Source organism: Gossypium arboreum, chromosome 12, assembly GCF_025698485.1.
Source record: "Gossypium arboreum isolate Shixiya-1 chromosome 12, ASM2569848v2, whole genome shotgun sequence".
NCBI classification, from domain to species: Eukaryota; Viridiplantae; Streptophyta; class Magnoliopsida; order Malvales; family Malvaceae; genus Gossypium; species Gossypium arboreum.
This window is the reverse complement of record NC_069081.1, coordinates 108,140,642-108,212,730: the sequence shown is the minus strand read 5'-3', so window position 1 is coordinate 108,212,730 and position 72,089 is coordinate 108,140,642. Positions and strand designations below refer to the sequence as shown.

Here is a 72,089-nt window from a genome sequence, read left to right as displayed (position 1 = left end):
GGATCATGGAAGAGCTAGGTACTTAAGCAGTGTAATTGACTCACCTCCTCTTTTCTTGAATCCTACCTGGTGCGTAGTGTCCATTTACTTTAAGGCATAACAAAGAAGGTTTGATTTTTCGATACTTAACTGTTTTTAAAATAACATGTTTCTGCCACTACAAAGGTTTACAAGTTTTCAAAGTTTCCCATAAGATTTTACAAGGTTGTTAACAATGTTTTGATTATTACAATGAATCACGTTTTGGAAAAAAAAATAAGGCTAAGGTTTTATACAAGTTTAAACGGTAAAAGTTTCTAAACATCAAGAAGGGTTTTCAATGAAAACATGGTTTTCAAAAAACACTTCAATGTGACACGCCGGATTCGGTCATAACGTCTGGGCTGGGTTTGGGTGTTACAAAAATGGCCTTTTTTTTGTCTACATGGGCAGAGACACGACCGTGTGTCTCAGCCGTGTGTGACACATGGCCAAGTGACACGGCTGTGTGTCCTCTTGTAACTTTAATTTGCGCAAAACAGAATGCTCACATGGCCTACCACAGGGGCGTGTGGCTTGGCCGTATGACCCAAGTTAGAGAGTTACACGAGTATGGACACAGGTTGGGACATAGTTGTGTGCCCCTATCTCAAATACCCACACGGCTTGAGATACGACCGTGTCTCTTGACCATGTGAGCCACACGGCCTGGACACACGAGCATGTGTCCCCTGCACCTTTGAGAAATTTTAATGTTTTCCAAAAAATTCTTAGAGTATCCGATTTAGTCCCGACTTATTTCTAAAGTGTATTTTGGGCCTTGAGGGCTCGCATAAGTGACTATATTTGTTTTTGATTGGTTTTCGATATGAATGTTATTTTATATGAAATATTTGTTTATTTGATTTGTAAACTTCGATAATGCTCCGTAACCCTGTTCCAGCAATGGATTCGAGTTAGGGGTGTTACATCATTCACAACAGTGGAATTCTTAACCCAAAACATAGGTAAATGATATCCTATCATTGACATTACATGGTTGATTAAAAATAAGCGTGGCCACAAGTCATCTATCTTTGTGATGGATGACTTGATCACTATTTGATAGTGATTGACTTTTCATGAAGGAAGATGTAATGGTTACCATGATATGAAATAGGATCATATTGGGATAACGAATATTATCTCAAAGATATCCTCTGAGGGTAACACACTTATGACAAGGTCATTAGACGAGTACTGAGTAGTTAGTTTCGTAATGGTATGTCGTTGGGGAGAGCTTAGTCACGATACTATAGTGGAATACCTTTGTAACTAAATGAGTTTATAATTAATATGCGAAAAGCCAAAACTTAATTATTATTTGAGCCTCAACTACATATGTTTAATCAGTCCCTCCGCTAATTCGTTGAAACAAGAAATGAATTGCCTGTTTTGAATAAAAATGAATGAAATGAATAGAAAAAAATGGAATGAATAGAAAAAAAGAAATGAGAAACATTTAGGAATAATTATCGTTTTCCCCGAAACAGAGAAATAGAATCATTTGAAAATGAATGTAGGTTTCCAAAAAAATGGAAATTGAAATTGAAATGATCTATTTGCAATATATGGATTACTTAAAAAACGATCAAACGAATTATTTTATGTTTTTGGACTATCTTGAAACCCGAAAATGAAAAAAAATCATTCGGTCATAGTGAACTTGTTGAGCTGTGAAATATTGAACATATTTTCTCAAAATTTTGCCAAGGGTAAAATTGTCAAAATTTTATTGGGAGTAAAATAGAGATGAGAAAATTATTTTATATATAAATATTAAAGTATATTTTGGGAAATATAAAAACTGAAATGGGGTTGGATCATTACAAAGTACTAAATCAAAATGGCCCAAGAAGTACTCGTAATTGAACTTGATGTGAAAGAGGTCCAAAACCCCTCGTGTAATGTGAAGGGTGGCAATCCTATTAGGAATACTAAGGTTTGCCTTCTACCCCTCTCCAACTCTATGTAGGAAGTTGTTTTTCTATGTGAAATAAATCACTACAACTCAATAAGGGTTTATGTAATGACCCAAAATTTGTGGGCACCGAAAAAGTGAGTTATAGGGCCTCGGTCTTAGGAAACCGAGTCATAAATAATTATTAAAAGTAATTATGAGTTTAGTTGAGTGCTTAATTAGGATTTAATTAGGTGAATTTAGTCTAATTAAGAATAATTAGAAAAAAAAAGGACTAAATAGAATAAGGTGTAAAAGTTGAATTATAGTTTAAAAGAAATCATAAAGGTTCAAATGGGCAATTAAGCCACATTTGGTATATGAGGCTGCAAACATTAAAAAAATCTAACTTTGTTAAGTTATAAATTATAAATATATTATTTTAATTATAAATTGTATTAAATTAATTTAAAATAATTATATTATAAGATTTTATATGATCAATAAGTTATGATTTTGGCAAATGGATGGTGATAAAATAATAGATGTGTAAGCAAAATATGTATACAATTATAGTTTATAGTTTTAATTTGGTTATTAATTAAGCATAAGATATTTATTATTTATTATCTATTATTATTAAATTAAAAGATATTTAATAATTAAATAATTAGTATAAGATTTTTGGTTGATAATGAATTATGATTTTGCCAAGTGTATGGTAAAGATAAAATACAAGTCTTGTATTAATTTGAGTATGTACATTTGTAATATTTTTATTTAACTAGTAAATAGATATTTATTTTTATTATTATTAAGTTAAAATATATTTATTAATTAAATAATTATATTATAAGATTTTTATTATTAACAAATTAAATGTTGACAATGGTAATCTAAATATTTGTTATTAAATAGATATTTATTATAATTATTAATTAAATTAATTATAATATAAAGTAAATGAAATAAAAGAAACAAAAGCATAAAACAAAAGAAACAAAGCCAAAAAGAAACAAAAAGCATTTGAACAGGGGAAGGAAAGAAAGAAGAAAAGAAAAGGAAAAGGAAAAATTAGGGTTTGGAAGCTTTAAGCTTTAATTGGTAAGTCAATTAAGTCCTTTTCTCTTAATTTTGATGTTTTAGAAGCTTTAGAACAAAGTTTTGTTGAAATTAAGTTGAGGTTTTAGAAGTTTTTAGGTTTTTGAACATAGTTCATGTTGAACAAAATACTGAATTAGGGATTTAATTGAATGAATTTTAAGTTAGAATTGATTAAAGGATTAAATTGTAAACTAAGCTATAAGTTTTGTGTTGTAGGGATTAAATTGAAAGAAGTTTTAAATTAGGGTTTTATTATGAACATTAGATAGTTAAGTAGAATATGGAAGGAAATTGAATAGAAATAAAGTATGAATTGAGTTAGAAAAGAAAATGAGTTAATTATGATTAAATTGGAATTAGGGTATAAATTGGATAGAAATTTAATTATTATTAATTAGTGCTGTAATTAATAGTGTAAATTATTATTATTTTCAGTAGCTAGCAAAGAACCCGAGGCATTGACACAAAAAGGAAAGGAGAAAGATATCGAGAAGTAATCGCGAAATCTGGCTTTGTATTACTATAATTCAAGTTATTCATTATTTATTGTTTATTTTGATATTTATATTTAATAAGTAAATATAAGTTAAGTGTTAATATTGAGATGAATGAAAGTTGATATTGAATTAATAGTATATTTGAATTGAATTTGAATGATTTGCGATCAAAATTGAAAGTGAAAGTGAAATTGAAATTGAAAGTGATATGAATTGTGAATTGAAAATCCCTATTAATTAGTCGGGCTAAGTCGGATATAGTTGGCATGCCATAGGATTGGAAGAGTTCAGGGATTCTTCGACCTTGAGTCGATGAGACACTGGGTGTCACTATTTTACTTCAGATAGATTCGATGAGGTACCGGGTACCACTTTACTTCGGCTAAGCCGATGAGACGTTGGGTGTCAAATATTGCTTTGAACTATCCGATGAGGCACTGGGTGCCAATTTGGTGTGTTTGGTTGGACCCGTGTATCCGCCAAAGTTTGAGTCTGTTAATAGGGGTGATTAAATGAAAAGTTAAATCGAACAAAATGAATCAGTTGGGCCATTGAAAAGAAACGTAAATGTGGAATATGTTTGAAAATGTGAATTAAATATGAAAATGTGAATAGAAAGCATGAACTAAGTGTTCATGAGATAAATAATGGCTCAATGTGATAGTATATGATGTTAACAAATGAAAAACCAAATTGAATTGTAAATATTGAGAAATGGAAGTTATATATGAATTAGTCTGGTAAATTTTAAAGTTAAATGATTTAATTTACTTGGTTATTGTATTATATTTTGAATTATAGCTGTAACACCCCTATCCCGTAACCGTCGCCGGAATAGGATAAGGCGTTACCGGAAATCAGAAAACAGATCTTAATAGTAAAATTTTGAACATTCTCTTGAAATAAAGATTTTTTATTTATTTAAATAAATGGTAGACACAACCAGTGATCGAATTTCTAACTTATAAAATTAAACATCCAAAAGATGCCATATTCGCATGGCTTAAATACGTTAACCAAAATATCCTTCCACTATTAGTCTATTCTATACATGCCTTAAACCTTAATGATATACAAACTTTATCTACTCACATGATAACTCGATAGTGTGATGAAATCTCCTCGACTTCCAACCCAAGCAATTTCTCCAAGCCCTATAGACATAGGAAAAACACACAGAATAAGCTTTGAAAGCTTAGTAAGCCTTAAGCAAATAAATCATTTCAATGATTATGGAAATTCCATATCACTAATCCGAATTGAAAAATAATCTCAATTGCATATACATTCATAGTACTCTTAAGTTCATATAACCTTATTAAATAGCTTCACTTATTTATATTTACAAATAACTTATGACTATGATTTTAAATTCGTGTGATAACTGTCAATTCATTCGTATGAACAAAACTTGCACATATCCAATACATACCAACCAAAACATGTCATGTTTTTCCATGTTTGATTCATGGAACCACAAGGTCACATGTCAAGCACATATAGCATATATTTATCTGTTATTTATCATGTCTCATTTTCACATGGACTACATACATCTGACCAAGTTATTCAATGTTCACAACATAATCACATAATCACTACAAGTCGTCTTCTTTGAGCAAAGATCACTAAATTATTTATAATTGGAGCTACAAAACTCCAAACCATGTTCTATTAATTTTCCCTGAATCATATATCTTATATCCCTAAAATTTTCAGAATTTTTGGTTTGACCAATCAATACCAGAGTTTTCTTAAATTTTCCCTTGTTTCACTGTTTGACTATTCTGACCATTCTTCACTATAAATCAGATTTCTCATTGTACAGAATTCAAAATATGTTCTCGTTTATTTCATTTGAAACTAGACTCATTAAGGAGTCTAAGAATATAAATTTTATCTTATAATCATCATTGTACAATTTACAATGATTTTCTAAAAACAGAACAGGGGATTTCGAAGTCATTTTGACTCTATCTCACGCCACTTCAAATATCTCATTATCTACAATTCTTTTGCTTACACGGTTTCTTTTATAAGAAACTAACTCATTAATATTTAATTACATAATTTATTCAGCTTCTAATTCAATTTTCACAATTTATGGTGATTTTCCAAATTCACGTTACTGTTGCTGTCCCAAGCAGATTTATTACAAATTTGCTCTTTCACACATTCCTTGCATTCAAATTATTTAAACATGTATATCATGTCATTCAAGATCGAACTCATATAACATAGGAATTAAAATGCTTCACTATCAACTTTAGTTCAATTGAAACGAATAAAATACAATATCATATTCACATTTAATTTTCCATGATCATAATCACCTAAAAATAAAATCATATACTTCCACAAACCTTTCCACAAGGACCAAGTGTTTATATTTGAATATAAACATAGAATCACTTCACATAACTTCACACATTTACCGAATGTATCACGATCACATTTATAGTCATAACACTTATTCACAGATGCATCATTTTATACATTTATAATTTAATTCAAATCAAAATCGCATACGAGTACATGATACATACCTGGCCAACTTAATATGTAATACACTTTCAATTTGTCATCTTAGTGTAGGATCTTGTAATTGTATACTTTTATCAAATTCATCGGCACTTGGCCTGCTAGGTATAAAACCCGAAATTATATTACCAGCACAAAGCCCGCGGGACTTTAGCTCGGACACGTTTCCAACACGAAGCCTACGGGACTTTAGCCTGGATACATTTCCAGCACGAAGCCTGCGGGACTTTAGCCCGGATACATTTCCAGCACGAAGCCTGCGGGACTTTAGCCCGGATACATTTCCAGCACGAAGCCTGCGGGACTTTAGCCGGATACATTTCAAAGAGAAGCTCGGGACTTTAGCCAGATACATTTCAAAGATGAAGCTCGGGACTTTAGCCCGTATACATTTCCAGTGTCTTGCATATTTATTCACATGTTAACACATTTCACATAACATATCACATTAGTAATTCAATTGCTTCATTTGAATATAAGCACAAAATGTACACCTACCCTTTAACTTTCGGTTCAATAATCATACATAAAGAACACATAATCTTTTCACTACCCCAGTTTCACTTTTAATAACCATTCGGCTATAGGCCATATTCACAAATTATTTCACACACAACCTCGATCAAGTAGGAACAATAGTCACAATTCATCTATTATACAAATATCCCATTCTTTGACTTTGTTTCATAATAGCTATTCAGTCACCACATATATACCATTCAATTCACATTCGACTTTATACAAACAAGTACAATAAAATTGTATACACATATTACAAACTTTCACATCATTACTTAATAGTCATTCGGCCACATTATATACATAAATCATCCATTTCATATTCGGCTTTATAGCCTAAATTCAATATACTTATTGCAAATCGAACTTGTAAAGGTCAAATAATTTCTTATCATATTATTTAATCTTAAGCGCGCAGCAAATCAAATTTAATTACTTAAGGACTTACCTTGAATGTCATTGCACAATTACGGACTGATTAATCAACTACTTTTGCTTTCCCCCTTTCCGAATTTAGCTCCTTTTTCCCTTGAGCTTAATTCAAACAAACAAATAAACATTTATTCACCTTAATCCATCTTTGATGCGTAAAGATAAACTCGCACACTTAGTGCTCATTAACTGATCTCGTACACTTAGTACTCGGTATAAATTCAATTTGCACACTTAGTGCCAAATGATCAATTTTTTTTTTACACTTAGTACTCATTACCAATTTCACTTCACACACTTAGTGCTCATCTCAATCTTACTACCATTTTGAATATATATACACATACTTTTACCACAATCGGCTAGATCAAATAAATGTGTATATATATATATTCACCTTCGGTGATATCAAACCATACATATGTATTCACTTTTGATTATACCAAACTATACATATATAATTATGTACTTCCATTGAATTCATTAATTACATTATAATTAAATTCAATCAACTCAATTGCTTAAAACTTACTTCGATTATCGACGGATTAAGTTTCTCGGCTATTCAATTAATTTCGCTTTTCTCTTATCCGCTTCCGATCTCCTCGTTTCTTGATCTAATTAAAATTTCAATTTCAACTCATTCAATTTAATTTATAAACAAATCAATTCTTAATGCATAATTAATAAGTTTACTTATTCGCTCCTCATGGTATTCAACATTTGCTAAATAGTCCAAAGTATTTAATAATTAAAATACATCAATTCTTTATTTCAATGTACCATAACCGAATGCTCCATATGCCTATATGAATCCTTACATATTTTCATTTTGCAATTAATTTCCCATTTAACAATTTATTTCATTTTCATACCATAAACACAAATCACTTAACATCTAAATTTAAACCTCAATAATCAAACACCAACTTTTATTTTGTAACACATTCAACAAAGAACTAAAGCATTTCTTCATATCAACCTCATGACCGAACATTCAATGTTCAACAATTAGGAAAATAAATTCATGGGTTATGATCAAAAGACAACTAACATCCCAAAAATGTAACCAATTTCAAATTAAAGCTAAACACATACCTAAATTTTGAATCAAGGAAGGCCGAATGTCTTGTTCCTTTTCTATTTTCTTCTTCTTTTTATTTCGACAAGAACAAGGCAAGTGGTTTTATTTTATTCCTTTTCTTTTATTTTTTTTACTTTCATTTCATATAATATAATAATACTAATAGGTAAAATGCATATATTCATTATATAAAACTAATAACAATAACAAGTGCCGTCCACTACACTTGGAAATGGCAAAATTTCCTATGAAATCCCTCCACTAATAATAGTCCTCATAATTTGGTTATCACCAAATAACTCATTAAGTTTTAATATTATGCATTTAGACCCTATTCAATAAATCGGCATTCAAATGATGCAAATTTTAAAATAAAATTTCACGCCAACCAAATTCATGCATTCAAAACATAGATAAATAATAAATAAATAATAACTTTTTTTTACTCGGATTCGTGGTCCCGAAACCACCGTTCCTGTAACGCCCCAATTTTCGGGAATCTGTGAATGTTGGCAAAATTTCATGCTTTAATTTTGTCATTTGTGAGTGAAATTATGAAATAGGACCTATGTGAAAATGTTTGAAAATGCTATAGGCTAAATTGAAGTGGCCAAATAAATAAGAGTGCAAAATAGGAGGATTTGCATGACAAACCTCCCATTTTACATGAAGTGGCCAGCCATCATGTTGTTGTAGACAAAATGTGCACTTGATATCCATAATTTATGGTACAAATTGATACAAATTGATAATAGGTTAGGTAAATGTTCCATGATAATGGGTTAGGTAAATGTTTCATGATAATGGGTTAGGTAAATGTTTCATGATAAGAATTTCATGTCTTTTGTATTAAAGAATTAAATGGATGAAATATGAAGTTTTATTAAAAGAAAAAGGGGTGAAAAGAACAAAGTTTTGTCCATCTTTGTTCATCATAGCTGAAAGTTAGAGAAGAGAAAGGAGAGGAGAAAGCTCTTGAGTATTCGGTCATTAGGAGGAGGAAAATTGAAGGTAAGTTCTTGGTACCTTGTTTCTATTTTGAGGTTCATGAGTTCTTCTTGATTCTACCTTAACTCTTGAAGTATATTTTGATTTTTGGTTGTGTTGCGAGCATTTGGTCATGAATTAAAATGAAAGAAATGGTTGTTGTTTCATGTTCTTTTGATGAAAAATGGAAGATATGTGAAGTTGAGCCAAACAAATGAGCATGCATGTGCCTTAGATGCTAAAGGGAAAAATCGGCTAGCATGTTGTGCTTTAAAATGATGAAATGGAGATTATACTTAAGTAAAATCATAGATATGTGATGATTGATTGGTGATATACATGTTTAAATAACATGCATGCAAGGTATGTGTGAAAGAGTGATTTGGTAATAAATCTGCTTGGGACAGCAGCAGTAACGTGACTTTGGAAAATCACCATAAATTGTGGGAGAAGAATTAGAAGCTGAATAAGTTATGTAATTAAAGCTTATTGAGTCTAGTCTCTAATGAAATAAATGAGAACATATTTTGAATTCTGTACAATGAGAAATTTGATTCGTAATGAAGAGTGGTCAGATTAGTCAAATAGTGAAACATGGGAAACTTTAAGAAAAATCTGGTATTGATTGGCCATACCAAAAATTCTGAAAATTTTATGGATAAAAGATATATGAGTCTATTTTCATGGAAAATTAACGGCACCTGATTTGGAGTTTCGTAGCTCCAGTTATAAATAATTTAGTGACTGTTACTCAGGAAGACAGCTTGCAGTGAAATTATGATTATGTGGTAAACATTGACAAAAATTTGTTAATGAGTTGCTTATTGATTTCTTATAAGCTTACTATGATCTGTAGGTGTGGTTGGCCGAATATTGTAAGGGATTAATACGTAGTTCGTATTCGAATAGTTAGATTAACGTGTTAGTAATCCAATTGTAGGCGGTTTGTGTGTGGATCTCACAAGATATCGTCAGCAAGCAGTGTGTAACTCGACACCTCTCATAGACTAGATTGGCAAAAGCGAAAAGTCGAAATGCCGAAAAGTCGGTATTTTGGGAATTTATGATGTGCGAATGCTTGTAAGATAGTTGGGTTTGTATATTTGGTAATCTAAAGTAATAAACTGCAGTACGCGCAATTTCGTACATTTTGATAATTTGGGCTTAATGGGCCAAAAATCGGGTTCATGGGCCAACGGGCCCAATTCGGTAAGTATGCTCGGTAAGTGTTCTGATAGTACGTAAATAGTTAGGATATGCATGAAAACCCTAAAAGTAGCTAAATTACTATAATACCCCTATGTATGGAAAATTACTATTATACCCCTAGGTGCAAAATTACCGTTATACCCCTAGGGTTAATTTTGGTGAAAAGCATGATGATCGATTACGTATGATGTATGCCATGATTATATATCTGTTGCATGGGGACATGGGTTATATTATGGAGGAAGCGTTCGGTGGCTATGCCACAAATATTCGATCTGGTGGCTCGCCACATATATCTGATACGGTGGCTCGCCACGATTATCATATCTGGTGACTCTGTCACATTATTCGCTCGCAGCCATGCTGCAAATTCGTGGTGTGTAGCGGTTGGGTGGGTCGAGTTGTCTCTCCACACGGTGTAAGGTTGGTACGGGTGTATACGGTTGGATATGGTTGGGTTTCTGCATAAACATGTAATATCTGTTCTGTTCTGTTATGGGCCTATGGCTTTATTCTGAATTCTGTTCTGGGCTAAGGCCAACTTATTATGTTTCTGTGGGTTGAGCTGATATAGGCTATGGTTGGGTTATTTTACACACTGAGTTTCCCCAAACTCACGCCTTTTATTTTCATCCACGCAGGTAATCCCCAACCATAGTGGGCTTGGAGCTGTGAGGGAATTCGGAGTGGCCACCCGTTCTGAAAGTTTGATTTTCTCCTGGTGAACTGGACATCCTTTTATTACGTTTGAGGTTTTGGGCTTTTAAATGTAATAAAGCCGCTTATTTATTTTTGATGGTGTTTAATATGTATTACTAAGATAGGTATTACTTATTTTAACTGTTGAAATTGGATAACTTTAGGGCGCGTTTTCAAAAACAACAATTGATTTCAAAATAATACGACGACAAGCAAAGCTTCCGCAATGAAAGTATTTTCCAAAATTAATCACTTTTCCTAAAAATGACTTAATCAAAATCGGTTTCCTAGAAATATCCATGACGTTAAGGTGTGGCAATGGCGGTATGCATGTCTAGGATTGGATCCGAAGGGAGCTTGGTACTTAAGCAATCAGATGGACTCACCACCTTTTTCGGTTTCCTACGGTGCATGACTTCCATTCACTTTAACCTATAATGAAATTATCTTTTAAAACACTAAGTAATTTTTTCTGGTTCAACAATATAAAATGTTTTGAATGCTTCGATGTGGCATGCCGGATCCGGCCATAACTTCTGGGCCGGGTTTGGGGTGCTACAGTTCCGACTAGGGTAAAAATCGGGCTGTCACAATAGCGATACCATTGAGTATGAAATACTCAGCGTACAGTTGTTTCTGTGCGCAGGTTAATGGAAATTAAGGTCTCGATTCAGCATTTTGAGCGATCCTGAGTCCAGCACCAAATTTGGTGATGTAATTTTTCTTTTGGTAAAGTGGCATGTACTAGGGTGTTATATTGGTCATTTGAAAATGTCTTATGCTTTTGGTTGAAATTGATACTAAAATGATATTTTGATACTTGGTTTAATGAAATGGAAATAGAATTGTCATAACATATTTGGTATAGTTGGTAACAAGTTGAAATAGAGTGAATGAAGTTTATTAAATTAAACAATATATGCAAATGTTTATTTAGTAAATTACTAAGTTGATGTTTAAGTTATGTTTAGGTGTATTTGAATATGAAATTGTATGGATTGTGCTATTGGTTTCGAATTGGTTGTGATTTGAAATTGCAGGGAAGGTTAAATGTTTATAAAGGGGTTATATTAAGTTTTTTTTCTTAAATGAAGTCAATTAGCAAAAGTTTTATATGAATTTATGATTTTATTATAATATGTTTGTTATTAATTTAAGAATTATTTGTAAATTGTCCGATAAGTTTGGTAATGTCTCGTAACCCTGTTCTAGCGACGGTTTATGGTTAGGGGGTGTTATAGTTTACTTGATCCTCCTATAAATAGATGGCACTTATAGAGCTATTTACATAATTTTTGAGATATTGTTATTTTACCAAAAAATAGAGAGAAATAATTCTCAACTATTAAATATATTTTTCCTAAATAACAATTCTACCAATTTCTATAAAAAAAAAAGAGAAAATTTCTGTTTTCACCCTAAAATGAGAGAAAACTTTTTCTAGTTATTTGTTTTGATTCAATTGGTTCAAGCCTACACTTGAAGTAATTTGTGCTAAGAGAATAGAGGAGAATATCGTTTGGTTGAAAGTCGGAAAACATCAAGGATCCGCTTATCCGAAAACATAGGTATGATTTCGGTCTAAGGTTTATTGCTATAAATGTCACAAACCAGGTCAGTTTTCAAATTTTTAATTTTTCGTTGTGCAAGAAAACCAATTTCAAACCGGATTTTTTCAATAGTTGCGACTACTGCAATTTATTATTTTCAACATCCATAATTTTTTGCGTAGGATCTTTGTTCTACCAGAGAAAATTATTAAGAAACTCTCTCAGATTTTTAGTGTAGAAGGTTTTGTTAGATCTGATCGACACTTCTCACGATCAATTCTGACCTGATTCACCTAGATCCGATCCTTCAGTGACAAATACACATGAATTAACAATTGATATCAAGATTTTGAAAAGATTCAAAAAGATTGACTAATCGAGCAGAAAGATTAACATGGGATAATGATATTACGAAAATACGAGATCTAATCATTGAAATGAAGTGTATCTACCAACCTTTGCAAATATTATGGATTCTATTGACGACAATCTAACCTTTGATAGAAAATGATTGAATGAGGGATGATTCGATACAAGAAAGAAAAAAGAATCAACAACGCAAGGATGAAAATATTGTCCAAAGAACAGAGGAAAAAAGAAAAAGTTGGTGAAAATTTAATTCTGTTGGAATTTTGAGAAGGGGATGTAACAACCCGTTTTTAGTAAAATTGGAATAGTGGTCTTGGGACCACAAATCCGAGTCCGTAAGAAAAATTAATTTAAAATTTTTTTATGGTCTACCGTATAATAGGAATATCGTATAAAAATTTTGTTAAGAAAATTTTACCAATTACATGATTAATTGATAAAAAGGACCAAATTGCATAAAATGCAAAGTTAAATTCTAATAGCTAAAAGGATTAAATAGCTATGGAATTTAAAATTGGAGGTCTTTATATGACAAATAGACTATTAAGAGGAGTTAGTAGATAAGTTTGATGATTCATCCTTGGAAAATTAGAAAAAGAAAAGGATAAAATTGGAAAGATGAAAAATAAAGATGATAAATAATAAAATAAAGAAAATATCATCATTTTATCATCATCTTTCCCAAATAAAATATGGAAACCCTAGCCATGGAGAATTGAAGAAATAGAAAACTTATTTGGACTACATAGGTAAGTATTCAAGTCCTGTTTTTAATAATTTTTATATTTTCGAGATCGTAATAGCTTAATTTAGCAATCTCGATGATTAATTTGCAAATTTATTAAAGTTAAAGGGTTTTTCCGTGGATGAATATGCATAAATTATGAAATTTATGGTAGAACATGAAAGGTTGTTGATAGATAAACAACTTTAGTAAAGTGAATTTTCATGAAATTGTGATTTAGGACTAAATTGTAAAGATTTAAAATTCATGAAAACATTCTAAATTTTATGAATTTCATGGGCTGCAAATGTTATCTGTAAAAATCGGTTAGGCTTGGAATAAGAATTAAATTGCATGAATTTTCTTTTCCAAGCATAGGGATGAAATCGTCATTAATTAAAAGTATAGGGGCAAAATGGTAATTTTTCCTGGGATGTGAATTGAATTGAATATGAATTGTATTAAATTGAGCTAAATTTACTCTGTATAGATCCGGATAGATCAAATATGGAGCTAGATCGAGGTAAAGAAAAAGTAACAGATTAGTAGCATACGAGTTCACGAACATTATCGAGGTAAGTTTGTGTAACTACATTGTGTAAATTTATATGCTTGAATTGAATGTGTTTGTGATTTTATTTTTGAAATGAATATGAAAATTAATATTATATCTGACAATGCTTGACAAATATCAAGTCCCGATTATATAAATGAAATTCGATGGATATAGGATTTCCGTATTGGTTTTGGTCCTGCATATGTTGCGGACACCACAGCTCAAAAGAGCGTCCCGTTCTTAGCCCTCTTGAGCTTTCCGTTATATAGTTCTTGCGAGATTCCCATTAATAACTCTTCAGAGAATCCCGATCAATTGTGATCCTGCATGTGTTGTGGACATGTGGCAGCTCTTATGAGCGTCTCGATAAATGGCTCTTCGTGAGCTTCCCGATTAAAGGCTCTTTGGAGCTTCCCGATATGGCTCGCTTGAACTTCCTGATACATGGCTATCTAGAGCTTCCTGTTTAATGGTTTTTCGGAGCTACCTGTTATTGGCTTGCATGAGCTTCCTGATTATAACTTTTATGAGCTTCCTGTTATACAACCCGAATAAGCTTCCCGTTACATGGCTCATATGAGCTTCCTATTATATGGCTCGAGAGAAGGCTTCCCAATTATGTGCTTTAACAAGCACTCCCGAATATGAATTGACAGATTATAGATTCATATACTTTATGTGTACTACTCGTGTATCCATCTATATTTTAAATGATTTAACAGGTAAAACCCTGATACGAGAAAAAAAATGTGTTCAAATTGAATTGTTACTTCTATATACATGAAATGCATGGAAATTTTGTATTGATGAGCTCATACACGATTCTTGAAATTTATGTGAAGTAAATGACTAACATGTTTGATGAAGTTGTGTGTCTTAGGCTTGGATGCATATTATATGTTTATTTTAATGAAAATGAATGGTAAGATAATTTCCCGTTATATGAATTTATTAAGCATTAAATGCCTACCTTGTTTATTTCCTCTGTTTTATAGTATTGTTGGACGCGGGTCGGAACAACACCACACTATCCTTCAGCTCATTTGGGTATAAATAGAAAAATTTCTTTTGGATATAATAGATGTATAGGTTAAATTGGCCAAATGATGGCATATAAATATTTAGTTGTAACTAGCTATTGGTATGGCTTGTGTTTGGTATATGTTGATATATAAATATATGCCCTAAACATGTTTGATGTGTGTGTGTTTGAAATGGTTAAATGGTGGAAAGTTTATAGATCTATTGATGATTAAGTTTGAGATAGCATAATTAGTAAAATATGCCTATATGAACATATGTGTATTTGGTAAGTTTGAACACTTGAACATATGTGATATTATGTCATGCATAAGACTTAGTTTTGGCTTGGTTTTAATGTCTTGAATTGGTTGGTGTGTAACACCCACTACCCATATTCATTGCCGGAATAGGGTACGAGGCATTACCGGAGTTTACTAAACATTTTCAGATAATTTTGAGTCATTTATTATTCATATTTTGAAATAATCATAACATCTCTCTATTGGGCCCTCGAAGCCCAAAACATACATTAGAAACCAACTGGAATAAAATCGAGATCATAAAAAAATTTCGCAAAATCTTAAATTATATTTTCATCTAAGTACTTACCATTTCAATGCTCCTTATAATTAAACATGTTACCATTCAATCAATAGCTTGGCACTTCTTTAAGCGTCAAACAACAACATTGTTAGTATACTTGCACATATTTCATATAAATTCAACATTGATATACCTATTTTCTCAACATATCACACTTGAATTTAATAATAGTCTCAACTTACATAATTTCCTTGTATCAACATATCAAAGATAATTATATATGTACATGTCACAAAATATATTATTCTCTTACTATTTCTTCATAAGTATATATCATTCATTTCGTTATATCAATATTTCATGCACCATCATTTCCTTATATCTTGTATATATTTATTTCGTAATCGTTCATATTAAACTTAACATAAATTAAATTCCATGTACCTATACTTATTTCATTTATCTATCTTATTAATTATTTCATACAACTATTTTGTACATATATTTCCATATGACCAATTCATGTAAACATTTCACACAACCATTTCATATAACCATTCCATCTGATACATATTACCTGAATATCGATTGTTCAATAGATATCTTGGCGTTTCTCTTCCTCGATCTTATTTATCTTCTACATGATGTCATAGTATCTTTCAACTATGGTTTTACTCGTTTTCTGTCATGTTGCCATGGTATCTTTCAACCATCGTCTTATTCATTTTCCCGTCATGTTGCCATGGTATCTTTCAACCATGGTCTTATTCATTTTCCTGTCATGTTGCCATGGTATCTTTCAACCATGGTCTTACTCATTTCATGTCAGGTTGCCATGGTATCTTTCAACCATGGTCTTATTCATTTCATATCACGTTGCCATGGTATCTTCCATGGTCTTATTCATTTCATATCACGTTGCCATGGTATCTTTCAACCATGGTCTTACACATTTCATATCACGTTGCCATGGTATCCTTCAACCATGGTCTTATTCATTTTCCCGTCATGTTGCCATGGTATCTTTCAACCATGGTCTTACTCATTTCATATCAGGTTGCCATGGTATGTTTCAACCATGGTCTTACACATTTCATATCAGGTTGCCTTGGTATCTTTCAACCATGGTCTTACACATTCCATATCAGAGAGCACACTCCTGCGAACCTCATCCTTACACTGGGATTAGCAGTCTAGGCTAAATTCCCTGTAATATAAACTCATAGAGTATTGTCTGGATTACCAGTCAAAGCTAAATCCGCAATGACAATTACTCTAATGAGCTTGGATCTGAATTACCACCAAAGCTAAATTGAGACCCTAATTCGGATTACCCGTCCGAGCTAAATCCATTTTCCACATATTCTTGGGAGGGCTATATCAGGATAGGATCACCCGTCCGGGCTAGATCCTTTTTACCGTCAATTCCTTTTCAGAGATCCATCGAATTTTCCTTCCATTCAACCGGGATTTTTTTTGTAACAGCCTAATTTTCAGTGGTATCGGGAATAGAGATTTGAGATCACTAAATCCGACGGGTGAGTTGAAAATTTAGTAAATTAATACCTATGAGTCAAATGCGAATATAAAAGCATTTTTGAATTAGTGAATTTGGTGATTTAAAAGAATTAATTAGGTAAATTGGGTCGAGAATGAGGTATCGAGACCTCAACTTCATAAATCGAGCCATAAATATTTTTAGAAATATTTATGGAGTGTTGGTGAGGTAGTATTAAAAATTAAGTCAGAAAATTTTTACGTTTGGGTGGTTAATTAAATAAAAAGGACTAAATTGAAAAGGGTGTAAAAGTTGCTAGAAGGATTAAATAGCTCAATTGTCAAATGAGGAAGGACCTAAAGTGAAAATAGTCCTAAAGGAGATATTTTGGGTGGCAATAGCTGAGAAAAATCAGGAAATGGATGAAATAAGGGTAAAATAGGAAAATTGCCAATATTGGCTAAATAAAAATGGGACTAAATTGGAATATCTAGAATTCTCTTCATTTCTCTTCATATTCATCAGCTAAAAAACAGCCATGGAGGAGGGTTCAAGCTGGTTTTCATACTCTAGCTTCATGTAAGTTTAATTCTTGCTTTCTCCTTGAAATTTTTATGTTTTTGTGACTTTTACAACTAGGTCCACTTGTTGAATTCATTAGTTTTTGATTCTATGAAAGAAATTGAAAGTTGTTATGAATATGTGCTGGAAGTATATGATGATTTGGCATGGAATTAGAGCTTTAAATTATTTATATGCTGATTTTATTGAAAGAATTGAATAGAAAGTGAATATTTGGGACCTAATTGTAAAAGAGTTTGAAGTTAAAGTTTCATATGGAAATTATGAATTACAATAGTTATGAAATAACTTATAATGTCTAGAAAAAGTGTTAATTCAGAAAATTATCTTAATTGAGGGGTTAATTGAACAAAGACTGTATTGTATGAATTGTGAAATTTGGGGCAAAATGGAAATAAACATTTTGCACTAAAACTGTTTTAGACAGCAGCAGTAGTCTAACTTTGAAAAATCACTAAAAATTATAGAAATCGAATTAGAGGATGAATAAAATATGAAATTAAAGCTTATTGAGTCTAGTTTCTTATAAAAGAAATTATGTAAGCAATGGAATTGTAAATCATCAGATACAATAACTTTTGTGAGACAAGGTCAGAATGATTTCGAGTTCCCCTGTTTTGACTTTGGAAAATCATAATAAAATGTATAAAAATAATTAGGGGCTTAAATTTATATGTTTAGAATCCTGAATGAGTCTATTTTCAAGAGAAACAAATAAGGACATCATTCGAATCCTGTAAAAGAATATAACTAATTTTTAGTGAAGAAGGGTCGGAACTGTCGGACAGCAGAACAGGGGAGACTTCAATGAATAAACTGTATTAATTGGCCTAACCAAAAATCATGAAATTTTTATGGTAAGAAGGTATATGAGTTTAGTTTCAGAGAAAATTAGCGGATCTTAATTTGGAGTCCTATAGCTCAAGATAAAAATAATTTAGTGACTATGACACAGATGGATAGCTTGAATATTCACATAAGTAGATAATGAAAATTATGGATAATGTTACCTACAAGTGTGTTGTTTATACTAAGGATGTGGATGGAGAGGAGGAGGAGGAAAAATATACATATATATGAATGACTCGTGTATAAATTGATCACATGCCCGGTTATAATCGATGAGTGTTGGATTAGAAATGATATAATGTTTTATTTGGATTATTTACTATGAAATTATGATTATCGTTATAATACAAAAAAATTGAACTTGTGAGTTTATATGGCTAAATTTTAGTGATTATTTGTTAATTTTATGAATTTTATGATGAGTTATTTCATATGTATTGATGATAAAATTGTGAATAATGTAAAAGCATGAAAATTGAATAAATGATCAAATTGAGAGATGAATTGAAGGAAAAGACCATGGTTGGACCATGGAAACAAGTGATAAGTGATAGCTTCGGCTACACTTATCTGATCAAGGACAAATGAAAGTGATAAGTAATAACTTGGCTACACTTATCGATTAAGGACAAGTGAAAGTGATAAGTGATAGCTTCGGCTACACTTATCTGATCAATGGCAAATGGCAAATGACAACTGAAAAGTGGTAACTTCAGCTACCTGATCAGTGAAAAGTGGTAGCTTCGCTACGATCGATGAAAAGTGGTAGCCTTACTACGATCGGTGAAAATTGGTAGCCGGCCACCGATCGATGAAAGTGGTAGCTCGGCCACGATCGATGAAAAGTGGTAGCACCAGCTACCTGATCAGTGAATAGTGGTAGCTTTGGCTACAAGTGACAAGTGACAAGTGACAAGTGATTTCTGTATAAGACCATATCTGGGATATAGCATCGTTGTGATAAATGCTACTGTATAAGACCATATCTGGGATATGACATGAGTGAGATATGTGATTACATGTAAGACCATAGCTGGGCTATGGCATTATTATGTAAAGATATGTAAGACTATAGTTGAACTATAGCATTGAAAAAAACGAAGTATTCAATTCCGTAAGATGTTCACTAATTTGAAGAAGTTTGGTAAGTATTACATGGAATTATGTGACATAAGGAAATACGAGTTGATGAGACATGAGCATAAAACTTGGTTGATGGATGAATTCATTTGTGATTATATATTTCTACGCCTTAAGTGTATTATCCGTATGAATTGGTACTCCAAATGAGTTAATGAGAAAACTTCTAGTATGAAATAATCTGAGTTCGAAATGAAATATCATGAAAACGTACTTGAAATACATTGGTATGTATTATATACGCTATTTGAATTCATAAATGTGGAAAGCAAATGTATGTGGAAATATAAGATGATGATATTTGTACATGGAATTTATTGGTGAATACATACATCAAAATTTATATGATAAATTTTAGTGAACATTGAAATTGGGCTCAATAAGTGATTTGGCAATTTAAATCGTAATTGGTAGGAAGAGTTAATGAATTGCATATTTATGAATTGTTACACGTATTTGTCTAAAATACGAGGAAGTGATGGTAATTGATACATGGAAATATGAAACTATGATATATATAAAAACATAGAATATGTTTGATAAATGTGTTCATTCATAATTATAGAATTATGTACCTCATGTGTGCTATTTGCATAAAGATGATATTTCAAATACTTTAGTGAATAAAGCTTAAATATGAAATAGTATGAAATCGAAACAAATTGTTATGAAAATGTATTTAAATTATCTGTAAGTGTTCCGTGCTTCTCGGTAATGCCTCGTAGTCTATTCCGGCGACAGATACGGGTAGGGGGTGTTACATTTATTGGTATCAAAGCTTCGGTTTAGCCAATTCTCGGATCAAATGAGATGTGTAAAGTGTTTAGAGATACATGCCGTATAAATCTGTGATAAAGTGATGTGTATAATCTGATCAAATTTTTATTTTACTTATAGACATAAATACTTTTTAATCGAGTTATTTCAGAAAGTGTTGAAAGTGACACTAATGTGTCTGAGTAAGAATGTGTTTATGATGAGTTGAAACTTGGAAATGTATGAAAAAGAGTTCATGATGTGGATGTGATGATGTATGAAATGAAATAAAAGTTTATCTTGTGATGAGCACGCCTATGTTGTTTGGTATTTATATGATGTTATGTTGTTGATAAATGATATGTTAGATGTATATATATATATATATATAAGAGCTAAAAGTCTAGGCTTTACAATCTTCACCCCCTATCATTATGGTATTATATAATAAAGTTTATGAAATTTATATTGAATAAGTTCACAAGTGTGGATTGTGACTGTCCAAGCTAAATTTTATATTAATTTCCTTTTATTAGGTAATATTGATTAAGGTCAATGAGATAAATCGAGATGTGGTGTTTTGTTTGAACTAATGCCGTTAGTAAAGCTTTTTGACTAGAATATTACGGAAATTGTGAAAGATTATGTGTTTGAGTTGTTCTAACAACTTGAAGAGGAAACTGTTTTGAAAGGTTAATATTGTTTGACATTAAGATGGAATTAGATGTTTTAATCGAACAAGTTATTCGGTTAGAAGGTAAATTGAGATATATGTATGTAAATCGATCCTTGAGTTTGGAAATGAATTTTATGTATTCTGGGTAAATAGACGGATAGTCCTAATATAAAAAATAAAAAATAAAAAATTCTTGATTCCAAGAGTTTAAAGTGTCGAATATTACAGAAAAATTTGAATTTAAGATGGTGATGATGATTTGAGTTGTTGAAAGATTGTGAGTAGCTATCGATTAACCTTTGAGAAGAGTAAACGTAGATATGTATGCTCGAGTAATGAAGTTTTGTTTACTTTGCAGTGATGATTACTTAATTAATATTGTATAATGACATTCAGAAAATTTAAAGTAATCGAGTGCGATGTAAGGTTCTTAGGCAACATTACAGGATGGAGATTTATCTTTGAAACCTTAACCTCTTTTTCGATAAGATTTTCGGGACGAAAATCCCTAAAGGGGAGAGTTGTATGACCTAATTTTCAATGGTATCGGGAATAGAGATTTGAGATCACTAAATCCGACGGGTGAGTTGAAAATTTAATAAATTAATACCTATGAGTCAAATGCGAATATAAAAGCATTTTGAATTAGTGAATTTGGTGATTTAAAAGAATTAATTAGGTAAATTGGGTCGAGAATGAGGTATCGAGACCTCAACTTCATAATCGAGCCATAAATATTTTAGAAATATTTATGGAGTGTTGGTGAGGTAGTATTAAAAATTAAGTCGAAAATTTTTACGTTTGGGTGGTTAATTAAATAAAAGGACTAAATTGAAAAGGGTGTAAAAGTTGCTAGAAGGATTAAATAGCTCAATTGTCAAATGAGGAAGGACCTAAAGTGAAAATAGTCCTAAAGGAGATATTTTGGGCGGCAATAGCTGAGAAAAATCAGGAAATGGATGAAATAAGGGTAAAATTGGAAAATTGCCAAAATTGGCTAAATAAAAATGGGACTAAATTGGAATATCTAGAATTCTCTTCATTTCTCTTCATATTCATTAGCTGAAAAACAGCCATGGAGGAGGGTTCAAGCTGGTTTTCATACTCTAGCTTCATGTAAGTTTAATTCTTGCTTTCTCCTTGAAATTTTTATGTTTTTGTGACTTTTACAACTAGGTCCACTTGTTGAATTCATTAGTTTTTGATTCTATGAAAGAAATTGAAAGTTTTTATGAATATGTTCTGGAAGTATATGATGATTTGGCATGGAATTAGAGCTTTAAATTATTTATATGCTGATTTTATTGAAAGAATTGAATAGAAAGTGAATGTTTGGGACCTAATTCTAAAAGAGTTTGAAGTTAAAGTTTCATATGGAAATTATGAATTTCAATAGTTATGAAATAACTTATAATGTCTAGAAAAAGTGTTAATTGAGAAAATTATCTTAATTGAGGGGTTAATTGAACAAGGACTGTATTGTATGAATTGTGAGATTTGGGGCAAAATGGAAATAAACATTTTGCACTAAAACTGTTTTAGACAGCAGCAGTAGTCTAACTTTTAAAAATCACTAAAAATTATAGAAATCGAATTAGAGGATGAATAAAATATGAAATTAAAGCTTATTGAGTCTAGTTTCTTATAAAAGAAATTGTGTAAGCATTGGAATTGTAAATCATCAGATACAATAACTTTTGTGAGACAAGGTCAGAATGATTTCGAGTTCCCCTGTTTTGACTTTGGAAAATCATAAAAAAATGTATAAAAATAATTAGGGGCTTAAATTTATATTTTTAGAATCCTGAATGAGTCTATTTTCAATAGAAACAAATGAGGACATCATTCAAATCCTGTAAAAGAATATAACTAATTTTTAGTGAAGAAGGGTCGGAACTGTCAGACAGCAGAACAGGGGAGACTTCAATGAATAAACTGTATTAATTGGCCCAACCAAAAATCATGAAATTTTTATGGTAAGAAGGTATATGAGTTTAGTTTCAGAGAAAATTAGCGGATCTTAATTTGGAGTCCTATAGATCAAGATAAAAATAATTTAGTGACTATGACACAGATGAATAGCTTGAATATTCACGTAAGTAGATAATGAAAATTATGGATAATGTTACCTACAAGTGTGTTGTTTATACTAAGGATGTGGATGGAGAGGAGGAGGAGGAAAAATATACATATATATGAATGACTCGTGTATAAATTGATCACATGCCCGGTTATAATCAATGAGTGTTGGATTAGAAATGATATAATGTTTTATTTGGATTATTTACTATGAAATTATGATTATCGTTATAATACAAAAAAATTGAACTTGTGAGTTTATATGGCTAAATTTTAGTGATTATTTGTTAATTTTATGAATTTTATGATGAGTTATTTCATATGTATTGATGATAAAATCGTGAATAATGTAAAAGCATGAAAATTGAATAAATGATCAAATTGAGAGATGAATTGAAGGAAAAGACCATGGTTGGACCATGGAAACAAGTGATAAGTGATAGCTTCGGCTACACTTATCTGATCAAGGACAAATGAAAGTGATAAGTAATAACTTCGGCTACACTTATCTGATTAAGGACAAGTGAAAGTGATAAGTGATAGCTTCGGTTACACTTATCTGATCAATGGCAAATGGCAAATGACAACTGAAAAGTGGTAGCTTCACTACGATCGATGAAAAGTAGTAGTTTCACTACGATCGGTGAAAAGTGGTAGCTTCGCTACCTAATCGGTGAAAAGTGGTAGCCGGCTACGATCGATGAAAATTGGTAGCCGGCTACCGATCGATGAAAAGTGGTAGCTCGGCTACGATCGATGAAAATGGTAGCACCACTACCGATCGATGAATAGTGGTAGCTTTGGCTACAAGTGACAAGTGACAAGTGACAAGTGATTTCAGATAAGACCATATCGGGATATAGCATCGTTGTGATATATGCTCTTGTATAAGACCATATCCGGATATGACATGAGTGAGATATGTGATTACGTGTAAGACCATAGTGGGCTATGGCATTATTATGTAAAGATGTGTAAGACTATAGTTGAACTATAGCATTGAAAAAAACGAAGTATTCAATTCCGTAAGATGTTCACTAATTTGAAGAAGTTTGGTAAGTATTACATGGAATTATGTGACATAAGGAAATACGAGTTGATGAGACATGAGCATAAAACTTGGTTGATGGATGAATTCATTTGTGATTATATATTTCTACGCCTTGAGTGTATTATCCGTATGAATCGGTACTCCAAATGAGTTAATGAGAAAACTTCTAGTATGAAATAATCTGAGTTCGAAATGAAATATCATGAAAACGCATTTGAAATACATTGGTATGTATTATATACGCTATTTGAATTCATAAATGTGGAAAGCAAATGTATGTGGAAATATAAGATGATGATATTTGTACATGGAATTTATTGGTGAATACATACATCAAAATTTATATGATAAATTTTAGTGAACATTGAAATTGGGCTCAATAAGTGATTTGGCAATTTAAATCGTAATTGGTAGGAAGAGTTAATGAATTGCATATTTATGAATTGTTACACATATTTGTCTGAAATACGAGGAAGTGATGGTAATTGATACATGGAAATATGAAACTATGATATATATAAAACATAGAATATGTTTGATAAATGTGTTCATTCATAATTATAGAATTATGTACCTCATGTGTGCTATTTGCATAAAGATGATATTTCAAATACTTTAGTGAATAAAGCTTAAATATGAAATAGTATGAAATCGAAACAAATTGTTATGAAAATGTATTTAAATTATCTGTAAGTGTTCCGTGCTTCTCGGTAATGCCTCGTAGTCTATTAAAAATGAGATACGGGTAGGGGTGTTACATTTTTCCTTTTTTTCAAATATATCAATGTTTCATAAATTTCCATATAATGAACATTCAAATCATATTCATATAAAAAACATGCATTTCAAGCATTTAAGAATATAATTCAAGTTACACGAACTTACTTGGCGAAATTGCAGAAATATCAAAATTAAGGGGCATTTTGGTAATTTACCATTATCCCAATTTTCACCCGATCTTAAATTGAAAATTTCATTCAATTTATTAATTTAGATAATAAAAAATTCATTCCTTCAATTTGGTCATTTTGACATTTTACAAAATTACCACGAAGTTTTACTTTTATTCAATTCAGTCCTTAAGCCTAAAACATGCAAATTAGCCATGCTAGCTGGATATTCATATTTATTTTCCTCCTCCTCCTCTCCATTCCACATCCTTAATGTATATAACACACTTGTAAGTAACATTATCTATAATCTTTATTATTTACTTTTATGAATATTCAAGCTGTCCATATGTGTCATAGTCACTAAATTATTTATATCTGGAGTTGTATAACTCCAAATTAAGATCCGATAATTTTACCGGAAACTAGACTCATATATCTTCTTACCATAAAATTTTAAGAATTTTTGGTTTATCCAATAAGTACAGTTTATTCTTTAAATTTACCCTTATTTTGCTGTCTAACAGTTCCGACTCTTCTTCACTAAAAATTAATTATATCCTCGTACAAGATTCAAATGATGTTTTCGTTTGTTTCTATGGAAAATAGGCTCATTAAAGATTCTAAACATATAAATTTAAGCCCCTAATTATTTTTCTCCAATTTTTTAATGATTTTCCAAAGTCAAAATAGGGGAACCCGAAATCATTCTGACCTTGTCTCATAAAATTTATTATATCTCATGATTCACAATTCCATTGTTTACATCGTTTCTTTTATAAGAAACTAGACTCAATAAGCTTTAATTTCATATTTTATTCATCCTTTAATTTAATTTATAAAAATTTTGGTGATTTTTCAAAGTTACACTACTGTTGCTGTCCAAAACAGTTTTAGTGAAAAATGTTGATTTCCATTTTGCCCCAAATTTCACAGTTTATACAATTCAGTCATTGCTCAATTAACCCCTCAATTGAGATAAATTTTCTCAATTAATACTTTATTATATCATTTTAAACTTCTTCATAACCCTTAAAAATCAGAACTTTAGCATTAGACATTAATTCCAAACTCTTTCTTAATTAGGTCCTAAAATGAATTTCCATCAATTTTACTTGATAAAATCATCATATACCAAAAGTAAAGCTTCAATTCTATGATTATTCATCATATTATTTCAGCACTCATCCATAAAAACTTTAAAAATTAGCCATGGAATCAAAAACTAATGAAATAGTAAGTTGGACCCAATTGTAAAATTCCAAAAACATAGAAATTTCAAGGAGAAAGCAAGAATTAAACTTACATGAAGCTAGAGCATGAAAACCAGCTTGAAACCCCTTCCATAGTTGTTTTTCATCTGATGAATATGAAGAGAAATGAAGAGAATTCTAGATATTCCAATTTAGTCCCATTTTTATTTAGCTAATTTTAGCAATTTTCCAATTTTGCCCTTATTTCACCCATTTCCTGATTTTTCTCAGCTATTGCCGCCCAAAATATCTCCTTTGGGCTTATTTTCACTGTAGGTCCTTCCTCATTTGACAATTGAGCTATTTAACCCTTTTAGCAACTTTTACACATTTTCCAATTTAATCCTTCTTATTTAATTGACCACCCAAACGTCAAAATTTTCTAACGAAATTTTAATACTACCTTATTGAAATTCTGTAAATATTTATAAAAATATTTATGGCTCGGTTTATAACATCGAGATCTCGATACCTCTTTTTTTCAATTTCTTGACCAAATAAATCTTTATAAAACACAATTTACTATTCCAAAAATCTTTTAAAAACTACATTTGGCTCGTAAATATTAAATAATATAATCTACGAGTTCATTTTTCGGATTTGATGGTCTCGAACCACTATTTTCAACATCGTTGAAATTCAGGCTATTACATGGTGAATGTATTAAAGTGTTGATATAGGTGGAATACAAATTGGGTGATAAATATGGCCTTGGAAAGGGCCTATTTTCGTCTACATGCGTAGAGACACGAGCGTGTGTCTCAGCCGTGTCTTGGGTGTGTATCTTGGCCGTGTGTCCCCTATACCTTTAAAATTTCAAAACAAAATGCTCAAAATTGATCACACGGCCTGGCACACGAGCATGTGGCTTGGCCGTGTGACCCCTGCACATACATACGACCTAGCACATGGGCGTGTGACTTGGCCGTGTGACCCAAGTCAGAGAGTTACATGGGTACGGACACAGGCTAGGACACAGCCGTGTGCCCTAATTCGAATGCCTACACGGCTTGACCATACGGGAGTGTGTACCCTACACCTAGGAAAAATTTTAAAATTTCACGAAAAATTCTCTGAGTACCCGGTTTAGTCCTGACTTGTTTCTAATGTATGTTTTGGGCCTCGAGGGCTCATATAAGGGACTTTATGAATAATATCTAATATGAATGTTAAATAATTTGAAATGTCTGTATTTGATCTGTTTATTCAGTAATGCTCTGTAACCCTGTTATGGCGATGGATACGAGTTAGGGGTGTTACAGGGGAAATATGAACTATTAAAATAAGAAAAAAAATTGATTATATACCTAGAGTTTCTAAACCCAGGGGCGACATTTAGGCAATTTTACCCAAGCCTTGCAGAAATTGAAAAAAATAAAGAGGGAAGAAGAGGGCTAGAACCTAGGATTTTTAGGAAGGATTTATTAACTCTTAACCATTAAGCTTATTTCTTGCTTAATTTAGACACTAAATCGTACATATATTTCGGGGTGTGACAAGTTGATTAGAAATTGTTAAATGTTATGTTTTGGTATGTGTTTGGCATGTTTTTGTACAGTTAAATGTTGTGCAAAACGCACCGAACTTTATGTATAAAAAGATGACATGAAATAGACACTAAATGACTTAATTTTTACTAAAAGCAAGGTTCTCGTCAGGACGACCAACTTCCCTCGTCGTAGTGTCAGCCAATAGCTTGTAATGTCGTCGTGACGTCGTGACTTGACATACTGAGTTGGCAACGTCACGACATGGAGGAGATAGTGACAAATTAGTTTTAGAAGGGATAAATGAAGCTAAGGAAGATTTAAACAAGTGCTCATATTTATATAATTAAAATAATCATATTTTATGCTATAAAATATTTATTATTAACTATTTATAAATTTTAATATATATTTATTACTAAAATATTAATATAATTATTTTAGTAATATATTAAGAATATCATTTAAAATTTAAAAATATTATTGTTAAAATTTATTACTAAAATAAAATTTTAATATTAAATAATTTATTAAAATAATAAATTATATTAATAATTCTTATATTATTAAATATAAATAATTAAATATGTATGTTTAATAATATTGAACAATTATTTGTTATTAATATTTTAATATTTTCAAAAATTAAAATTAGAAATTTATCATTAACATAAGGCTTGATGAGTTAAATCTTTTATAAGAATAAAATTACTAATAAATGAGCTATTTTTAGAAAATAAGCTATGCTTTTTGAAAGGGTAAGTTAATTTATAGGAAAAAATGTTTATTTTTAGTCATGTAAGTTATTTTATGTTGACTAAGCTATTTTTCATGAAACAAACATAGAAGAATACAAAAATATTTTCTATAAATTATTTTCTGTGAAATAAACGTACTCTAAATTGGAAAGGCATTTGAACAGAATGTAGAATATAAAGTTGATTGTGTGTTTTGATCTCAAATTATTTCCCTTTGCCTTGGTGCTGGGTGTATTTATAGAGAGAGATTTGCTAGGCATAGGTCCAGCTATCAAGCACTATATCTCATAGGTGTAAAGGGTAGAGTGACAAAGTTCAACTTAGTGATATTGTTGAGTTGATGTGTGAGGACTATGTGAGATGACTAAACGGGCGTCATCAAACATGAGGAGGTAATGAATTAATAAATGATGGCAAAAACTCTTCCTCGTGTATTTCTTGGGGATCATGTGGCTTGCTTTATATATATGTGGTAATTTAGTGAAGCTGAGGTAGGAATTATTTTGTTTGTGAGATCATAATATCAAGCTTTACCATAATTTTCCTTTTTTAAGTGTGGTTCGGTGGGGGTGCCATGGGCGAAATCGCCATGTTATTTGGGTGAGAGTGCCATGAGAAGGGTATAACCCTTCTAAATATTGAGCAAAACGGTTAAGGTGGTGGGTAAAATCCCCAACCATTGGGAGCTGGCATGTTGGAATTGGCAGACAATATTGATGATGAATCAGTTGCTTTTTATATGCATGAGTGTTTGGAAGCTAATTACAACTTGGTAAATAAACTATAATTTGTTTTTATCTCTTCTAGAAATCAATAGGACTTTCTTCCGAACCCAGGAAATAAGCTTGTTTAACAAAAAAACAAATAACTCCAATTTGCAGCAATTAAGCCGATTGATACCCACCTCTCCTAAGCTGCCTACACTACTATGTTTTAAGACCATAATCATACATTATTTTCTTCTTAAATACAGCCATTTATTATATATAAGTATTTATTACAAAAAATTATCCAATATCCATCCAATTTAATCTTATTGAATTAAACCTCAGACAAAGTATTTTGTAATGCAGATGGGTCGGACACAAATCATCTTGTAATTTAAATTTGTCTGGCCCAGCCCAATTGCTATTTATTCATTATAAAATATATAATTAATAATATAAATGAATAGTGATTTCGGACATTTAAATTAAGGACCAGGATACATGAACATATCTAATTTGAATCTTAAAGGTTGAGACTTTCGCTATATATTTCAAAATTTAATACCATCCAAGTGGTACTATACAAGAATCACAAGTAGCATAAATATTAAATAGAATTAGGTAAAGTCCATAAGTTTTTCTTTTTCTTTTTCTTTTTTAAATATGGGTAAGGAAACAGATAATCATGAATTGAATTCATGATTCATCTTGATGGAATATTTAAATTTAATGCAGTCCTTAAAAAATAGTTAATCATAAGGTACATAATTAATTAGTTAAGATTTTATTTGTAGTAATACTTTTACATTAATTTAAGGTTAAATATATAATTCGGTATTTGAGTTTGATGTATTTTTAATGTAATTTATGTAATTTTTGTGTTTTTTAATGTGGTACCTATATTTGATAAAATGATATATTTTGGTACTGTAGGTAACAATATTAAATGTTTAGTGTTTAATTTGAGTTTTAAGATTTATTGATAAAAGTTAATTATTAATAATACCTTTGAAATTTCATGATTTTATTAATAGAATAAATTTAGTGTTAATTATGAATTTGTGTTTAATTTGTTAAAATATAATATGATGGCTATGAGTTTTTTTTTTGAACTTTTGATGAAAGTTAATTACTAATATTAATTAATTATAAATGTTTAAAAATTAACACATTACTTTTTAAGTATCAAATAATTTGTTAAGTTTATAAAATAAAATTACTTATATACACATTTTAATCTTTTGATACAATGCCTTTAATAGACAATTTTTCGGTAAACTACAAAAATAGTCACTTTTGTTTGCCTCATGTTACATTTTAGTCACTTATGTTTGAAATGTTACGTTTTAGTCACTTATATTATTATTTTGTTATGAAGTGATCACTCTTCCGTTAAGTTCTGTTATCTTCCTAACGGTAATCCTACGTGGCAGTCCAACGAGATATTACTGAATCTGCTAATACGTACTTCATCCGAATGAATCTTTATAGTTTACCCCAATTTTTTCTCATCACAATTACAGTTTCCAATCTTATTACTACAATAATTAATTACATTATCACCACTATTTTTAACTTCATCGAAATTAATAGTATTGATCATCCAAATGAATCTTGAAAAACTGATAAACAAACACCAAATATTATATTAAACCAAAATTGTAACCTACTAACACAGTAACTTTCAACCTAATACGATAAAGTTGAAGATGCCCTAAAGTCAGTTGTTTGCAAAAGCCTTAATTAAAATATTAAAAAACTAGTCCTAAATTGAACAAATAGCTAGAACACCAAATTTTTTTTTTCTAAAGATGGTTATTGATTGATTTGTTTTTGGTAAAGAAAGCTGGTTTTTATTTGAAAATTATTTCGGTCCTAGTTCTTACAGGAACTTTGTAAACTTGAACAAAACCATGTTATTGTTGTAGGTGTTTTTAAAATAGGTTTAAGTTTACAAAGGTGGTTTAAGAAGGAGAATCGAAATTAAACCCTAAGTCTAATTTTGAATTGCAAGAAGAACTACAAAATGAAACTCCAAGTTAATTAGTATATAGGGATTTCTAGTTTATTATGATCCAGTACATATATATAGCATAATAATAATATAGCTGTAATTTACACTTCTTGTTTCTTGCTTCTTCCCAGATAGGGCTGTTATCTTCCTGCTTATAAACTATAGAAAGAAAGGCCTAAAAAAACCTACAGACACACCAAAAAGAAACCCTAATTAAAACTTTGATGCGTTATATTAATTTAGTTTTTCAAAACAAAGCAGCACTATCTTGTAAAGACATGTTAATTAGGTCATCATCATGAGCCTGACCTGAAGCATCATCCAAGAGCCATTTCTCTATCAATCTGAGATTGGGCTTGCTTTCATCTTGGAACACACTGTTCTCGGCCACCGACACAGATTCATGAGAAATATTGTCTGAATTAGAGGAGTTGAAGGTTAAAAAGGAATCAAAACCCTCGGGTGTGGCTTCACTCAACGCTCCTTCATCACTAGAACTGGAGTTCTGAGTCATTGTTTCGGCCGATTTTGTTTGACGAGGCGCAGGTGCGGGTTTGGGTGGATTCTTCATCCAGTTCTGGAGCAACCGTGATATGTTCTCAGCACTTGATGCATAAGTAGTAGATGATTGAGATTGAGCTAGTCTTAAGTAAGGGTGAGAGAGCTTGAACTCAATGGAATTTGTCAAAGAGTTTGGTTTATCAAGGGATAAAGCATCAGAAAGGGCCTGTTTAGCCATCCTGATATCCGTTTGAAGCCTCCTCTCCCACTGCCCTTTGGACACTGATTGTGCAGAAGAAAACCCCTCTTGATTTTGGCCATCAACGCCTGTTTCAACCTTTTTCAGCTTCTTTTTCAAATGGGTGTTCCAGTAATTCTTTATGTCATTATCTGTTCTCTGAGGAAGATAGGAAGCTATGGCAGCCCATCTGCACCCCCCCAAAAAAAAAACAAACACTTCAAGTAAGAGACTCTCTCTCGAGAGAGAAAGAAACAAATATTTTATGATCGTAATCTTACCTATTGCCTAAAAGAGCTTGGAGATGGATGATCATGTTCTCTTCTTGTTCAGTGAAGTTACCACGTTTGATACCTGGCCGGAGATAGTTGGTCCATCGGAGCCTGCAACTCTTGCTGCATCTCAGCAAACCTGAAACATCAACATTAAAAAAAATCATTGAAGGAAACCAAATCCCTAATGAAAAGACCAAAAGTTAAAACCCCCCACACACATCTGAAAGGAGAGTAATGGAAAGAAACAAGATGAATTTAATGTTAAAAAGGAAGAGGCCTGTATATTTATTGCACCTCTTTAATGATCCCAACTAACACCCCAAACGAAAAATATGGAAAAAAGACCAAGAAAAGGGGATTGAAGTTAAAACTTGGAAGCTGAAAAAGAGTGAAACTGATTACATACCAGTATTAGTAGGAACAGATCTCCAATTTCCTGGACCGTGTTCTTGAATATAAGAGACCAATATGATATCTTCTTCAGGAGTCCATGGTCCCTTCTTCACACCGATTTTGTCACAGCAAGGAGGCCTACCCATCTTTCCACTTAAATTTCTTCTCTCTTTAGCACAAAGCTTAAGACCAACTTGAAGAAGAAGATTTGATTCAATGTTTGAGAAGCAAAAAAGGGTTATGAAGGATTTAAATGTTGATGTAATTGGTATGTGAAGGAAGAGGGTTTGAGATATAGCTAGGTAGATGTTGAAATCTGTTTTTTTTTTTGTGTCTACTATGTAAATACCCTAAGAGAAATGGTGGAGACAGACAAGGCTGAAAGGCAAGGGTTTGGTTTGGTTTGGTTTGGTTTGGTTATATATAAAGAAAAGAAGAGAGAAGAAGAGAGAGAATAGAGGCTGACCTGATTGATGGGGTAAAAGGGGTTTTTGCAAATTAAAAAATAAAAAAAGAGAGTCAAAACGGACATCACGCAGCATTTACTCATTGCTTGCCAAAAGTCAGCCTATGGTTTAGACTCTTGCTTTGCCTCTTAGCAGCTTTGCCTCTCAAAAACCGTGTGGCATTCATTGTCGGGTATGCTATGCTTAGACTTGGAGGTGCCACCGATTAACACTCTCTTTTCACTCTTTTTTTTTTTTTTCCTTTTAGCAATGAGACTTTATCTTGTCAAGGGAAAATTTGTGCAGATACTTAAATTTGCTAATCATGATTAAGTTATTTATTTTTACGATAACTTTAATTTTCTCATTCACATGTAAATAAATACTTACGTGTAATAATAAAGCATAGAAAAAGGATTGTATGAAACAGTGACGCCATGTCATCTGTATCCCTTTCTAATAGTTTTATGCCACATCAGTATTCTTATTCTGAATTTCAGGATTTTATCCTGAATTTTAGTATTTTAATTTAGATTTAATTTTTTTCCGGATAAAATCCTAAAATTCAGGATAAGAGTACTGATGTGGCATAAAATTATTGGAAAGGGATATAGATGACGTGGCGTCATTGTTTCATACAATCCTTTCCCATAAAGTATATTGTACTTTTAATAGAAAAGTACATATATGAATTTTAGAAATGATATTATTAAGAGGAGTAATCATAAGTTTTAAACATAAATTATAAAACAGACACAAAAAAATTAAAAAAAAAGTTATTAACTTTTCACTAAGTTGGCAAATTTGAACCATCTGATAAATTTTAAATTGGTTAATTTTGAATGGAGCCATTTTTTTATAAAGAAAGTGAATGAGATAGGAGTAAGGTGAATTTTTTTTTTGGACAATGATATAGAACTGTTATGGTAATTGTTTGTCCCGTACTACCTTGGTTCACTATATGAAATTATTATTTTACCTTTATATATTTATAACTACTAAAAAGATAAAAACGTGCAAATATATTATAAAAAACTCATATGTTTTATGCTGTTATTGAAATTAAATATTTTTCTTAAAAACTGTGTTAAAATATTTATTTTCCTTTAAAAATTAAAATATTAAAATATTTAACAAAATTAAATCAAAATGGGATGAATGAATCCCACATTTATAAAGGTGACAATAATTTTAAAATTGTACATTTATGATAGAGCGGGACGATGGAATAGATTTCACCCCAAAAACTTCTATTAAACTTGTGTCAGTGCTATGCGAAATGGATATACTAAAAAAAAAGAAAAAAACAAAAATATAATTTGAAAAAACAAAAATGTCTAAATATATAAATGTACACAATTTCAAGTCTACTATTATGTTTAAGCAACATTCATAATTTGCATATGCATCAAAATTCAATAGCTATGGTGAAATTATACTTTGCATGTTACCCATTATTTTTTAGTGACACGTTCGCATATAGATATTGATATAGCCTAGGTTTTATTATTTTAAAGTGTTAAAACATCTATAAGAAAATCAAAATACATAATGGTAAGTTTAGCTGCTTAATGCTAACTAAAACATTGTTTTCTTAATAATATTTGCATCACAACCCGCATGATAGCATACATGTGTGTCACACTAACATGATATTATTTGTCTTATTTTCATAAAATTATAAAATATATTTAAAAAAGATTTCAAATTTCAAAAATTATAAAAGCTGATGAAAATTAAAAAAAAGAAAAGAGAGCATAAAGTACATATAGATTCTCATGTTATCATGTTTAAAAATTTTAACATTTTAGTTAGTATTTTCGTAAAAAAAAAAAACAAATCAACTTATTTTTAAGGGCTTATGGTCAAATAAGACTATTTTAAAAGGTAGAAGATTAAATTTAATTAAAAATAAATAAGAATTAAATTGAAAAAGACATAAACATTAATAATTAAATTTATGGTTATGCTAAAGAAAAGTATATAAGTTTCCTAAAATTTAATAAGCAAACATGACCCGATTGCTTCTTTTTAGTAACTTGTTAAAGAATAATGATAAGATAAATATTTGATATATGGTATTGCATAAGTTTTATATATTATCAACGAATATCAATACAACAATATCATCATGAGTGAAATAAAAATAAAAATAAATTATAAAAATATTAATAATTTTATTTAAATATAAACTCTAAACCAAAAAATAAAGCAAAAGATAATAATGATAATTAATATTTGATTCAGGTTAAATAAAATGATAAATCTACTATTTTTATTTTTATTTTTCTAAAACTGAGATGTATTATTCACTAATTATACATTATCAAAATAAATTTAAAAAAGGATGGGTTTACTTGCTTAATTATTCGTCAAAGAAACTCTCCTCCAAATAGAAGTAGAAAATTCATTTTAAATTTGAAAGAAAAATAGATGAAATAATTTTTATGAAAAAGAGTGTTTTGTTAAGGCAATAATTACTTAATTTGGAAGGTAGTAGTGGTTAGCCAAGTTTTTATTGAATTTACCCATCATCCACTAAAAAGGGTTTATTTTCATATTTACATGAAATAATTATCATTGACAATAAATATTTGGCAAATGTCAAATATTTTTATTAGATAAAAATAATGTTTGGAGTCCTTCTCAAGCAATCAACATCCTGATTATGAAAACCTATATTATTAGGTCTAAGTAAGTAATGGCCAAAAAATGTTGTTAGCAGCCAATTATAAACCATAGATATACTCTTTGGGGAAAAATGGTTCAACTTTCAATCTACACTACACTCATTGCTAACTTTCAATAACTTGTTTTCTTTAATATACAAGAGATATGATTAAGAGTAATTAATATTTTTATTAATTTATTCTTTTTCATACCTTTAATAATCTAAAATTTAAAATAATCTGATAAATTTTTATCTATAAAAATGTGGAAAATAATAAGTAAATAAAAGTTATTTATCACCTTCTTTCAATTAATTCAATTCAATTTTATTTATTTTAACATTATATTATCTTAAAAATTTTACATTTAAAATTTGATTTTACTTAGAATAAGGATGAATATTTAAAATTAAGGATAAAATATAAAATGATTTTTTCATAATTTATAATTATATTTATATTTATCAAATAATTTCTAGTTATACTCTCTACTTAATTTTAAGTAATATATCAAATAGATTTCATAACTTAAAACCACTTAACTTTTAATACTTAATTTTTCAACAGTTAATTTTCATTTTATCAAACAACAATTAAGTTAAAAATAAAATTAAGAATTTTTAGGAAATATTAATTATTAAGGTTTAAATTTCTAGAGATTCCTATACTTTTTTAAATTTAAAATTTAGAAAAATTGAGTCATCGTACTTTGATATTTAAAATCTTGGTTTGTCTATCTAATTTTGTCGTTAAAAGATATTGATGTAATTGTTAAAATGGTAAAATAATTTTTTACCCCTTAACATTTACAGTTTTTGTTAATTTGGTCATTATTCTTTAAAGCTACATAAAAATTTAAAATTAACTTCTTTTTTCATATTTTAAATAAAAAACATAAAATTTATAAAATATACTATAAAATTAAAAATTAAAAAATATTTAGAAAAAACATATTAAAATTATTAAAATAGAAAAAATTCAAAAATATGTTATATACTCTTTGAATTGTAATAAGAGGTATTCATAGGTTGTGTGTTTAAATCGGTTAATCGTTTGAACAACCCTAGAGATAAGTATATTTTACCCTAAACTTAAGGGGGTTAAGTGTGTTTTGCCCTAATTTTTAATATGTTTCAACTTGGAGACTATAGATACTCCATTTTGGCTACTAACATTTTATCTCTTCTTAGACGTAAATATTATTATATTTCTGGAAATTACACTTCCAAGATTAATAACAAAATTAACTCGAAACAAATAGTCTCTTGTTTATAATAGTTGTTGTTCAAAGCAACCATTGTATGCGAATAGCTATGTTCGGAACAACTATGTCCAAAATAGGGCTTCAGGCTTCAATTTAGAATAAATGTGATATAGTGTAGCTATCTTTTGAAAATAGCTCATGTTGAGAACAACATAGATTCTTAATATCTCCTATTTACAACAATTGCATTTCAAAAATAACTATGTTCAAAACAACTATAGTTTGGTACAACTTCTATTTAGAACAATGTTTTTAAGAAGAACCATTATTTAGAACAAACTCTTTTGAAAAAAAACATCACCACAAAATAACTCTAGTGTGGAACCACCTCTACATTGAGAACAATTATGTTGAGAACAACTCGCATTCGAAACAAGTCAAAATAACCCTTATTCAAGAACAACTCTTGTCTTGCATTCAAGAGATGTTTCACAAAAGATATTTTATATGGTACTACTTCATTAAAATAAAAGAAGTGGGAGTAGCCCTAAAATATGACAGGGTCCTTAGATTGTCTTCACTCTTAGGATGTTCCAAAAAGCTTGGCTTCGTGGATTAGATATGAAGATAGTTAAGAGGTGTCTTCTTAACCTTTTCTTGTCACATCGAGTACTTCTCCCTTATTCTTTCAGAAATATAGTGAACTCTTGTTTACTATTCATTGGTACCTTCACTAACAAAACTCTTCACTTATAAAATGAACATGAATTCCTTTTTAACATACAATATCATTCATTACTCATATTTAATGCTTAAATTTGCAACTCCCATTCTTGGACACTATAAATAGGAGCCCTCCATAAATTGTGAGTGGACTTTTGACACTTTGACATTCTAACTCTCAAAAGCTATTTCTAAAGCTCTCTTAGCCTATTCATTTTCTCATCCTTGTTCTTAGCCATACATAGCCTATCTCCACCTTACAAATCATCGATTGTCATTGTGATTGGTGTTATTAGATATGCTCCAATCTTTCTCTATGCCTTTTCTCAGTAAATCTTGTTCACTTGTTTGCAACAATTTATCTTTCTAACCAATAACCTTCGCTATTAAAAATAAGGTTAAAATATGCTTCAAGTCCCTATACTCTTCATATATTTGAAATTTAGTCCATTGACCTTTATTTAAAGGAATTTAGACCCTTTACTTTTTAATTTTAAAAATGCAATCTGATTGTTAACATTGTTAAAATTATTCTATTAAAATCAAGTTTATTACAACATCATTTTTTGTTACATAGCTGCTAAGTGCGGTTTTTTTTTTTTTAAACTTCAAAATGTCTCACCAATAAATTTAACAAAAAAATTTTAACAGTGTTAGTAATTGAACTTGAATTTAGAAATCTAAAAAGTAAAATAACTAAATTGCTAAAGTTAAAAAAGTAGTGAAATTGAATATACTTAAAATATACCTCAAACTTATAGTATTGGTATGTATACATATAGACATATCGTAATGGCTTATAAATACTCTTGGAAGCTAATTGGCTAAGATAAAGCAATTTGCGGAATTGATAGACTAAACCCTAATTAAATGTGTAGACAAGTAGCAACCAGTGAGTAGCATTACAGGTCATTTTATTTAGTTTTCTTTCACATTAATGCCGTTTTTATTTGACAAAACACCTTGGCTTCATCGAAATCTTGTTAACTTAGGACCTTTCACATAGTTTTCATAAAAAAAAAAATTTTTTTTTTTTTGGGTGTCAATTGAAAATCTTTGCAATAATATCTTCTTCTTCTTCTTTTGTCTAACCAAAATGAGTATTAGAATTCCAAATAATTTACGACTTGAAAATGACCTATGAATTATTTCCTATAAAACACGTATAAATATGTATAATATATGTTTCATAGAGAAGTTAGATATAAATTAGAAACTTACCATACTTAAAATTTAGTAAACAACAAACCTACAATGGGACTATTTCAGGTTTGGATTATGCTCACATGATACAATATTGTGATTGTGAGTACATCTAGTACCTGTTCGGTTCAATAAGTTTCAAATTTTACATGGTTTTGTTAATAACTTGAATAAATTCTGATTAAATCTTAGTTAATTTTGCATTGTTATTGTTGTATCAACTAGAATAACGTATATTGATAGAAATTTTAATACTTGTTCAAACATTTTAATTTAATTATCAAAATATATAAGTATTAATATAAAATAATATTTTAATATGTTAAGCAATAAATGATTTTTGGATTGAAATAAACCAAATTGAAACAAAAATATTTGTATTATTTTATTTAGTGTTGATTCAGATAAAAGGAGAAAGAACGGTAAGGTTAACAATGATGGAAAAGAAAATATTTTGGGTTTTGGCCCTTCATTGAATATATGGAAAATGATTGAAAATGAGAGCTTAACTTTTGCCTTCAAAGGAAGCCAGCTATTTCTGACCCTTTGATATTTATTTATCATTGCAAAGATTTGCAGATATCCTTTTCCTCTTACGGACTATGGAAACAATCAAATAGGCAACTAATAATAATGATAATTGTTTGATACATTAAAAGTAGAATAGGGTTCACATTTTCACCTTTTAAATAAACAAGAAATTCTCATTTTATTTGTGAAATAAAAATTTTCACCTTCTACCTATTAAATAATTATTTTAATAACAAATTGATTAATTTGTATGGTTTTCATATGATTTAAAATTATTTTAAAATAATGTTTAAATAATTTATTTATATAGAAAGATATATTAAATTTTTTTAAAATTTTAGTCTCTTGTTCTTCTCTTCTCTATAAAGATTTCTTGTAATCATGATGTGAGGAAGTTGTATGATCTACTGGAGAAGAGAAATTGTTAAGAATTTGAAATTTGAATAATATATATATAGTTATTTTTCATGCATTTGCATTTAATAAACGTTAATAATTAAGTCTAATTTTTCGAGACAATATTATTTGAAAAAGCAACTTCTAATTTTAAATATAGATAATAAAATAGATACGAAGAATATTAAAAATTTATTGTATTAAATAAAAGAAATTTAAAATAATAATTAAATAATCTTAGCAAGTGTTTTCTAGGCAAGTGTGTTAATTAATTCAGATGTTTATATTTCTATTTAAGTTGTTGACTGAATCGATATCACGAATCAATTAAACACTAATTTAATTAAAATCTCTTATTTTATAAAATAATAAATATTAATATGAATTTTTATTTTTATATTCTTTTATAAAGTACTACTAAAATAAAATTTAAATTTAATACATATCATCTTTAAAGCTTCAACTTAATCGTTTTAATTAAAATTTAATTTGATTTTAATATTTTTTTATATAATGTGTTGCAGGCTAATTTTGGCCTACCACAAATTAAGCTCATTTACAACAAGAAAAAAAAAACCAAAATTCATCTAAATTAACCCACACTTAGGCCCACATTTAACCCTAGCCCTAACCCCCCCAAAAAAATCAAGAAACCCTAGCCACCTAGCCACTTTCCCACTTGCCCCAATTTTCTCCCATTTTTGATGTCCATTGTCTGCCACTTGCTCCTCCACTTGCTCCATCTTGCAAAAAGAAAAGATAGCAAATAATAAAAAAACATTGTAACAAGGCTATAAAAGCTATCATAAAACCAAATGAGAAAAGGGGGGAAGTTTTTTGGGGGGAGAAAGTTATTGTAAAGGATTTTTTGGAGAGGTTTCTTTTGAGAGTAATTAAGGAGAAGAGTTATTGTAAAGGCTAATTTTTGGAGAGGCTAAGTTTTGAAGAAATTAATCAAATATCAAAGCAAAAGAGTTGCGACACTCCAAGTCTGGAATCACGCCATTCTTGTAGGACGCACCAAAAAGCTAGAATTATGGAAGCCAAGTTCAATGAGAGAATTGAAAGGATGGAAATGACCCAAAGAGGATTGCAAGAGCCTTAGGCCGAGAATTAGAATGGGAGCCCATAAAGTACCCTCCTTTGTCAAGAACGTTTACATCTGCAGGAGTGATATACCCGGGGCAGGATAATTTACGAAGCACGCTGGTATTGATCGAGAAGGGTTTTCAGAATATCAGTATAAATGTCATTGACAAAGGAGCTGACGCAAGTAAAGACGTCTCAAGGATACGCCCTTGTTCCCCGGGTTTTATGTTGAACAATTGGACTGCCGAGGACCTTCTTGTAGTTTATAAGTCTTCAGAGTAATGCTCAAACGTTAACATTCTATTGTGTCCTTAGATATAATAGAATTCTTTTGTAAGAGCCTGCATTCGCTCTTTATCATTCAAATGAATATCAATGAAGATGCATTTTGTCTTGATCTTTCGCATTATCACTAATTTCATAATCATTTTCTCATTTCATAGCCTATCCTTACATTTGCCTCATGTCATGCCATAACATTTCGTTTGTTGGTTCCAATACTTGGATGCCCCTCTATAGTTTCCTTTTTCATTCAACTTTCAGGTGCTCAAATATCAACGATATGAACAAACCTGTTACAAATCTTGAAATTGATTTCGAGAAGGCTATTTGTTTAGGAGAGTTCAAAGCTGAGGAAAATGCTGAATACTATGTCTCATGACTTACTAAGAATGGTGGAACAAGAGGATAAACAGATTTTGCCTCATCAAGAATCTATTGAAACAATAAATCTGGGAACTGAAGAAAGGAAGCAAGAAGTGAAGATTGGGACTTCTATTTCAGGGGGCACCAGACATAATTTGATTGCTTTGCTCCGTGAGTACAGAGATGTATTCGCATGGTCATATCAAGACATGCCAGGATTGGATGAAGATGTAGTGGTTCATAAGCTCCCATTAAAGCCAGAATGCAAACCTATTCAGCAAAAGCTAAGACGGATGAGACCTGAAATGCTGTTGAAGATAAAAGAAGAGGTTAAGAAACAATTCGATGCGGGTTTCTTACAAGCTTCCAAATATCCTGAATGGGTGGCTAACATCGTCTCAGTACCAAAAAAGGACGGCAAAGTACGAATGTGTGTGGATTATTGTGACCTGAATCGAGCAAGTCCTATAGATAATTTCCCCTTACCGCACATTGATACATTGGTGGATAACACGGCAAAACATTCGTTATTTTCCTTCATGGACGGATTCTCGGGGTACAATCAGATAAAAATGGCCCCGAAAGATATGGAGAAAACTACCTTTATAACAATGTGGGGAACGTTCTGCTACAAGGTGATGCCATTTGGGTTAAAGAATGCTAGGGCAACATATCAGAGGGCTATGGTGACGTTATTCCATGACATGATGCATAAAGAAATAGAGGTTTACGTCAATGATATGATTGCTAAATCTCGAGGGGAAGAAGAGCATGTACTAAACCTGAAGAAGTTGTTCGACAGACTGAGAAAGTTCCAGCTAAAGCTCAATCCGGCCAAATGTACGTTTGGGGCTACCTCGAGAAAATTGCTGGGCTTCATTGTCAGTGAAAGAGGTATCGAGGTTGATCCAGATAAAATAAAAGTCATTCAAGAGTTACCACTTCCGTGCACGCAAAAGGAAGTCAGAGGATTTTTAGGGAGGTTAAACTACATCGTCCGATTCATCACTAAACTTACCAACCAATGTGACCCAACCTTTCGGCTTCTTCGAAAACATAACCCGGGAGAATGGAATGAGGAATGTCAGATGGCCTTTGATAAGATAAAACAATACTTGTCTAGTCCTCCAGTGCTAGTACCGCCAACTCCGAGAAGGCCATTAATATTGTATTTTATTGTGTTTGAAAATTTAATGGGTTGCGTACTGGGGCAACACGACGAGTTAGAAAAGAAAGAAAAGGCGATCTACAACCTCAGCAAAAAGTTCACTGAATATGAGGCAAAGTATCCATCCATTGAAAAATATTGTTGCGTTCTAGTTTGGGTAGCTCGGAGACTCAGGCAATACATGTTGTATCATACGACATGGTTAATTTCAAAGTTGGATCCAATAAAGTACATGATGGAATCACCTACACTCTCAAGAAGAATGGCACGATGGCAGATCTTACTATCGGAGTACGACATCGTCTATGTGAATCAAAAGTCGATAAAAGGAAGTGCAATAGCTGACTTCTTAGCAACTCGAACATCGGATGAATACGAGTCGTTGAGATTTGATTTTCCGGATGAAGACTTGATGTGCATTATAGAAAAAGAGGGTGAGTCATCAAAAGAGAATTCATGGAAGATGAGCTTTGATAGTGCATCGAACGCATTGGGGCATGGGATTGGAGCAGTCTTAGTATCGCCAGAAGGGAACCATTACCCACTTACTGCCAGGCTGAACTTCTTCTGTACCAATAACATAACGGAATATGAGGCCTGTATCATGGGACTTCATGCAGCTATTGAACGAAATGTTAAAACTTTAGAGGTGTACGGAGACTTAGCGTTGGTGATATACTAAATCCGTGGAGATTGAGAAGTGAGAGATTCAAAATTGGTTAAATACAGTGATCTAGTGGCAGAGTTGATTAAAGAATTCGAAGAAATAACTTTTAATTACTTCCCACGAGAAGAAAACCAATTGGCTAATGCCCTGGCCACTTTGGCTGCAATGTTCAAAGCAAACAGAGAAACAGAAATAATGCCTCTGCAAATGAGCATATATGAAGTCCCTGTATATTGTTTCAGCATTGAAAGAGAGCCGGATGGACGACCATGGTTCCATGATATCTTAGAATATGTCAAGAACCAAAAGTATTCCAAACAAGCAAATGAGAATGACAAAAGAACATTCAGAAGAATGGCAGCGGGATTCGTTCTTGATGGGGACATCTTGTACAAAAGAGGAAAAAATCAAGTGCTATTGAGATGCGTAGATACTGTTGAAGCCAGAAAAATACTTGAAGATGTCCATGAGGGGATTTGTGGGACACATGCCAATGGTTTCACTATGGCCAGGAAGATTATGAGACTTGGTTATTACTGGCTGACGATGGAAAGTGACTGCATTAGTTTTGCACGAAAATGCCACAAATGTCAAATTTATGGTGATAAAATTCATGTAACCCCTTCGCCCCTTCACGTCATGACTTCTCCGTGGCCTTTTTCTATATGGGGCATGGATGTTATAGGGCCAATTTCCCCAAAAACTTCTAATAGACACCGGTTCATTTTTGTGGTTATAGATTACTTCACAAAATGGATAGAAGTCGCTTCGTTTGCCAATGTGACAAAAATTGCAGTTTGCAGGTTTTTGAAAAAGAAAATCATTTGTCGATATGGTTTGCCTGAAAGAATCATTTCGGATAACGCCTTGAATCTGAACAACAAGATGATGAAAGAAGTGTGTGAGCAATTCCAAATAAAGCATCATAACTCCCCGCCCTATCGCCCAAAGATGAACGGAGCTGTTGAAGCAGCCAACAAGAATATTAAGAAGATTATCGGGAAAATGACCGAGACATATAAAGACTGGCACGAGAAGATACCATTTGCTTTGTATGCATATCGTACATCTGTACAGACGTCTACAGGGGCAATTCCTTTCTCTCTGGTCTATGGAATGGAAGCTGTGCTACCTATCGAAGTTGAGACCCCTTCTCTACGAGTCTTAATGGAGTCGAAATTAGAGGAAGCAGAATGGGTTCGAGCTCGATATGACCAGTTAAACCTCATCGAAGAAAAACGTCTAAAGGCAATTTGTCACGGACAGATGTACCAGAAGAGAATAATCGCGGCCCATGACAAGAAAGTACGGCCAAGAGAATTTCACGAAGGAGAACTCGTGCTGAGAAAGATTCTCCTAATACAGAAGGACTTACGAGGAAAATAGGCACTAAATTGGGAAGGTCCATGCGTCGTAAAGAAGGCATCCTCGGGTAGAGCTTTGATTCTCACTAAAATGGATGGGAATGAGTTACCTAATCCAGTGAATTCAGATGCTGTGAAGAAGTATTATTCCTAAAAAAAAAAGATCAAGGTGAAAACCCGAAAAGAGCGTCTTGATTAACACAAAAGATCAGGATGAAAACCCGAAAGGGCATTCTAATGAAGCAAACCCGGGCTTGAAGAGCAAGGCATTTGAACGGTGGGTCAAATAACGAGACTGCAGTATTTGAAGCATTTTTCAGTAGCTCTAAGTCTTCTACACAAGAAGCAATGCTCGAAAAGATGCTTGATTAGAAACGTGGAAGAGTTCATGCGTTGAATATCTAGAGCATTTGTATCCGTTGAATGCGATCCTTTTTCTCTTTATGACACTTTCTCCTTATCATTGGTTAATTTTTCTTTGTTTGCCACGTTTGAAATAAATAAATGTGAGGTATCCCTTTGTCCCTACTCTAAACAAAAGAAATGTTAAGCATTACCTGGATAAGAACTCGGTAAGTACAAGAGCCTCAAAGCAAGGACAAAGTTCAACCAGGGGCAAAAGAGCGATATCTGAGAAACGCAGATTATTCATGAAGCCTGAGGACGGGTACAGGACCTAAAGAGAAAGTCAAGAGCCGAAGTAATGAATACAGATCATCGCAAAAATCATGACGAAGAAGGACGTACGACAAACATGCCTAAAGCTCATAGCATAATCATGTAGGCATAAAGGCATTTAAGACAAACATAACATCATGCATGACATATACAGGTACTCCAGTAGAGTAAGAAGATGTGATGATAGTTGTACTGAATCAAAGGAAAAGACACCTGAGCTCCTTCAGATGACAGGTTTTGGTATTTTGATGTTTTTATTTTTGTTTTTCAAAAATAAACTCATATTGCGAGAGGTAAGTTGAGCCTCGAGGCATGCTGAAGTATTGTCAATTTTTGTGTTTTAATTTATTTTTCAAAAATCAACTCATATTGCGAGAGGTGAGTTGAGCCTCAAGTCACATTGAGGTATTTTCAATTTATCATAAAAAAAATCAACTCATATTGCGAGAGGTGAGTTGAGCCTCAAGACACGTTGAGGTATTTTCAATTTCTGCTCACATTGCGAGAGGTAAGTTGAGCCTCAGGACACGCTGAGATAATTTTAATTTCTGTTTTTTAAAAAAAAATCAACTCATATTGCGAGAGGTGATTTGAGCCTCAAGACACGTTGAGGTATTTTCAATTTCTGTCTTTCAAAAAAAATCAACTCATATTGCGAGAGGTGAGTTGAGCCTCGGCTCACGTGCTGAGGTATTTTAAATTTCTGTTTCTCAATTCATGTTTTCAAAAAATCAACTCATATTGCGAGAGGTGAGTTGAGCATCAGGTCATGCTGAGGTATTTTCGATCTATGTTTAAAAAAAATCAACTCATATTGCGAGAGGTGAGTTGAGCCTCGGGTCACATGTCGAGGTTTTTTCAAAATCTGTTTTTCAAATTATTTTTCAAAAACCAACTAATATTGCGAGAGGTGAGTTGAGCCTCAGGATACGCTGAGGTATTTTCAATTTCTGTTTTTCAATTTCTGTTCGTCAAAATCAACTCATATTGCGAGAGGTGAGTTGAGCCTCGGGACACGCAGAGGTATTTTCAATTTCTGTTTTTCAAAAATCAACTCATATTGCGAGAGGTGAGTTGAGCCTCAGGGCACGCTGAGGTATTGTCAATTTTTGTGTTTTAATTTATTTTTCAAAAATCAACTCATATTGCGAAAGGTGAGTTGAGCCTCAAGTCACATTGAGGTATTTTCAATTTATCATCAAAAAACTCAACTCATATTGCGAGAGGTGAGTTGAGCCTCGTTTCACATGTTGAGGTATTTTCAATTTCTGTTTTTCAAAAAAATCAACTCATATTGCGAGAGGTCAGTTGAGCCTCAGGACACGCTGAGGTAATTTCAATGTTTGTTTGTCAAAAATCAACTCATATTGCGAGAGGTGAGTTGAGCCTCAAGACACGTCGAGGTATTTCCAATTTCTGTCTTTCAAAAAAAAATTAACTCATATTGCGAGAGGTGAGTTGAACCTCAAGACGCTGAGGTGTTTTCCATTTCTGTTCTTCAATTTCTGTGCATAAAAAAATCAACTCATATTGCGAGAGGTGAGTTGAGCCTCAAGACATGTTGAGGTATTTCTGTTCAATTTATGTTTTTCAAAAATCAACTCATATTACGAGAGGTGAGTTGAGCCTCAGGACACGCTGAGGTATTTTCAATTTCTGTTTTTCAAAAATTAACTCATATTGCGAGAGGTGAGTTGAGCCTCGGGGCACGCTGAGGTATTGTCAATTTTTGTGTTTTAATTTATTTTTCAAAAATCAACTCATATTGCGAGAGGTGAGTTGAGCCTCAAGTCATATTGAGGTATTTTCAATTTATCATCAAAAAAATCAACTCATATTGCGAGAGGTGAGTTGAGCCTCAAGACACGTTGAGGTATTTTCAATTTCTGCTCACATTGTGAGAGGTGAGTTGAGCCTCAGGACACGCTGAGGTAATTTTAATTTCTATTTTTTTTTTAAAAATCAACTCATATTGCGAGAGGTGAGTTGAGCCTCAAGACACGTTGAGGTATTTTCAATTTCTGTCTTTCAAAAAAAAATTAAAAAAATCAACTCATATTGCGAGAGGTGAGTTGAGCCTCAAGACACGTTGAGGTATTTTCAATTTCTGTCTTTCAAAAAAAATCAACTCATATTGCGAGAGGTGAGTTGAGCCTTAGGTCATGCTGAGGTATTTTCGTTCTATGTTTCAAAAAAATCAACTCATATTACAAGAGGTGAGTTGAGCCTTGGGTCACATGTCGAGGTATTTTCAAAATCTGTTTTTTAAATTATTTTTCAAAAACCAACCATATTGCGAGAGGTGAGTTGAGCCTCAGGACACGCTGAGGTATTTTCAATTTCTGTTTTTCAAAAATCAACTCATATTGCGAGAGGTGATTTGAGCCTCGGGGCACGCTAAGGTATTGTCAATTTTTGTCTTTTAATTTATTTTTCAAAAATCAACTCATATTACGATAGGTGAGTTGAGCCTCAAGTCACATTGAGGTATTTTCAATTTATCATAAAAAAAATCAAGTCATATTGCGAGAGGTGAGTTGAGCCTCAGGACACACTGAGGTAATTTCAATGTTTGTCAAAAATCAACTCATATTGCGAAAGGTGAGTTGAGCCTCAAGACACGTTGAGGTATTTCCAATTTCTGTCTTTCAAAAAAAAATCAACTCATATTGCGAGAGGTGAGTTGAACCTCAAGACACTGAGGTGTTTTCCATTTCTGTTATTCAATTTCTGTGTTTCAAAAAAAATTAGCTCATATTGCGAGTGGTGAGTTGAGCCTTGACTCATACGCTGAGGTATTTTCAAATTATGTTTTTCCAAAAAAATCAACTCATATTGCGAGAGGTGAGTTCAGAGGACACGCTGAGGTATTTTCAATTTCTTTTTTTTTCAATTTATGTTTGTCAAAAAAATCAACTCATATTGCGAGAGGTGAGTTGAGCCTCAGGTCACACGCCGAGGTATTTTCAATTGATGTTTTTTTTCAATTTATGCTTTGCAAAAATCAACTCATATTACGAGAGGTGAGTTGAGCCTCGGGTCATATACCGAGGTATTTTCAAAATCTATTTTACAAATTTTCTTTTAAAAATCAACTCATATTGCGAGAAGTGAGTTGAGCCTTGGCTCACGTGCTGAGCTATTTTCAATTTCTGTTTTTAATGTCTAATTTTAAAGAGTCAATTCATATTACGAGAAATGAGTTGAGCTCAGGATCACATGCCGAGTAAAGAATAAAGACTGGAATTAATCGAAGACACAAATTTTGCCTCCTTTAAGTTGCAGTGAAGCAGGTTGAAGTTATAAGTCTTATCCCCCTGAAGTTGTAGCAGAGCCTTGAAGTTACAATGGAGCTGATCGAAGTTGCAGTAGAGCGCATTGAAGTTGCAGATCCTGTCCTCCTGAAGATACAGCAGAAGAGCAGATCACAACGAGTTTTATATCCTTGAAGATACGAGTAGATTGGAGCTACAAGTCATAGTTCTGAAGTCGCGATGGATTGAACCAAAGATACAATATGCAGTGGATTAGAACGAGACTACTTGGAAAAGAATAGCTCCAAAGTAAGTCAAGACTCAGCAAGACTGGGAAAATTTGGTCTTCCTTGAAAGTCTTTGCTCTATTCCCGTTGTACGACAATAAGCAAAGAGGGGCAGCTGTAGAAGCCCAAATTAGCCCGGGACTTTTACAAAAATAAGCTATTACAAATAAAATAAAACTTAAAACATACCCAAACCGCCCCACTAACTCCAACACCCCACTAAATCACCCCACTAAATCACAACCACCCCACTAAATCACCCCACTAACTCCAACACCCCACTAAACCGACCACTAAATCATAACTACCCCACTAAATCACCCCACTAACTCCAACACCCCACTAAACCACCCCACTAAACCACTCCACCAACTCCATCACCCCACTTGCCTACAAAAAAAAAGGGCAATCAGTTGTAAAATTTGGCTATAAAAGCCATTCAAAACTATTGTAAATGAGGAGTTTTTTGGGAGGTTAGTTTTTGGAAATAAGAGAGTTTTTTTTAAGAAGGTAGTTTTTTTGGAGAGGATTTTTGAAGAAAGGGTTTTTGGAGAGATTTTTAGAGATTAATCAAGGAAAAGCAGAAGAGTTGTAAAATTTGGCTATAAAAGCCATTCAAAACTATTGTAAAGGGCTGGTTCTTTTTTGGAGATTAATCGAAGATCAGAGCAAAAGAGGTTTCCTTGTCTATTCTCATTTTAAGTTCTTTGCTTGTTTATTGTTTTCCTTTCAATTTTATTTTATTTTTTTTATACGAAAGTAAAAATAAAAGAAGGAAGCTTACCCATTTTAGAATTACCGAAAAAGGTTTTTTTTTTAGGTCCGGCTGGCGCCGACGGTAGTCCGGCGACCACAAGGCCGGAAATGACCCACCCTCTCCCTCTCTTTTCTTTCTACTTTCAAGTGCAAAAAAGATTTTTTTTAAAGAAAATGGGCCTTTTATAGCCCTCCAAAACGACGTCGTTTTGGGGTTGGCCATTAGACCCCAAAACGACGTCGTTTTGACTTGGACTGGATTGACCCGACCCGACCCTCCTAGGATCCACGTGTTTTTTTTAACGAAAGGGCTAATTACGCTTTTAGCCTTTCCGATTTTTTTCTCTTACTTTGCAATTAAGTCATTTTTTATTTTTAATTTGACCTCGAAGTTTGTCGTAATTTTCAATTTAGTCCCCGCTAATATACTACGTTTTGATGGGAAGGAATAATTGCTGTTTCGGTCCCCCAATCAGATCACATCTTATTTCAACATCGATATTAGTTATTTTCTTTTATTCTTATTCATTTTTTTTATTTCAATAAATAAGGCAACGCTCCGATTTAACATTAAATCGTGAATTTCATCACTATGTTGGGTGAATGTCAATCGGCTTGTGTTAAAAACGGAACGTCCTTTTCAAAAGAAATTGAAATTATAAAAATTCTCGTGTTTTGATCGGATCATGATTAAATGTCACATTGAACTCGCATTTTTGAAAATTAAGACAACACATTTTTAATAAGATACCAATTTTGAGCGTCGCGAGGGTGCTAACACCTTCCTCACGCGTAACCAATTCCCGAACCCAACTTTACTCTGGCTTTTGACGTAGACCTAAATTCGACCTTCATTTTTGTACAAGAATAAGTTTTCTTTTCTAAAAAAGATGATTTATTAGGTGTCCGGTCACACCTAGAAAAAAAGATTGGTGGCGACTCCCTTTTTTAATAAAATCGAAAGTCAGTTTTTAAATTTTCAAATAATCGCCTTAATTAGCGATTGAAAGCAAAAGAAAGTGAAATTTTTATGTTGCTACATAATGTGTTTTACATAACTCAGTACGTATAATCTATGTGCATGAGAAGGATCAACATATCATGTTGTAAAATTAATTAGTGTTGCACCTTTTTTTTTATTTCTTTCTGTAAGTTGATAAACGATTGATGTTTTAATAAATTGATCCTTAGATACCATTGATACGCATGTAGTATTTAAATTGAATTGAAATTAATAACCTCACTAATTAAGTGATAAATTTGTGTAGGTTTGAAGTTTAAATCTTTTATCTCTTTTTCATTCAAATATAATTATATACTTGTAAAAAGAATATTTATATTATGTGGATTTAGTTAGTGAGAATTTGTTTGTCAATAAAAATTAACTTAATGGTAATAGAAAAGTTTTATATTTTTAAAATTTTAAGTTTGCGTCTCATCGTTCTTAAATTTATTTCAATGCAGGCTTTATTAAATTGGACTCCAAATATATTTTGGTGGATTGTAGTTATGTAGACTATAGTGACTATGATTATAATTGTATTTGTAGTTGAAAACTTAAACAAATAGTTAAAAAAAATTCTTAAAAAGAATAAGATTTCGTATGCTAGATGATCTACAGGAAGACTTTGAATACATCAAATTAAACTTAAGTTGAATTTATCCTAAATCTTTTTATAGGTTTATTTATTTGTGATATTCATTGTGTGACTTATCAAAATCCTGAGCAAGTGAATAATCATGTCACATCTCAAAATATAGGGGGATAATCGTAATAAATAGACAAGAAATAAGACATAGTTTGAATGCTTAAGTGATAGTGCATCTATCCTAAAAGTTGCAGGTCCAAACCTCATTCCTTTCATTTCTTTTCCTTTTATTTTCAGCAACTTAGGATAAAAACTACACTAAAATAAATACTGTTAGAGGTAAAAATTAAATAAGAAATAGGATTAAGCCTGATAGTTAACATGTTAATTCTTTTCCCATATACCCAAGTTCAAGCCACACCCTTCCTCTTTTGTTTCTTTTTAATTCCACCCAAATTTTGGGTAAATTACCCTTGTAGCCCCTAAAAGTTACAAACCCTAGCTATTTAGTAAGATTCCTCTTCATCCTCTATTTATTTCTTCCTCTTTTCTTTTCCTTCACTTCTTTCTCATAATTACAGCATATTTCCATCCTTGAGCTATTGATTGTTTTTCTTTCTCGTATCAAACCAACTTCGTTTCTTGATTTCTTAACGGTGTTAGAATTATTGTCAAATAGCATCCTTAATCATTGCAAAAAATCAGTAAGTACATCTTGATTTCAATGATTAAATCCCAAATTTTTGTAGTATTCCAATTCGATGATAATCTTTCAATCTAATTAAACAATCTTTTTTGGTTCTTAACAAATCTCTCGATAATCTTAATGAATCTTAAAATCAAACATTAACTTGTTTATAAATGTCGTTTGAAGGACATATTTTAGGTGCATCGGATTAGATTTGATTGTGAGGAATGTTGATCAGACTCTTAGAGAAAGGTGTGTGATCTTTTACAAACGAATTGGGGCAAATTGTGTCTAGGATTAAGGCCATAGCCTCCTACATGACCATATGCCCTAGAAACCCTAGACTAGTTCATGAACCACATGGCCATGTCTCCATTATATGCTAATTTTTGCATTTGCCATACGGTTACAGTCTGTTACATAGCCTGGCCTCATGATCATGTAACCTATCCACACGGTAGCCACATGATTGCTTGGCATCTATTTTACAGTTTTACCTAGAATTCTATGAATTGTTCAGTTTAGCCCTTAAATAGACCCCGGACTATTTTTAGTTCTTTATTTCATTCGATTGAGTCCCTAATAATATGAATGGAATCCATGAATCTCATTGACTGAATTATTACTGTATATACATGATATGAAAATATTACATCTTTACTGTCACTGTAATTCTGATGATCTAACAATGTTTTCCATACCATAGCGTTACTGATTGCATGTAACACCCCTAACCCATATCCGATGCCAGAACCGAGTTACGGAGCATTACCGAAATTATAACTCAATCATTTAAACATTTCATATACAATTCTTATTCAAATCAAAAACCATTCGAAATCATTCATGTACTCCCTAATACGAGCCCTCGAAGCCCTAAATCGACATTAAAAGTGGTTCGAGACTAAACCAAGCACTTAAGAAATTTTTAGTAAAACATGCAAAATTTTCAAGGTGCAGGGGACACACGCCCATATATCCAGGTCGTGTGTCTCACACAGCTAAGAGACAGGCCTGTGTTTCAGGCCGTTTGGGCATTCGAAATGGGATCACATGGCCGTGACCCAACCCGTGTTTGACCCCGTGTAACTCTCTAACTTGGGTCATATGGCCAGAACACACGCCCATGTGCCAGGCTGTGTAAAACTGGAGGCTATATTGACTTGTACCATACGTGTAACACCCCAAACCCGGCCTAGGCATAGTAGAATCTGTGATGTTACATTAAAGTGTGTTTTGGAAAACACTAACTCGTCTAAAAATCTATACTATATTAAAACACTCGTAGTGATCTTAAGTAAACCTTTTAAATATCTGGTTTGTTATTAAACCTAAGTAGGTCTAGTCATTTTCGGTTGTTATTTCATTTAAAAAAAAAACTTTGTTTAGTGTGGAAGCTTTTGAAAGATGTTGTAGAGGCGCAGTGTTTTGAAAACATTTTTCTTTTTGAAAGTTTGTGTCTTACTTCTAGCAAATATAAATTTAAGTAAATAAATCCAAAATTAGAGTAAAAATTTAGAGAGGCCTTATTACATTTCAAATACCCAATAAAATAGCTTAAGAAATAAAAGTTTAAAACAGTATCAAAGCAGTCGTGTGGCCTCCATCGAGTCCCTTGCAGCACCGACCCGCCTAAGGATTACCTACACAGGAAAGTAGAAGGGTGAGTTATGAAAACTCAGTGTCGTAACCCTTAACAAAATCAGACAAGTAAAGTTTGGGCCTAGCACATTTCAGTGTCAGTCCAGTATCAATGTGGGCCATAACACATAGCAGTAACAATATCAATATGGGTCTTAGCCCCATACAGTAACAGTATCAGTAATGCAGCAGAAGTCCTACCCATCCATCCTCTACACTCCACTCCGTCCAGCCCTACACTCCACGTGGGGATCAAATCGACCCACCCATCCCTGCACTCCAAATATAGCACCAGTTGTGGCACTAACAGAAATTGCAGCAGAGCTGTCAATACATTACACTTCCTCCAAATATATCAAGCCCGCCCTCATGCAACATGTCATGTCATAATATAATACGTGTATGCAAAATGTCATGCTCGAATATAGTCAAATATGGCATAGGGGTATATCAGTCATTTTACCTATCAGGGGTAAATCAGTCATTTCATCAGTACATGGTCTAAATACACCTACCGCCCCAACAGTAGGTCCACATTCGTCTCGTGTGACTCGTGCAACCTCGACGATCAAATAGTAAGATTGGGCCCAAGCCTATAACACGACCCATATGGCCCAACAAGCCTAAAAAACGGCCTAAGCCCATAAAATCGCTCACGCTGGCCTCAACGGTCGAATGCCCATGTTTTGAGCGTTCGGCTCACCACACGAGCGAGCGTACACTCGTGTAGCGTCAACAATCATACTTTTTCGATTTTTACCGGCCTATGTTAATAGTAATGTGATTACACACCTTATGCGATTGAAGTTAATTCGCGTTCCGAACACATTCTCTACCTGAAGAAAAATCATTATGAAACCCAATCAGTTACTTAACTCATGTATCAAAGGAAATTAACGGAGTTCCAAAATGATCACCATCTTCTTACCCCAAACAATAGCGATACCTTCGGCTTTCAGGAAAGAATGCCAACCGACTTCAATTACTACCTACAAAAAAAGTCACCCCCTTTTCATTAGAGTTATACTTGAAGCACAACATCTTTTCAACTATAACCACTTACCAATAACGACAAAGATGATTGTAGGCCTATGACGTATCGAACAAGAATGTGAATAAAGATTAATCTGTAAGAGTAACACAAGAAAGGGAGATAATCGGTGTTAAGGGAAAGAAAGAAAGGGATAATTGAGGGAGAGGAAGAAAGAGTTGTGCACCTGAACCTAACAGATTAGCGATCTCTTGCCAAAACCGAAAGTGAGACCAAGAGATGGAGGTGTTCAGCCAAGGTAGAAAAGTGAGAAAGGAAAAGGTTCGCGAGAAGGAAATCAGGGGAATGTAGTCGGCAAGGCTTTAGAGAGAGGTGAAGAAAATGCTACCTATTGTGGGCCAATTTTACCCAGGCCCAACTACCACAATACCCAATACAAACACAACCCAATTACAAAACCCAAAGCCTAAACTAAACCTAACACAAAACTTATCAACCCAATTAAACCCAAATCAGGCAACCCAATTACAACCTAACCTACCCCAGCCCACTTTAATCAGCAGAAACAAAAAATAGCAAACCTTAGGTGTGCCGCACCTAGGTCTTTTGACCTCTGCCCGCGCCACCACCGCCACTGTCGTGTTACCACTGCCCTCGCCACTTGCACCTGCAAGAATTAAAAAATAAATGATAAGTAGATAAACAAAAAATACTTTGTAAATGGCTATATAAAGCCTTTTAATCTTTGTATTTTTTTTAGGGAGACATCAAATACAAAAACAAAAGAGATTTAAAAACACGAATAGAGAATTCACAAAACAGATTCGGAGAAAAAAAAACCAAGTTATAAAAGGGCAAAGGTTACTGTTGTTTATTTTTTTCTTTTTCTTTCTTTTTTATTTATTTCCATTTTCTTTTCGAATCTACTTACATGCATACATCAGTATTTTCTTTATTTTTCTTTAAAAATCAGTTATATATAAATATAAAAAAAATAAAAAAAATACCTTTTTTGGAGTTTCGGCTACCGTGCGCAGCGACCGGCGACGATGGACCGACGACGGAGGTCGCAGCGACAGTTCGCCGGAGCTCTGACAAGCCTAATACCCTGCAGAAAGAACAAAAGAAAATTTTTGCGTTTTTTTTGGAACAAATGGCGGAAAGATGAATTTTTTTTAAAAAAATTTGACTTAAATAGCCGATCGAAACGAGGCCGTTTTGGTCGGCCTTCTTAATGCCAAAATGACATCGTTTTGAAGCCAGGATCCACTTGTTGACCCGACTACCAGGGGAATCCGCGTGTTTGTACTTTTAGGGGTAATTGCGCTGCAAGTCCTTCCACTTTTTTATAGTTTTGCAATTAAATTGTTCGTTGTTTCTAAATTTACCTTGGAATTTTGTTTCGATTTTATTTTGGTCCCACGTCAAGTGTTGCGTTTTGGAGGGCAGGGATATTTTCCCTTTTAGTCCCTCATTGTTATTTGCGCATTCAATGTGGTCCATTTCCTTCATTATTTGTTTCGAATTTACCCCAAATTTTTGTTTTAAATTCAATTTAGTCCATTGTTTAGTTATTTAACTACTTTATTATTAAATTATTAAATTTTATTATTTTCTTTTACTATTATTTATTATATTTTTACTATTATTGTTATTTTTATTTTTATTACTACTTTATTATTATTGTATTATTGTTATTATTTTCCTTATTATTACCATTAAAATTACATTTCCTTTCTATACTTATTTATTTGTTATTATTATATTTTGTATTATTATCACTATTATTATTATTATTATTATTATTATTATTATTATTATTATTACTATTATCTTTATTAACCCCTTGTTATTTTTATTATTTGTTATTATTAATATATATTATTATAATTCTTATTAATATATTATTATTTACTATTTTTCGATTTATGGTATTATCATTATGTTTCTATTTTTATTTACTTAAACTTTGAAATATATTTTATTATATACTCGCATTATTAATTTACCTATATCATTTTATGATTTTGAACTTTAAATTATTTGCTATTTTATTAATGTTATCGTTGTTATTCACTTATTTATTTCTTTTTATTTATTTATTTTTATTTTATTATCGATCTTATTATCTAATCGATTTACGCACCATTCATTCACGTATCTATTTACCGCAATTTGTAATCCGTCTATTTATGGCATTTGTTCCTGCCCTTCCGTTATCGTCACTGCATTTATATTATTTTGCACATACCAACACCGTGATTCATTTTCCATTTTACTACAAAATCATATCTCATTAACCTTCATTCGATACACAAAATTGTGTTTAAAAAATTATTATAAGCGATACTCTGTCTTTCGAGATTTGAAAAGTCGTTCCATAACTTACGGGGTTTCGATTTTCTCAATAAATTCGAATACGCAAGTCCCTTTTTAAAACATAAGGTTTTTTAAAATAATCTCGGGAATTAAGAAAAGATCATGTTCTAACTTACGGGATATGATCTCTCTCTAAAACAGAGATAATTAAATATCTTCTAAAATAAATAATTTTTGGTGTTTATCCTCGTTTCGGGTATTCAAGATGTTGTGTCCTAACTTACGAAACATAATTTTTTTCTTCAATTAACGTGAAATACGCTATTTTCTCAAAAAAATTTAATTAAATAATATTTAAACAAAGGATCACACTTTTAAAATCTTCAAAGTTCTCAAATTTTCGACACCAAGACATTAATTAATCAACTAGGTACCAATTTTGAACGTATCGAGGGTGCTAACCCTTCTTCGTGCGTAACCGATTCCCGAACCCGTTTTCTGAATTTTGTTGACCAAAAAATTATCGTTTTAATAAATTTAAATTTTTGTTAAAGTGACTGAATTACCAGGTGACCCGATCACACCTAAATAAAAAAGATTGGCGGCGACTCTCGTTTTTTAGTTTTCATTTTCAAAATAAAAGTCGACCTTTTTCCGAAAGATGGTTTCGATAGCTTGGCGACTTCACTAGGGACTTAAAAAAGAGAGTCAAGCCACGAGTTGATTACTTTTTGTCTTTTTGTCGAAAATTGAAAACTTGGTTTAAATGTACAATCCTTTCGTTGTATTTCATCCGTCTTTGTTACGATCTTCATCATTGTGGTTTATAATTGCTGTGTTGGTTTGAGTTTTGGTATCTTTCTGCACATTGCATCGCATGATCGGTCAATCTTCCACTTTTAAGTGGGAGTGAGAAATTATTCCTTCGTAAGGTTTTCACCTCCGTACAGGATAGTGGATCGCTTTCGTGATACATCCGTACCTATGTCTTTGTGAGATTTTCATCTCTGTGCAACCATAGGAAAATGTATTCCCCTGAACTAAACTCAGTTCATATATGCCTATAATGGGTGAGGATCGAGGAATCTACCGGTTCAGGTACCTTTACTTAGAACCAAACCGCATATAGCAAGCCTTAAGAGCCCACCCTAGGTAGAACCACTCCAAACCCTAGTGGTCACCCGAATAGGTGCTCTATTTTTGCTTTGTACTAACCTATTTTGTCTTGTTTTGGTTATGATTGCATTGTATTTTTCATCATAAAAAAGAGGTGTTTATTCACTTTCGATTGCTAAATAGAGAGCTTGCCATGGAAAATGAATTTCTTGATAAAGTGGAAAATAATCCGGCCATCCGAATATGGTCTGAATAAACATGACGATAGAAGGGTGATAGTCTCACGAAGGAGTACACGACTTTGCTCCGTTGCCCGAGGATTCAAGCCAACAAAGATTGTTCGAGAGCAGTCAACGTCCCAGTTTCCTTAAAGAAGCTAACGAGTATCACGAGGGTAAGTGAACAATGGGTCGCAACCCGGATCAAGCAAAAAGGAGATAGTAGAGGCATATATTGGCAAATTTGCGAGATTTGATCTTAACATTTGGATAAGAAGAAAGAGATCGATGTCTTCATGTTGAAAATTAGGGCAAGGCCGAATATGTATTTGTTTTATGTAAAGAGATTTGTTTTCTAGTAAAGTTCTAACAGAATTAAATCAGAATCAACGTCTTTTTTTTTTACATTCATTTCATGCATCTGCATTGTATTTCAGTATATGCATTAAATTTCATAAAATGACTCTAATTAATTAAAATTATGACAGTGAACCTGGAAGCCAATGTAAACCTACCAACTCAGTATCACTATGGTACCTACCACAATACGAAGGTAATGGATCAAAGAATGGAAAGATTAGAGCAATTGCAAAGAGATATGCAAGACCAGCTGTAAGCACAGATGTAAGAAAAAATAGCCAAAATTCAACAAGATATGAGAGATCAAATGCTTGAATCCCAAAGAAGTATGATGAGCCAATTGACGCAGTTACTAGTTGAAGGGCACGAAAAAGGGAATGGCCCAGTAGTCAACAGTGATGATGGTAATGAAGACCCCGTCTATCCCTTAGGTTTTACCCCACTAAGCGCCTAGGCCCAACCAGATGCACATCTACAAGGGGCATCCGTTACTGTCAGGCCCCAACAACATCAGGCCGGTACCTCCGCACCGATAAATTACCCTACGGGCTTAGGTTCTAATCCAAGGAACAGTCCAACCAATCATGAAGTTCCTGATCTAGATGAAATGGCAGAAATAGAAAAAGTAAGAGTTGAACTACCAAAACAACTCGAAGATCAGTACAGGTGGTTGAAAAAAAACTTAGAGCAATAGAGAATGCTGATTGCCATTACGGGGTTGACGCCAAAGATCTGAGTTTGGTTCCAGATTTAGTACTCCTGCCGAAATTCAAGACTCTAGAATTTGAAAAGTATAACGGGACTAGTTGTCCTGAAGCTCACATCACGATAGTCTGTCGAAGAATGACAGGATACTTTGATAACGATCAACTGTTAATTCATTGCTTCTAAGATAGTCTAATTGGGTCAGCTGCTAAATGGTACAACCAGCTGAGCCGTGCCAAAATTCATTCATGAAAGAAGTTGACATAGGCTTTCATAAAGCAATATGGCCAAGATAAGTCATAATTTATACATATTTTTATCCCATGCTTAGCATATTTTTGGATGAATTATCATTAGATTTATGGAATTTGATGCTCCTAATTCTTTAATTTCATGTTTTATACTTAAGTGAGCATAGAAAAGTAAAAACAGCGAGAAACGGGCCAAAAACAGAGATAAATGGGTTAACATGAGAAATCAACACGACCTGGACTTCCTTGCATGGGTAGACCACACGCCCGTGTCTTTTTAGCAGACTCTAACAGGGTCTAAGCCACCTCACATGGGCGTGTCACACGGCCGTGTCCCTGTCAAGCCCAAGTTTAATTATATTCGGAAAAGGCCACTTTTGAGGTTTTGAAAGCATTCTAAAGCGTATATAAACACCCTAGAAGGGCACCTAGATGGGACATGGAGTGGGAGCCAAGAAATTACTCAAAAAAAGCCGATTGGTCCATCTCAGAAGTCGAATTCTCCTTCAAGACTGAAGATCTCCCTTCAATTTTTCTTCAAGGGTTTTTAGGTTTCTTTATGTTTTGTTATTATTATTCTTCTGAGATGTTGTCTTTTACACATATGAACTAAATCCCCTAAATACCTAAGGGGGATGAAACCTACGACGGATCTTGTTACTATTTTCTGAATTATATTATAAATACTTGATTTGTTCTTAATTATGTGTTCTTAATTCTTGCTTTAATATTCCAAGATATTGATTCAAGTATTGATGTGCTTATTCAGAGGATCAAAAGTCCCTATCTAAGAGTAGATCTAGCATAATTAAGCGGAGTTGATTGCACCCCTAGACATAGGGTGACATAAATCTGTAAGATTAGGGTCAAACCTAATAAGGGAATCCATAGATCGAGTTAATACAACACTAGGGGTTTTAATTAGAAAGTGATTTCAATTAGAAAGAGATTTCAATTAATCAACCTAGAGATAATAATATAAATTAGGGATTTCTATGGATCAAGTCAAGCGAATAAATCGTCTAGTTTAGAGTCAAATAACAAGTGAAGTCTAGGTGGATTATTCCTTAGATATTGTCCAAACCAATCAGTTTTCCCAAAAGTATTTCCCCAATTTACTTCCTGTGCATTTTAGTTTAGTTAATTAATTTAGATAAAACAAATCCCTTATTTTTAGGCTAGATAATAAAAAGAAGGTTAATACTAGTACTTTTAGTTCCTGTGGGTTCGACATTCCGGTCTTGCTATAAGCTATACTACTGTTCGATAGGTACGCTTGCCTTTATCGTGATAATAATTAGTTTTCAAGTACGATCAATCATAAATATAAAACTTATCAAGCACATCAAGTTTTTGGCGCCGTTGCCGGGGAACTATGATATTAGGAACGCTTAATTTTTATTACTTTAGCCATCTATTTTATTGCAATTTAATTTTTATTTTAATTTTGTTTATATCACTAAATTTTCTTTTATTTACTTCTGACAGGTTTTTATAGTTTATGACTAGAAGAAACCCGTTAGGACCTCTACTTTTTGATAGTGAGATCGAAAGCACAGCTCGCAGAAATCGAAGAGAGATAAGGTGAAGCTTACGATAAATAGAAAAAGGGCAAGAGGGCGATATTCAAACTACAACTGAGGAGATGGCTGAAAATCATAATAACCTGCTACCTTCTGTGGCTGTTGCGAACCCAGTAAATCAGGATCCTGCTCCTCGTACTATGTATGATTATGCTAAATCTAGTTTAACAGGAGCTAAATCGAGTATAGTTAGACCTACTATTGCTGAAAATAATTTTGAACTGAAACCTAACACGATTCAAATGATACAACAGTTTGTTCAGTTTGATGGTTAGTAGGACAAGGATCTAAACACTAATTTGGCGAATTTTCTGGAATTCTGCGACACCTTTAAAATCAATTGCATTTCTGATGATGCCATACGCCTTCGGTTGTTTCCATTCTCATTGAGGAACAAAGCTAAACAATGGTTGAACTCGTTACCACGAGGGTCAATCACCACTTGGGAACAAATGACTGAATAATTTTTGCTTAAATATTTTCCGCCGGCCAAAATGCCTAAATTTAGGAATGATATCTCATCTTTTGTGTAGATTGATCTAGAAACTCTTTATGATGCATGAAAGAGATACAAGGACTTATTGAGAAGGTTCCCTCACTATGGGTTACCTCTATGGCTGCAGGTTCAGACTTTTTACAACGGTGTGAACCTCTCAACAAGACAACTTATCGACCCAGCCACCGGTGAAATTTTGAACAGCAAAACACCTGAAGAGGCTTATGAATTTATTGAAGAGATGTCACTGAATAACTATCAGTGGCAAGTCATGAAAACAAAGCCGACAAAAGCAGCCGGTGTTTTCAACCTCAACGCTGTTACTATGCTATCTAACCAGGTAGAACTATTAAATAAAAAGATTACGGTTTGTGTGGTTCTACTCAGGTACATCCAGTGATGAGGTGCGATTCAAATGGAGGAGAAGTACATACAGAATATCAATCCTTCAACCCTAGCACTGAGGAAGAACAAGTTCAATATATAGGTAACAATAATTCTAGACCTCAAAATAACCCATACAGTAACATTTATAATACAGGTTGGAGGAACCATCCCAACTTCTCATGGGGTGGCCAAGGAATTCAAAGGCCACAACATCCTTCAGGTTTTCAAAACCACCTTCCCAGCAGGAAAAGAAGCTGAACCTTGAAGAGATGCTAACAAAATTCATCTCAGTGTCAGAAACTCGTTTTCAGAATACCAAAACAACACTTAAAAATCAACGAGCGTTGATCCAAGGGATCGAAACACAGATAGGTCAGCTTGCTAAATTAATTTCTGAACGACCACAAAGTAGTTTTTTTGCCGAGTAATACTGAATCTAACCCGAGAGAACAGCTCAATGCGATTACCGTTCGAGATGAAGAAGGTTTAGTTGAACCTAAATCAGAATCGAGGCAATGAATTACGGTAAGTAAAGGTAAAGGTGAGGTGGACCACACTGAGCAAAAATCGGTAAGTAAAGAGTACAAACCTCGTGTGTCATACCCCATTGCGATAAGGAAAGACCACACGGACGAACAATTTGGTAAATTCCTTAAACTACTAAAGAAATTACATATTAACTTACCGTTTATTGAAGCTCTTTTGCAGATGCCGAATGCAGTTAAAATTTTAAAGGAGCTTTTAGCAAATAAAAGGAAGTTAGATGAGGCATCGCATGTAGAGTTGAACACAGTTTGCTCAGCCATTCTACAAATTAAGCTACCCAACAAATTAAAAGATCCAGAGAGTTTTATGATTCCTTTTTTAATTGGTAGTTTAAACGTTAACAATGCTTTGGCTGATTTAGGAGCTAGTATTAATGTCATGCCCTATAAAATGTTTAAACAACTAGGTCTTGGGAAACCCAAACAAACTAGGATGAGTATTCAATTGGCAGATAAAACAATCAGATTTCCTAGGGGTATTATTGAAGATGTACTTGTTAAAATTGACAAATTTATATTCCCAATTGATTTTGTTATTCTAGACATAGAAAAGGATAGTAACGTGTCTTTAATTTTAGGAAGACCCTTTTTAGCAACTGCTAGAACTATTATTGATGTTGGTATAGGTGAACTCACACTTCGTGTGGGTGAGGAAACAATCACTCTTCAAGCTCATAATTCGAGTGGCACATCAAATATTGAAGGTGGTTATATAAATTATGCTACTAATATGATCATGTGGTGCAACCTTCTTTGAAGGAAACACGTTCAAAGAACATACATGAGCCATGTTCAAGTAGCAACAAAGGACCCATCTATGAAGAACAAAAACTTCAAATCGATGAACTAGATGAATGGCGGACACAGAAATCGAGAACACACAATAAACCAAAACCACGCCATGACGGACTCAATGTTTTATCAAATCAACTTAAGGCTGGAGACAAAGTATTATTAGATGCGACAGACCCTCATATTACCACTTCCAAACTTAATGGAGCAATCCCTTTTACGGTACTTAACATTTTCCGATACGGTATAGCAAGGTAACTCATTCCAAATTTGGCACTTTTAAGGTAAATAGTAATCGTCTAAAAACTTATTTTGATAAAATTGATAGCAAGAATGAGGAGTGTAAACTCCTCGCACCACCATAACCACGCAATAGAGAGGCAAGTCGAGCACAACAGTGCTGATATCTTTAAATTTTAGTTTTTAACATCTAAATTATTAATTGAGTCCTTGAACATAGGTTTTTTAAATCCACACTGCCAGGCACATAGGTGTGCCTTAGGCCGTGCTCACACCACGGGCGACAACATGCCCGTGTGAAAAAAGAGCAAAATTTTCCCCAAACACAAGATTTGATACGTTGCCACGACCGTGCGACATAGCCGTGGGCAATTCTGTCAAATCAACACGGGCGTACGATATGCCCATGTCTATAAGTCGTGTTAGAAATTGAGAAATTAACACAGGCGAATGACACACCCGTGCCTACCACCCGTGGTTGATGCTGTCAAAATAACACGGGCGTATGCATATATACACAGGTGTGGAAGAAGCGAACGAAGTAGGACACGACCGTGCGACACGCCCGTGTGCACTAACACGCTCAAAGAACACGGCCTTGGGCTGAATTCTATACGAGCCCAAATTTGAAAACCACGAAACACACAAGCTGAAATAGGGGCACACAGGCGTGCCACACGGCCGTGTGCCCCAATATCTATATAAACCCACAATATTCATCATCCCCTTCCCCAATACCCTAACCCTAGCCGCCGCTCCCAATACAGCCGTCGCCACCTAAACTCTGACCATGACCTCAAAATCCACCCTTTCTTCTCCCTTTTCCTCCATACACATCAAAATCTTCTCTTGTACTCCCTTCCCTACACATTCTTCTTCTCTTGTACCGCCTTCCCTCTCACTTCCTCCGACCGCTACGCACCACCGCACCTTCTCCGACCACCACTATTGGTTTGCTTTCTTGCATTTTTCGCTCCATTTTACTATTTTAATTTTACATATGAATGTTGACTTCCTCAATTCATTTAGAAATTCCTGATTTCATGTTCTATATGATTATATTATTAATATTACTACTATTGTTGCTTTAACATTTTTTAAGGTTCATTATGTGTCATTGCTTCAAATAGAACTTAGGAATATACTATATAGATATTAGGACCGTTTGTTTTGAATAAAATTCATATACATATTAGGAATATACTAATGAGTGATTCATTAGTTAGCTTCTTTATTGTTCTATAGGTAGTATCACCACTTGGTTTTGACATGCTTGCATAATTTGTTCATATTATCTTACGAGCAAGTGATTATTTTAGACTATTATGATGATTGCTTGATTTGGGGATTATCTTGATGATTAAACTCGTATTTGTAGATATCATGACAAACCCAAAAGGTAAGAAAACTGCAGTTCCTACCTCGAAGAAGCGAAAAAGAGCAGTATCCTCTTCGAGTCCTACCACTGAGATACGGCACCCATTCCTCTAATTTCCATCGAGACCCCAGGAGGAACTATTCTAGATACTGACCACTCTAGAGCAGATCCAACTCGCTGATGCAATCCAGGCTCTCCTGACCACTGACCCACGGGGGCTCTTCTTCGAGATTGTCAAGCCAACATATCTCGAGCTCACATTAGAACTCTATTCGACCTTCTACCTCCAAGTCGTTATGACAGAGTTCAATGATCCCAGAATAGTCCAGTTCCCTCTCGATAGTTTAGTTTGCCAGTTAAGTGTGCCCAAGTTCAATGTCGCATTAGGACTATATACGGAGGAGTTCATGGACGACGACGACTTCGACAATCTCAATCGCTACATCCACTTTTCTCCTTCAAATTGTTGAAAGGCCTTAGTCCCTGCTTCGGCCACTTATGACCCTAGCTGCTCCAAGGCATCGGCTCTCGCCCCATCACTGAGATACTTACACGCCATCGTAGCCCACACCTAGACAGGATGGCGAGAAAGTGTCGGCGTCGTCAACACTAACGATGCCTATTTTTAAGGAGCATGGTTCATGGGCACGTATTCGACCTCGCTTATTTCATCGCCCTAGCCATTCACCATCAGATAGAGCAGCATAGGAAGGGAGTCATTTCTATCGGCCTTTATGTGATTCGCCTAGCGCGGTACTTTGGTCTCCTCAACACGGCGGGGAAATTATCCTCCTTCACCCTCATCGGTCAAATGTCCACATAAGGCATCTCGAGTATACTCCATATGAGGATGATCGAATGACGACGTGAATTTGATCCTTCTCAGTAGCGCCTCATCTAGTCAGCCAAGCAGGAAGACCTAGAGGATATTACTGATGATGTCCCTCCACCTCACGAGGATCCACCATCTCAGCCACCACCTATTCATCGCCCAGTTCATGCAGCTGCTTCACTCTCTAACATCTCTGAGTGTCTTATTCGATTAGAGTAGTAATGTTTTTAGCATTTCGATCACATTGATGCAACCTTACATCAGATTTGTCAGCACCTTCATATCTAATCGCCACCCCCACCTCGCGAACCATCTGGCGATGAGGATTTTTGAAGACTTTTATTTATTATTTATTATTTTTACTTTTACTTTTATCTTTATTTATTTTTTTCAATTACTTTTCATGTTATTTCTCTTTAATACTATTTTTATTTCATCTTTAGGTTTTGCAATTTATATCATGTAATTTATATTTTCAGCCATTTCTTTACGAGTAATCATGCTACTTTATATTTCATAGAGAGTTAATGATTCTATCGCAGTTATGAAGAGCTCCAAAGCTCACTTGATCGCGTGATTTCGTGATAAGTTTTAAATATTTATAATTATTCATTCTTGAAACTAACTATTATCGTGATGTAGGCAAGTGTACCTATCGAACAGTAGTATAGTTTTAGCAAGACCGGATTGTCGAACCTAAGGGAACTAAAAGTACTAGTAATGACTGTCTTTTTATTATCTAGCCTAAGAATAAAGTGGCTTTTGCTTTAACTAACTAATTCTCTAAACTAAGAATTCACAGAGAATGGAATTGGGCAATTCCTTTTGCGAAAATCGATTGAATTAAGACAATACCTAAGGAAAAATCCACCTAGACTGTACTTGTTATTCTGGCTCCGAATCGGACGATTTATTCATTTAACTTGTTCCGTAGAGATCCCTAAGTTATGTTATCATCCCTATTCAAGACTAATAACGTCTAATCCCTAGATTGAATAATTGAGACCTTTCTCTAATTAACACCCTAAGGTTGCATTAACTCGATCTATGGATCCCCTTATTAGGTTTCACCCTAATCCGGCAAAACCTTATCACTCTATGTCTAGGCGCGCAATTAACTCCACTTAATTATGACAAATGTACTCTTAGACAGGGTCTATTCCTCCTCTGAATAAGAGCTTATCTTGAATCAGTATCATGGGATATCAAAACAAGAATTAAGAACACATAATTAAGAACAAGTTAAATATTTATCATACAATTCAAAAAATAATAACAAGATTCGTCTTAGGTTTCATTCCCCTAAGGTATTTAGGGGTTTTAGTTCATAACTAAATAAGAAAACATCTCAGAATAATAAAGAATACAAAACATAAAGAAAACTCAAAACTCCTAAAGGGGAAATTAATGAGAGATCGAACTTCTGAGATGGATCAATCTGCTTCCTTGGAGTAATTCCTTACTCCTTATTCTGTGCCTCCATTTTCTTCCTCCTCTAGGGTGTATTTATAGGCTTTGGAATTCCTAAAAGCCCTCAAAATTAGCTTTTTCTGAATTGGACTCAACTTGGGCTCGGTAAGGACACGCCCGTGTAACACGCCCGCGTGTGATTACTTCAGGCTGTGCTCGAGCCTGCCAAATTGCCACGGCCTTGTAGTCTGCCCGTGTGAGAAGGTCCAGGCCGTGTTGATTTCGTACTTTGGTCTATTTTCTCCAGTTTTGGCCCGTTTCTCGTTCCTTTCGCTCTCCTATGCTCTTCTAAGTATAAAACAAGAAATTAAAGCATTAGGAGAATTGAATTCTCCAATTCTAATAGGAAATCATCCATAAAATGCCTTAAATAAGGGGTAAAAATATGTATAAATTACGGTTTATCAAATACCCCCACACTTAAGCATTTGCTTGTCCTCAAGCAAAATTATCAACTCATTATCAAAATAAATTCTTCTCAACTTATAATTTCTATCGATAATATCTCAAAATAACTCATAGGTAATCATACATTGAGAATTCAACTAAAAGAACATAAAAGTTTCAAACATTCCAAGTTGAGCATTTTCTCCTGAAAACATAGGTGTCTCTCCTCATTTAAGTAATTACCTTTGATTTAGAATATCACAGAGTTTCACATCCTTACTAAAGATTCACTCAAATCACTCAAGGTGTTTTAAGGATAATAAATGAAGCACTTAATAGTCAATAATGAAAAGTCATTACCATAGGCTTGCATGAAAATCAAATCTCCACCACTGATAAATTGAGATGAAACATCAATCAAAAGGTCTTTAGAGGGTTGTACTGAAGCTTGGTTAGGGGGTGTGGTCACAAGCTGAAAGAAAGGGTTAGAATCGAGATTGAGTTAAAAAATTACTTAACTAGAAAAATAGCTAGTCATCAATTGCGTACATCAGAGCTTTTCTCAAAATATAGAATTTGACTTCTTTAGCTCAGAAGATTACTACTATTAAGATGTATACATTTTTTTAAGAACAAGTTACATACAAAGTAGAATAAAACTTAGCTAAGCAACTATTTCAATTCCAATCTCGACAAAAAATGGGGATCAAATTAATTTAGGGGATTTCAACAATAATAGGTTAAGGGTTAATATTAAGGGTAATACAAGAAATGGGTTGGTAGGCTCAAGGGGGTTTACTAGGGGTTAATCGTGGAGGTAGGCTTTTCATGGCATGAGTGGGTTAATCCTATGTGCCTTTCTCATTTTGACATATCAAATCAAATGGTGTGGTCTTGACATGCATAATCAAGCAAGTTCTAGAATAACAGTTCAATACTGACGCACTCAAAGCAATAATAAAAGTGAGCATGAAAGAATTAATAGATGCTCTAAAGGCTTAAGAATCTCACAAAAATTATGGCTTTTTAATGTTTAAAACTTGTGAATTCTATCTCAAAGTAATACCTAAACTTTAGGGAAACAACCTAAGATTTTAAATTCTTAAAAATCAACTTATCATGCTTGATTCTCTAATGTCCTAAAGTTTAAATAATCAATGCATAAATGCCTATGTTTTAATTCAAGATATATCAATCAAAATCATAAAACAATCAAAATATATCCTAAATATGATATGAGAGCTTTTCAAGAGAACAAGGCAGTCATTCAGGGATTTTTCTATTATTGAAATAAATACCCCCACACTTAATATGTACATTGCCCTCAATGTACAAAGATAGATATAAGAATATAAAAATAAGATAGGAGAGAAGTGAAACTTCCTGAGTTAAAAATGGATGAAATTCCTGGATTAGCGAGAGTGAGTTGTTGGAAATAAAGCTGGAGGACAAACATGATTCTGAAGAACAGAAGGAGAATTGGGGGAATAATTTGGTAGTAATCATAAATATAAGCCGTGTTTAAAACAAAAAATCTTCAAAAATTAATGAAAGAAAAATAAAAGAAGATAGATAATCTAATTTTTCAAGTGGCACGGCCAGTTCACACGCCAGTGTGGATTGTATCCAGCTCGTGTTTACCGTGAAGTGAGATATCCTCACACGACCTTCAGGCACACCCGTGTGTCTAGGCCGTGTGGCTATATGATCGTGTTACATAACCGTGCGTGATGTGATTCGCTTCTCCCACGGTCGTGTAGCTCTGCACACGCCCGTGTTATTTTGATAGTGTTGTCCACGGGTGCTAGACACGGGCGTGTCGATACCGCAAATGAACTGGGGAATGATCCCATGTAATCGATACCCCAAACGTCAAATATTTCGCATGAAAGCATATAGTTTTGAGGCATTTCATCACGTTTAGATATGTTACCTGTCCGTTGGCATTTGTCACATGAAGTAGCATACTTGTTAGCATCTTTGAATAATGAAGGCCAGTAAAAACCTGATTCAAGTATTTTATGTGCGGTCTTAGTTCCACTATAGTGTCCTCCAGTTGGCCTTGAGTGGCAATGTTCCAGTATTTTTAATGTTTCTGATCTTGTAATGCATCTTCTAATGACTTGATCTGCACATCTGCGAAAAAGAAAGGGGTCGTCCCAAAAGTAGCTTTTTACATCATTAAAGAATCGCTTCTTTTGCTGGTATGTTAACCCTTTTGGGATAATGTTAGCGGTTAAAAAATTTGCGATGTTTGCAAACCAAGGTACTTCAGAGTCAGATATAGTGAAAAATTGTTCTTCAGGAAACGAATCATTTATTTCAATTTCATCTAGTTCTTTGGTATTGGAGTTCTCAAGCCTGGACAGATGATCAGTCGTGAGATTTTCAGCTCCTTTCTTATCCTGAATTTCCAAGTCAAATTCCTACAATAGGAGAATCCATCGAATGAGTCTAGGTTTTGCTTCAGTTTTAGTTAAAAGATAGTGAAGGGCGAAATGGTCAGTGTAAACAACAACTTTAGACAATATGAGATATGATCGAAATTTTTCAAATACAAAAACCACAGCTAGTAATTTTTTTCCGTAGTAGTATAATTCTCTTATGCAGCTGTCAAAGTTTTGCTAGCATAATAGATGGGTTGAAATTGCTTGTCTCTTCGCTGTCCTAATACTGCACCTACTGCAAAATCACTCGCATCACACATTAATTCAAATGGTAAGTTCCAATCAGGTGCAATTATGATTGGAGCATTAATTAATTTATCCTTTAAAGTATTAAATGCTTCTAAACATTCCTGATTAAAATTAAAAGGTATATCTTTTTCTAGCAATTTAGTCAAAGGCTTAGCTATTTTAGAAAAATCCTTAATAAATCTTCTATAAAAATCAACATGTCCTAAAAAGCTTCTAATAGCCTTAACTGAACTAGGAGGGGGTAATTTTTCGATTGTTTCTTTTTTAGATTTGTCCACTTCAATCTCTTTACTGGAAATTTTATGCCCTAATACAATACCTTCTTAAACCATGAAGTGACATTTCTCCCAGTTAAGGACAAGGTTCGTTTCCTCACATCTTATTAAAACTCGTTTTAAATTTTTAAGGCAGAGATGGAAAGAGTTACCAAATACTGAGAAATCATCCATAAATACTTCCATGATATCTTCCACGAGTTCGTCAAAGATTGCCATCATACAGCGCTGAAAAGTGGCAGGAGTATTACATAATCCAAAAGGCATTCTACGATAAGCAAACGTACCATATGGGTATGTGAATGTCGTTTTTTCTTGATCTTTAGGAGCTATTGGGATCTGGAAGTAACCGGAGAGTCCGTCTAGAAAGCAGTAGTACATATGCCCGGATAATCTTTCCAACATTTGGTCAATGAATGGCAAGGGGAAGTGATATTTTCTTGTGGCATCATTCAGTTTCCTGTAGTCAATGCAAACTCTCCATCCTGTGACTGTCCTTGTTGGGATTAATTCATCCTTCTTGTTGGTCACAACTGTCATGCCTCCTTTCATAGGAACAGCCTGCACTGGACTTACCCAAGAATTGTTAGAAATAGGATAAATAATTCCAGCATCTAGAAGTTTAATTACCTCGGCTTTAACAACTTCCTTCATGTTGGGGTTCAGTCGTCTTTGAGCTTGCACACACGGTTTGTATTCATCTTCCATCAAAATTTTGTGGGTGCAAAAAGAAGGGCTGATTCCTTTAATGTTAGAAATTTTCCAAGCTATGGCCTTTTTATGTTCCTTTAATACTTGGATTAATTCCTCTTTCTCCTTGGGTTACAAGTTAGAAGTAATAATAACTGGTAATGTAGAATTATTTCAAGGAATGCGTATTCCAAACGGTTTGGTAATTGTTTAAGTTCCAGTTTGGGAGGCTCCTTAATAGAGGGTTTTTGCTTAAGTTCATCGTTTATCTTAATGCCCTCATATTCTACTTGTCTTGAAGAATGCTCATTAGGTTCATCATCTGTCTCCTCTTCTTGAGCTGGATACAGTTTTGTCGTCTCTTTCTGTACAATTTCCTGAAAAGAGTATTGAGTAGTATGAATCATCCTGTTCCCTAGAGAACCTCATGTCATCATAAATTTTAAAGATAATCTCCT

At 33.0% G+C, this 72,089-nt stretch overlaps 1 protein-coding gene, 1 long non-coding RNA gene and 1 other non-coding gene across 4 annotated transcripts; 1 reads left to right on the top strand and 2 right to left on the bottom strand.

The window, feature by feature from the left end:
- Positions 1-8,929: 8,929 nt before the first annotated feature.
- Positions 8,930-11,176, top strand: LOC128285210 (uncharacterized). Its single transcript, XR_008275657.1, has 2 exons — positions 8,930-9,106; positions 10,933-11,176. It is a non-coding gene; the product is annotated as an uncharacterized LOC128285210 (long non-coding RNA).
- A 20,344-nt stretch (positions 11,177-31,520) lies between these two features.
- LOC108465934 (myb-related protein 306-like) lies at positions 31,521-33,559 on the bottom strand. 2 transcript variants are annotated; one of them, XM_017766314.2, is made up of 4 exons: positions 32,916-33,559; positions 32,516-32,645; positions 31,805-32,424; positions 31,521-31,680 (listed from the first exon to the last, which is right to left on the bottom strand). In XM_017766314.2, the coding sequence occupies exons 1-4, from the start codon at positions 33,046-33,048 to the stop codon at positions 31,655-31,657; spliced, it is 909 nt and encodes a 302-aa protein (XP_017621803.1). In that variant the 5' UTR covers positions 33,049-33,559; the 3' UTR covers positions 31,521-31,654. The 2 variants fall into 2 exon arrangements, with proteins under 2 accessions (XP_017621803.1, XP_017621802.1); XM_017766313.2 differs by having other exon boundaries at positions 31,521-32,424; positions 32,916-33,519.
- A 28,384-nt stretch (positions 33,560-61,943) lies between these two features.
- LOC128286195 (small nucleolar RNA R71) lies at positions 61,944-62,050 on the bottom strand. The gene has a single exon (XR_008276740.1). It is a non-coding gene; the product is annotated as a small nucleolar RNA R71 (small nucleolar RNA).
- Between the last annotated feature and the right edge of the window lie 10,039 nt (positions 62,051-72,089).

Coding starts and splice junctions, on each gene's coding strand:
- LOC108465934 (XM_017766313.2), bottom strand. CDS start 33,048: ATGGGTAGGCCTCCTTGCTGTGACAAAATCGGTGTGAAGAAGGGACCA. Junction 32,646..32,915: donor ATCTGTTCCTACTAATACTG/GTATGTAATCAG, acceptor TTGATGTTTCAG/GTTTGCTGAGATGCAGCAAG. Junction 32,425..32,515: donor CAAGCTCTTTTAGGCAATAG/GTAAGATTACGA, acceptor GGGGGGGTGCAG/ATGGGCTGCCATAGCTTCCT.